General features: G+C 43.6%; 1 protein-coding gene across 1 annotated transcript; it reads left to right on the top strand.

Moving 5' to 3' along the window:
• Positions 1–25,352: 25,352 nt before the first annotated feature.
• Positions 25,353–43,453, top strand: PAG1 (phosphoprotein membrane anchor with glycosphingolipid microdomains 1; the record flags this gene model as incomplete). Its single annotated transcript, XM_082858391.1, has 6 exons — positions 25,353–25,492; positions 27,142–27,193; positions 30,773–30,869; positions 33,844–34,448; positions 38,455–38,514; positions 43,082–43,453. Exons 1-6 carry the CDS (start codon positions 25,368–25,370, stop codon positions 43,451–43,453), a joined length of 1,311 nt encoding a protein of 436 aa, XP_082714517.1. The 5' UTR covers positions 25,353–25,367.
• Positions 43,454–72,089: the final 28,636 nt, after the last annotated feature.

Raw genomic sequence — 72,089 nt, 5'->3', positions numbered from 1 at the left:
AGATACTCATCTGATAATTATTTCTTAATTCCTTTTGAGCCAGTCATTGTCCATTATAAGAAATTATTATTTTCTAGCTATAGGTTTTCAGTGCCGTGTTTTGATTAGAGGCATATAAAAAGGAAAGCTTACTTAGGTCTGCCTTAAAAGTTAAATCCAATAATAATCACTTGACCAGTGGAAGCACTCTGGGGAGGGTTTGAATAGTGGTTCTCAACTTTGACTAATTCAGTAAAGTCAATCCAGGGGCTTTTAAAAGTCCCTATGTGCAGGATGTACCCCAAACTAATTAAACTATTCTCTAGAGGTATTTTTTTTTTAATTTCCCAGGTATTTCCACTATGCAGCCAAAGCTAAGAACCACTAGCCTTAAGGGAGTGGGAAATGCCTCCCGTGATGGTCTTTCTATAGCAGAATTCTCCCACTCTTTGAAATTGGGTGACTTGAGTAGCGATGGATCATTTAAAGAGTGTATACTTTCAAAGAGAAAGAAGCTTGCCAATATTAAGGGGAAAAAAATCATGTCCCTTGCCCTAGATCTCCACCTCACGAATACCAGGAGAGTTTGTCCTGATTTTGAAAGGTTTTAGGAAAAAATCCCCTGCATGCCTCAGTGCTACAGTGTTTGCTTTAGCTTTTGTTTTATTTGGCATTTCAGGTCATATACAGGATCTGTGAGAGCTAACATTTATTGAGCACCTCTGCTAAGTATCAAGCCCTGTAAATATGGCTCTGTCTCACAGCCAAGAAAGACAGAAATTATTCCCTTCAAAATAAAAATAAAGAGTCAGAGTTCTGTTTTGTTCGAAAAATCTTATCTCAGTGTAATTGCATATTTAATCATTTATTCATTCATTGATTGAACATTTATCAAATATATGTGCTCTTCCAAAAATAAGTTTAAAAATGCTGGAAGAGTACAAAGGGATCTGTATCTGTTATCTTTTGCTTCATAACAAATTTAGTGACTTAATATGACCACTTATTTAGCTTTTGATTCTGCAATTGGCAATTTAGGCTGGACTCAGCTGAGCAAGTCCTCTGGTCTCAACTAGCCACCCACATACAGCAGTGTTCACTGTGGTTTGGCTTTGCTGATCTTGGCTGGGTCCTCACATATCTGGGGGCTTCAGCTGGGACAACCTAGCTGATGGAACACTCGTCCAAATGGTTTCTCATGCTTCAGCAGGGCTAGCCTAGTCTTGTTCACATGGTGGAGTTATGGTTACCTATAGAATGAGTGAAAGTATGCAAGGTCCCTTAGGCCTAATCTCAGAACTGGCACCCCATCATCTCTGCCACATTTCTTGGCCAAAGCAAGTCACAAGTCCAGTCTAGATTCAAGGGGTAGGGAAATAGCTTTCATCTCTTAATGGATGGTACTGAAATGTCACATTACAAAGGATGAGGATAAAGGAAGGAGTAACTGTGATTACTTTTGCAGTCAACCACAGATGGGAAACTCTAATTCTGTCTTGGGAAACTAGAAAGGTTTCTGAGAGGTAGTTACATTTGAGCAGGTTTCAAAGGTGAAAAATAAATTTAAAATGTATTTCAGGTGAAAGTAATAGTATGAACAAAACTATCGCATTGCAAGTTCCTTAGAGAAAAACAAAATGGAGATTGTAAGTTTCCTAAATGTAGGAAATATGTCTAGCCCAGCCCACAGCAGGTTGGAGGCACTTACCATTTTCATTAAAAAGAGTCAGCACAGTGGAGCAACTAAGAGTGTGGGCCCATAAGACAGAGGTCATACCTGATAGCTTTACCTCTTACTAGTTTAGTGACCTTGGACAAGTTACTAACCTTTCTGTACCTCTCTTTAGTACAGTGATGAGAATATGCCTTTTGTATCAGTTAGCTTTGGCTGCATAACAAAGCACCCCACAGTTTAACAGCTTAAAACAACAGCCATTTACTTAGCTCCTGATTCTGTGGGTTTGTAGTTTGGGCTGGCTCAATTCTTCTGGTTTCAGTTGGGCTCATGTATATGTCTACAGTCAGCTTGCAGTCAGTTAAGTATCTCTGCTTCTGGCAGTTGGCTGACTATTGGGGGACAATGAGGACACCTGGATCACATGTCTCTTATCCAGCAGGCTAGTCTGGACTTATTCACAGGACCAGCAGGGTCCCAAAAGTGAGAGCAGAAACATGCAAAGCTATGGTCTTGGTTCAGGTCTGACACTGTTGCTTTCACTGCATTCCATGGGACAAAGTGAGTCCAAAACCAGCCAAGAATTAAGGGTATAGAAATAGACAACATTTCTTGCTGGAAGGACCTACAAAGTCACAGTGCAAGGAGTGAGGATACAGGGAGGGGAAGCCTTGTGACCACTGATACAATCTCCTTCACCTAGCTGTAGCTCACAACAATCCTATGAAGAATAAGTGAAATGTAACTTGATCTTTCTAGGTGAGGCTCCAAGTTAAAAAGTATCTGGCAAAGAGTGGATGTTCAGTAAGTGAAACCTATTAACTTCTTCTTACATATATTAAAACTCAGATTTTCAGCCAAATTCTTTAGTTGCCTACTTTTAAAGAGTATCAGATGAACCTCCAAATGGTGTTCAGGAAGTTTAAATGTTACGCATTTTTTCTCTGCTACAGAAAGATAATATAAGTAGAGGAAAGCGATTGCCTATGATGGCATGTGTATCTAGGCACAGAATTTAGGTGTCGTCACCTGAAGAAGCTGAGAAAGCCTGGTGGCGGCAGCCAGACATCCTAACGGCCATGCATGAGAAAGACATACTTAATCTATGTGAAGGGTCAACTCAAGAAAAGAACCAGAGACAGTAAAGTGTAATATTGCAACTCCAAAAATACTAAAGGCATTTTTAATAGGTCAGAACCCATTTTTAAACCTATGCAAAGAAAGAAAAACCTTAATAAATCTTTATTGATTTCTTTCACTGTTGCCTTGTAACTATTTTCACAAAACCAGCCAAGCCCCATATAATTCCAGATGGATCCACAATTTGCTCTTGGATCCCATGCATTGGATCCAATGGAGATTTATTTATCTGGCAGCTAGAGTATCTCTAATCATTGATGTGAACTGGGTCAAAAAAAAATCTATCTTGGGGACTTCCCTGGTGGTCCAGTGGGTAAGGCTCCGCACTCCCGATGCAGGGGGCCCGGGTTCGATCCCTGGTCAGAGAACTAGATCTCACATGCATGCCGCAACTAAGACCCAGTGCAGCCAAAATTTAAAAAAAAAAAAAAATCTATCTTCTTTGAAATAAATAGGGCATCAAAAGTTATTCAGGAATGCGCAGTATAGAAATATGGCAAATGTTCATTGAGGATGGTGTCTGCTTTTTATAACTGTGGGACTTGAAGTTCCTTAAAGATATGTCATGTGGGTTTCCCTGGTGGCACAGTGGTTGAGAGTCCGCCTGCCAATGCAGGGGACACGGGTTCATGCCCCGGTCATCCCACATGCCGCAGAACAGCTGGGGCCCGTATGGGCCTGTGCGTCCGGAGCCTGTGCTCTGCAACGGGAGAGGCCACAACAGTGAGAGGCCCGCGTACCAAAAAAAAAAAAGATATGTCATGTGATCACTGGGCCCTATGTTCTGACTCCAGCCTGTATCACCCAGCGCCCCAACTCCAGGAGCCCCAAGGCCCTCAAAAGGCCGTCCACCTGCTTACACTTAGCTTTCAAGCACTGAGTTTCAATTATACTGCAGTTCCTTTTATGATTTTAGAAAGTCCTGATGGTGGAGTGATTGAGACCTGTGGCTCCCACCCTCACTTCTCTCACTTTCTCTCTGAGTAATGGGGAGTCAGGGGCGGCAGTGGGCATGGGTACCTACTGAAACTCTCTAAGCCTCAGTTCCTATTCCATTAATCCTGATCATACAAAGACACTTAACGCTTACAAGGCAGTTCTGTCACATTCGTAGTCCCAAATACTGAATCCCAGATATTTAGGTTAAATAGATTATCAGAAAGAAAAAGCAATATAAGTTCAAATGTTCAAAGCAGCCCAATCCCGACAGGTTTGCTGATGGCCTTGCTTGCGCTTTTAAATCCCACCGGTCCCGTGTGTACTCACCACCCTGTCTCACTAAAACACAAGAGTACGGTCACTCTTTCCATAAAGAGTAAACAGTTCATTTTGAACACACAGTGTTTGTTTTTAAAGTCCTGTTTTATGGGCCACATGATAAAGTACCTAACCTGGTACCTAGCGTATGGCCATAAGTATTCGTGGACTTGATGTGTCTGTCTCTGCGTGCCTGAGAGTGATTTCTGCTTTATGAAATTCACATTGGCAAGGAAAGTGATTTTTGTTGATGCTGCTAGACCATCTGGGGCTTGCTATTCTAAATTTGATGGCTTTATTTATACATAATATCTTTAAGGGGAATCCGTATTTTTGACATCTGTTTGCCAAACTAGTAGTTGTATAAAGGTTTCTGAATCCAAGATGAGACAAATTTACCCTTGCAAACCTTGCAAATATCTTAAATTACTGCAATTATTTTTTATAAATAAAAATTAAATGCAAATATGTTGAACTCGATCTCAAAGATCCCTGGACAGTCTAAGGTTTTTAATATTGTTACTGTAAAGGATTTACAGTATATTAAACATTTTAGATTAAGCACATGTCTTGAGAGCTGTTGGAAACCCTATTCCAATGAACACCATCCAGAAATTTAGTAAGCATAATCTAGTTCATCCTTCCGATTTTAGAAGATGATTAGTAAAACCTAAATATTAGTTCTATTTCATACATCTATATACATCTAAATTTTAAGACTATAGAACTTGTTCCTTTCGTCTTTTAAAAGAATGGCAACCAATACCCAACTTGGAGGGTGTGGAATAATAATTTGCCCTTGTCTCCACCCTGCTCTGTCATTCCCCAACCATCAAGTTGAGGGTCAGTCACCATTTCTCATTATTTTTGTGCTGTGGTTTTCTTAAGGTAAAGAAAAAACAAAAGATAGAATGAGCAGATCGTATCTTCAAAGAAAAATGAGAAACATCACATTTCTTTGAGAAGGAGAAAAAATTTCCCCATGGTTAACCTGGCCTGCCTCAGTGTTTGCATTACCTCCCAGGCCCTGTGCAAATGGGCCGTCTTTTAAATCTGACCTCATACTTCACAACTAACTGTGGAAACAAAAACAAACAAAAACCAATACAAACCAGAGTCACCAGATGCAGCAAGATTACTCAAGCATGACTGGAGGAGAGATTGCCATGTACTACCAGATGACAGACTGCAGTGTCTACTAACTATGAGTTCAGGGGTGATTTCATAATAGGGTTTCCATACGGTCTAGAAGGTATGGCAGACATTAGTCAAACCTATGGCACAAATACGTGGACATAGGAAAAAGAGGTGTTCTGAAAGAGAAACACGTATAGCAATGAGCAATAGCCTTGTGCATGAGAAGGCCTCCCTGGCATCTGATGGGGCGTAGAACTTAACTAAGGGAGGGGCTGGGGCAGTTGAAGGGGTTCCAGGTAAGGAGCAAGTGAGTGGGATGGAGACAGTGAGAGAGTAGAATGAGAAGAGGGAGGGAAGGAGACCAAAGCCTGGATTTGCAGGAAGTGGCAGCCTACCCTATATGATTTTACTTTCTTTATCCTTTGATCAGTGGGAAACCATTAAAGGATTTTAAGCAGAGGGCTTGGTATGATCAGATTTTCTTTTTGGAAAGATTCCCTTTGGCTGGGGTTTGAAGAAGAAATTGGAAGGCGGCAGGGTGAAGGCAGTAGACAAGACAAAAGATGCTGGTAACTTGACTAGGGGGTTGACCTTGGTGATGCAGAGACAAGGACTCATTGAAGAGATGGATTTGAAAGTCATCTCAGAGATGAGACCAAGAGGGCTTGGTGTGTTGGATTGGATATGCGGAGAAACTGAGGGGGTGGTCAAGGGGAGGACCCTGGGATGCGAGCTTGCGCAGAGAGCTGAAGGTAGCACCGTTCACGGAGATAGGGCGTCCCGGAGGACGACCGGTGTGCAGGGAAGATGGAGAGTCCAGTCCAGCGTGCACACGTGCTGAGACCGAGGGCCTGGAGACAGCCGGGTGCTGGGGCAGGGGGGAGGTCCCATGGCAACTGGATATGGAATCTAGGGCTCAGAATAGAGGCTTTGTCTGGAGATACAAATAAGGAATCAAGGCAGCCCAAAGGGAATTGGACTCATGGGTGTGGATAAGATGCCAGGAAGAAACTATGAGGCAAAACAAGGGAAAAGGCCTAAGACTGAACCTCAAAGAACAAGGATCATGTATTTCACAACCAGGGAGAGGAGGGAAGCTCTGGGAGTGTCTTATCAAATGTGTAGTTACCACCAGACTTTGTCATTCTCATTTCCTGCCGTTCGATACACTGGCATTTTAATGGACACATTGATGACAGTCATTATGGGTAGTTACACAAGCTGCATGTACAAAATCTGTAATGATTTTTTTTAACACAGATAGTCACATACAGAAACCTATGCACAAACCTCACAATCTTGTGAATGTGAGTTAACTGACAGGGGTCGACAAAACCCTTGATTGTTATTTGATTAGTTAAGTGATAGAAGTAAAAGAAAAATAAATGAAAGCCTGGTGGTGACATCTGGAGACTCAATCAGCTCAGGTCCACATTTTTGGCAAGAAGGCTTCATAGTTCGTGCTTCGTCTTACATCACACAACCCAGTGTCCGGTGGTGCCTCTTTACACTGCGTTGATTCATCGTTGTGTTCACGTGTGGTCAACCTGACTCACCCACTACAGTTTTCCATCAGCCCCAACCCTATAGCTGAACAGCCTTGTATCAGTGCTGGGAAATAATCATTAGTTCTGAGTTGGCTTTGCATCTGTTTATGACCTACTGTATGGTATTACGTAGGCTCCTGTAAATTTCTGTGAAAGTTTATTTGAAATTGAATTATATTTTAAAGAATTTCGAATTGATCATTATTTAAAATAGTATTTTTGGAAAATATTCATATTATTTCATAATGCCACTCTTTTATGAATACAAATTTATATATATTAGATTTGGTTAAAGCAAGATCCACCATCTCTTAGAACTTTATCCTGTCATTGGACCGCGTGCATTTGAAGCAGCTGATTCAGATGTTGATAACGACTACAATTTATTGTTTGAATTTAACATAACTCTAATTAGCTAACAGAGAGAAATAAACAGACACTAGAAGTACATTTGAATACTTTAGGTACACTGACTTTTTAAAAGATGCAGATTCTTCTTTATATTTTTGAATAAAGTAAGTTGTTAAAATAGCAAGGAAAGCAGCAGAAGGAACTAATATTTATTTATTGGGTGACATTTCTGAGCAAGGGCACCAAACTGTGCATGTTTCACAAGATACAAATGTAGCTGATCTTGTTAATGATATCAAATATACTTTTCTGTACTGAATGGAAAACTGAAATGCTGAAGATGCTGAACAGAGCTGACGTGCAAACACAGGCGCGTGTTTGGAAGGCTGGCAGAGTGCAGTATTAATATGGCTTAAAGTGCCAGCCTAGACCAAACAGAAGCGCCTCGAAATAGAGGTAGGGTCCAACCGATGATTCCACGTGTCAGGAGGATTTGTCCTGAAGACATTACAGCTGATTTCCTAGCCAGTCCTTTTAGTATCACGTGATAATAATGGAAGGGTAAGATTACTACCGACAAAATATCCCAGGCTGTAAGAAACCCACTAACATCAAGTGGATGCTTTTTGCAGTGTAACTCCCAGCCCAAGCCAGACATGTATGGAAATGAACAATAGCAAGAGACCCAAAAACGTTTCCATGGTAGACTGAGAACCCTACGCTAAATAAACATGGTGTTACCCCCAATAAGGTGATCTCAAGAAACCTCCACAGACCATTAGAAGTGCAGTTTCAGACATTAATGTCTAGCTGCTTTCTGCCCGGAATTGAAAGGAACAGCAAAGACTTCAAAAAAGAGAAGCTCTCTCTGGCAGAAACTGAGAGCCAGCGAAGGCACAGGGTACAAATCACCTTCTGTGCGAAAGTGGCTGGCACTGTGGGTCCAATTAAAATCCCAACGCATGCAAATTGTGTGGGGGACTATAAGTTAAAATTGCAACTGTACATTCATTTATTATCTGTTCAGTAGTTTCAACCTTAAGGAGTACAGGACTATTTTTGGAACTACTCTTGATAAAACCGCAAAGGCATGTGTTCATTCACTCCATCGATACTTAGCGCACACTACCGTTGTAGGTGCTGGAGTTACAGCTGCCCGGACAAAGGGCCTGTGCTCATGGAGGTTATGTTCTAGAAAGCCTCCTCCGACTATGAACACAAAGGCCAATCCATAAGATGCTTTCAGATGGGATAACAGGAAAGGAAGAGGGGGCAATGGGATAAGGCTGAGTTGGGGGTGCACGAGAGGGCTACAGAAAGGTTGGTCAGAGGAGGCTTCTCTGAGAACATGTATAGTACAGGGAACTCTACTCAATATTCTGTAATAACCTATATGGGAAAAGAATCTGAAAAAGAATGAATATATATGTATAACTGAATCACTTTGCTGTACACCCAAAACTAATACAACATTGTAAATCAACTATACTCTAATATAAAATAAAAAAAGAAAGAAAAGAAAATACTTTAAAATAATGCTATTTTAACTTATCTAGTGAATTATATTTAGCCATACAACTTTTAGATTAGTATTTTGAGGGATGCAGAGATAAATATGTAGACCTAATCTAGCAGACAGTCAAAGAACATGGCTCAATGTCCATAGCTTCTGAGTGTGTGTCTTTATGTTGCAAGGTTAGATACTACCTTCTGGACTAGACTATACATGCTCTGTTTGGGTCTGCACTCTGAGGTTATACCTGTGCTGCAAAAAGCTTGGTTTGCATGGTGCCCAGTGTGGACTTGTATTGGAAGAAGAACAGTGAGCTGTATCTGTCTTATATTGTCATATCCTGACTATGCTATGTTCCAATAATGTAAGAAATAAAATGAAGTAGCATTTGTCAGTTAAAAGCTTAGAAATATGAATGAATAGTCTAGCTAAATGATTCTCAGCCCAAACTATACATTCAAATGCTCTGGGGACACATTTACAACTGCAAATGTCCAGACCTAATCCCTGCCAATTTCTGGGGTTAGGCCTGTGCATTGGTATATTGTAAAAAGTTTACCAAGCGATTCTATCCTGTATAGCCAGGATTGAAAATTCTAATATAATTCAGAGGAATTTAATAATTCTCTGTAGCCTTTAGGATAAAGTTGGTTTGATTTTAATCACCATAGTCTTTGCATCTCATATATCATCTGAATACTTCTTTCATTATTTCCTTAGAGTAGAGATCAGAACTTATGATCCCAAAGATTAGTTTAGTGGGAAGGTCTTCCTTTCCTTCCTTCTTTCTTCCTTCTTTCATCCTTTGCTTTTTAAAAGTGTATCTGGACATTGAGAGCTTTTAAAATCTATAAAGGAAGAGTATATGGCAGTTAAATTTAAAGCTTCATATATACAATATTTAGAAATTAAGATCTGTTTTTAAGAAATACTGAGATTGTTATAATAAAGACACTTACATAAGACTCTTCAAAATGTGTGAAATCAAAAACTTGTAATTGGGGTTGGTGTAGAGAGAGGGAAGAAACAGCTAGACTAAGGTAATTGCTATAATTGAAGGATAATTACAGCGTTCAGCTTCCAGCCAGAGAAAAGGAAGTATGATTTTTGTATGTATAGTTTAGTCACTATAAAAAAAAAACAAACTAACTTATCAGGATAAATAAAACCACCTTCCAAGCACTAAAATCTCTGAGTTTATCACAAAAAGCTTTATGCACTACACAATAGAACAAGGTCCTTAATAGTTCTACCAAAAAATACAGAAAAATAAATCATGACAGTTCCTTATGTTAATATTTTATAATAGCTACTTTTTATGACATTAATTAGTCAGTGGGTTCAGCTACTATCCAGTCTGCCCCCCCCAGCTCATGACAATAGAATAGTGTCGGCTACAATATGGAGGCTATTTGCACTCCAGTTAACATTGGCAAGAGGGTATCCTTCAGTTCATCAACAAGCCATATCCAATAATAAATTAGGGGCAATGGCATCAGATTACAACTTGGTTAATAACGTGAAAGATTGGAATTTGATTTTTCAGCCTCTCCCTACCCTGTCCGATCGTACAATGGTAGTACTATGACACAGTCTGGGAGAACGTTATCAATACTAGTTTGGGGACTATGCTGAAATCCTACCCCTTGGTGACTTAGATGGATCCTGGCTACAGAATCAGAGACTTGTGGTAGATTAGTGAATGTTGCAGGACATCTAAGATTGTTCTTAATCATGTTCTTAGTAAGATGAAACACAGTGGCTGCTGGTGGACCAGTTGTCCCTAAAATTTGCTTGTTCCTGATACATTATAATATGACAGTGCATTAGGAAGTAAAATAAAGTAGGATTTCAAAGGGTTTGGAGAAAGGCGTAAAAAAGACTGACTCTTTCTCTTAAATTTAAAATATAATAATTTATTGTTTTATAATTAGTGTTGAGAAATCACATAACCATTAGAAATAATTGCTTACAAACAAAACTGGAATGAAGCCACTTGGCTTAGATGATCTAATCCAATAAATTAAAAGAATAATACTGATTTATATAGCAATATATAATAGCAATAACTAAATTCAGCAATAACTGAACAGCAATAACTAGGTGTCAGTGACTACTCTGATTTTTCTAAATGAGTTTTTTTGTCCTGAAAACACACCTTCCTGTTCTATTTTGTAAGTATATTTTTCTTGAAGTTTTCCTGTAATAGAGGCATGAGAACTAATTCAACAGTGACCTTCTCAGGATCAGATTCCACTGTGCTGCTTTCATAGTGTGCATCTACAGAGCTGCTATGATGGCTATGCAGTGCCTACCCCACACCTCTAGGGGTATCACTCATATGCTCTAGTTTATGCTCTTAGCACAGGCAGAGCCTCTCAAAGCCTCAGTGGCAGAGAGGAGTGAACTCAAATTTTTGATTCCATGTGCAAAATTTCCTTGAGTTCTCATATGCCTTTTTTTAAGTTCTTACTAGATTTACATTGTACTCCATAAATACCTGTGTTTCTTTTATTAACAAGTGAAAGTTAAAATTGAGTAACTTGGGGCTTTCCTGGTGGCGCAGTGGTTGAGAGTCTGCCTGCCAGTGCAGGGGACACGGGTTCGAGCCCTGGTCCGGGAAGACACCACATGCCACGGAGCAGCTAGGCCCGTGAGCCACAACTCCTGAGCCTGCGCGTCTGGAGCCTGTGCTCCGCAACAAGAGAGGCCGCGATAGTGAGCGGCCCGCGCACCATGATGAAGAGTGGCCCCCGCTTGCCGCAACTAGAGAAAGCCCTCGCACAGAAACGAAGACCCAACACAGCCAAAAATTAATTAATTAATTAATTAAATTTAAAAAAAACTGAGTAACTTGGACAGTCAGGTAGAGGTGGCTGGCACCTATTCCTGAATTTACCACAGCATGCCTCTAAGGTGTGCCTTCCCCGATACGCCACTTCACCATAGGCCATTCTCCTGTCTCAATTTCATGCCTTTGAAATGTTCCTTCCCCAAAAGGGGTGAAAACATAGGATAGAGAAGTGCTGAGTCGGGGGGTGTCAAAGCCATATCCTGATATTAGCTCTCATTTTCTTGCTCTCTACTTTCCATAAAAAAAAGGAAATTGGGGCAGAGTGGCTACCTTGACAGCCTGACCTGATGTACAAAATACTTTGAACTCAGCAGGGGGGAAAGACTCTCTTTGAAATATCAGTGTTATAAATCCATATTCTAGGTCTCTCCAAAACGTTCTTAATACTGTGGCATATAATGTAAATTCCAAATGTGACCCTTCCACTTGGAAACCACTGTGACATTCAAAATAACAAACTCTTCAAATTACAAAGACCATAAACACAGCCTTCACCCATGTCTTCGTTTCATTCATGATTTACAAACAGAAAAAAATGGGAAATCTTGAGGGAGAAGATGTGATTTTTCATTAGCTATGAAGATTTTCGAAACTGCATTAGTCTCAGTTCATTAGGTCTTATAATCACATTAGCTACGTGGCATTGTAAGGGAAGAAATGCCCTGCAGAGACCTCCCAGTGGATTTCCTAGGAGTTTCACTACCCCTGCCCCCTGGGACTCAACATAGGATTAGATTTTTCCTTTCATAGGATGAACCAATGGAAATGATACAGCTTGCAGGAACCACGTTTACACAGACGTTTCCTCTCACACTTTCCTAATTCCTGCTACAGTGATTCCCCTGGCCAAATGATGTCAGTTCTGAGTAATTCTGGTCCCCTAAAGACTTGAAGATGAGTAACTTCCACCCCACTGGGATTCCTGTAGGACTTGTAACAAATTCAGAGCCTGGGGTTTTCAGCCAGCTACTTAATGTTAGGATCACTTAGGACACGTGTTAAAAATACAGATTCTTGGGCTCCACTGCAGCTGTATTATATCAGAATATCTGAGGGTCAGGCCTTGGCATCAGCAGTGTAACAAGTGGCCAGCGGGTGGTGAGCAGGACTGAGGGGGTTTGGGGGGGGGGGCATCTCTGCAATGGCTGATGCTCTCACGTGGCCTGGGAAGGAAGCCAGATGAAACCAGTGGGGCTGAGAGATGGAGGGGCCTGGAGGCCGTGCCCTTTGATACCAGTCGAGGCTAGGTATTCGGTAGGGCCACAGTCAAAACACTCATCCACTGAAGTTGAGAAAATATTCTGCTCACAAATGAGATACTCTTCTATCCTGCCATGTCTCTACTCAAGACCCTACAGTTTATTCCATATTGCCTTTATTTTTTTATTATTTTTTAACATCTTTATTGGAGTATAATTGCTTTACAATGTGTTAGTTTCTTCTGTATAACAAAGTGAATCAGATATATGTATACATATATCCCCATAACCCCTCCCTCTTGCGTCTCCCTCCCACCCTCCCTATACCACCCCTCTAGGTGGTCACAAAGTACGGAGCTGATCTCCCTGTGCTATGCGGCTGCTTCCCACTAGCTATCTATTTTACATTTGGTAGTGTGTATATGTCCATGCCACTCTCTCACTGCGTCCCAGCTTACCCTTCCCCCTCCCCATGTCCTCAAGTCCATTCTCTACGTCTGTGTCTTTATTCCTGTCCTGCCCCTAGGTTCATCAGAACCATTTTGTTTTTTAGATTCCATATACATGTGTTAGCATACAGTATTTGTTTTTCTCTTTCTGACTTACTTCACTCTGTATGACAGACTCTAGGTCCATTCGCCTCAGTACAAATAACTCAATTTTGTTTCTTTTTATGGCTAAGTAATATTCCGCCTTTATTTTTTGAAACAACTTTTTAAAATTTAAATATAGTTGATTTACAGTATTGTGTTAGTTTCAAGTGTACAGCAAAGGGATTCAGTTATATATATATTTTTTCAGATTATTTTCCGCTTCTCTCTGCTATACAGTAAATCTTTGCTGCTTATCTATTTTACGTATAGTGGTGTGTATCTATTAATCCCAAACAGCTAATTTATCCCTCCCTCCAACTCCTGCTTTCCCCTTTGGTAACCGTAAGATTGTTTTCTATGTCTGTGAGTCTGTTTCTGTTCTGTATATAGATTCATTTGCATTATTTTTTAGATTCTGCATATAAGAGGTATTATAATATTTGTCTTTGTCTGACTTACTTCACTTGGTATGATATTCCCTGGGTCCATCCATGTTGCTGCAGATGGCAATATTTCATTCTTTTTTATGACTAGGTAATATTTCATTGTGTGTGTGTATATATAATATATATACATGTATATACACCACATCTTCTTACCACATCTTCTTAAATACTCCGTATTGCCTTCTGTATCTAGTTCGAAGTGTTTTTGGCTGTCCATGATATTAATGGCCATTGTAATGAACACAGACCTCTTACAAAGAATGTGACAGGTTCTGATGGTTGAGTTTCATGTTTAGTCATGTCACACCTTGTAAGAACAGAATCTCCACAGGGGTTGCCATTCTGTTATACGCATCTCCCCATCTCTGTCGACAGAGTGTTGTCTTCCCTAAAGTGGGCAAAGGAGAAGAAGAAAATAAATGTGCTGAAGTACGTAGACATGTACATACACATGTCATTCTTAAACTCCCAAAGTACCCCATGGAGTAAAGCCAGCTGTAAACAAAATGGTAAAGCAGAAAAAAATTACCAGAAAAGTCCTCCGAGTCTGTTCCCCTTGCCTCCCTCCACGTACAGTGTGTCTGCACTCTGGCCTCAGCCCTCTCACCTTCTCCTTCCCTCCCTTGTCCTCACTAGGTGAATTGCTCTGTTCTGTCATTTATGCCTTAATGGGATTTTAAATGCTTGTGCCACTTCTTGCATGAATGTTTTTTTAAGCTTTGCTTTCACTGTAAAGTGAAAGCAGTTTTCTTCCATTAGGGGGTGGGGGGACGGGGAGGGGTACTCTCTACAGGTACCCTCCCAGGTCCTTGAAATCTGATCCATCCTCAGCAGTTGGCTGACCCTGACTGTGATGGGTGGGTGCGTGGGTCCCTGGTGGTGGTCCTGTCCACCCCCCGTACTCATGCAAAGGCTGCCTTTGGAATCCACCAGACACAATGAGGACAGTTCTCAGCTTGAAACAACATCAGTCCAAGGGCACTGCAGCTGCGTCAATGCCACGGCGCCTCTGCTGTCAAGCTGAACGGAATCATGCTACAATTATTGTGGCTAGATGTTGTTTCTCATGCAATATGGTGGAAATGAAAGGACTTCTGGCTTTTTTTTCCCCTGACTTCCCATGCTTGGAATTCAACAATAAATTGTTTTTCATCTGTGATCAAAATATATCTCTGTATTAGGAACTTAATTCTAAAGATTTTTCACCTCTTGCCAGTTGAATTTTGCAACTGAATCGCAACAGACTAGTGTCATCTCATATTTAAGGTGTGATTAGAAGATGAAACAGTCCTTGGCACAGAGTAGGTATTTAGCAATTATTTGTTCAGTGAATTACTGAGTGTCAAAGAGTAAAATACAGTTTGTGCCTTAGTGTCAAAGAGTAAGAAACATTGGAGGTATTAGTCAAGAAACGAAACCAAAGAGCTGAGCATCTTTCATAATAAAGACAGAGAAAGTCTCCAGAATGTTCTGTCACATTTGGAATCTCCTCAGGCTTGTCAAGTATTGAGATTGGAAATTAGATGGATCCCTTTCAGACTTGCTGTCTTTGTAAGATTTTCCTAAGTTAGGGCATATGCCTTTAAAAAGCCTCAGAAGCTTCCAGCAGCCGCATCTTCTCTCTAAGTCACCTCTGCACACCCATCTGCGTACTTTGGTTTGATCTTCACACTTTGTTGAAAGGCTTTTATAAATATGAATCGTAAATGTGTAAATATATCAACTACACGCGAATGAGAAAATTAAGAGACTCATCATCTGCTCTGCAGCCATTGTGCCTGGTGTTGCTGCCAGATGTGCTGTTGATGTTCTGGGGGTGTCAGGATTGACCTCCGGCGCTGGACACTGACCGTAAAGACCACCCATGATGTCCCCTCCTGACATCTGTGACTGGTGTGGCCTTATCAGGTTTTCCCATGAATTATTAAGACTGTGTTTCCTGGGGAGTTGAAACTATTGATCACACTGAGAATTTCCAGTTCTTGCTGGGTCAATACTTCCCTTTGTGTGGAAAGTTCTGGATGTGGGTCGTAAAACTTAGGAATCACTGGCTACTTTTATAATAGAATCTCAGAGCTGGAAAGAAACTTTATAAATGACCTCACTTTTCAGAAGGATAAACTGAGGCACAGGACGTTCGGGCTCATTCCAGGCCACAGAGCAATGTAGTGGGAAGGGATGGAGCAGAAGCTGGGTCTGTGCCTCCACACATCAGTGACTTGTCTCATTAGACTCTGTAAAGGGCAGCCTTTTATTTGTGTGCTTCTATGGGGATCAAGAAGGCTCCCAGGACACAGGAGCTCTTGACCTCATCTCACCTAACTTTAAGGAAGATGAAGGCCAAGTTTCAGCCCCAGGGATCTGGCTCAGTGACCCTTCAACCCTAGTTGAAGGAAGATGAACATCTACACTAGTATTATTCATACATGGCCCTCAGACCAGCAGCCTAGACCTCCCCTGAGGGCCGAATAGAGATGCAGGATTCACGAGAACATAGAGAACAGACTGGTGGTTACCAAGGGGAAGGGGGTTGAGGGAGGGATGGAGTGGGAGGTTGGGATTAGCAGATGCAAACTATTATATATAGGATGGATAAACAACAAGGTTCTACTGTATAGCACAGAGAACTATATTCAATATCCTATGATAAACCAGAATGGAAAAGAATATGAAAAAAATGCAAATATATGTATAACTGAATCACTTTGCTGTACAGCAGAAATTTACACAACATTGTCAATGAACTATACTTTAGTTAAAAAAATAATTAAAACTGAAAAAAAAGAAAGAAACGCAGGATTCAGAACCTGCTGCTTAACAAGATCCCCAGGTGATCTGGAGAGGAAGTAAGGTGCTCTTCTAGAACAGCCTTCTCCAGTTTCGGCGCGCATCACAATCACCTGGAGGGCTTGTTAAACCAGAGATTGCCAGACCTCACCCCAGACTTTCTGATTCATAAGCCTCAGAGAAGGCCCTGAATTCTGCATTTTTAACGAGTTCCCAGATGATGGTGAGGCTTCTGCTCCAGAACCACCTTTGGAGGAGCTCTGCCCTACAAGGTCCATGGCCCTGTCGCTTCCTCTATAAGGAGCTTGGGAGTCACACTCTCTGAGTCATCTGCTCCTCCCACGCTCCTGGCAGAAAGCCTTGAGGGTGAGCCCGGAGTACCTACATTTTCAAACACAAATTCTGACTCATTGTAATCAAGCTGTCACTCTGTCTCCCTAAGTAGTTTCTGGGAACACCGGCAAGTAACTTGCAGGGATGGTTTTTGAAGATCTTGCTTTCTAGAGGTCAATGAAAAGCATTTTGTCGGCCAGTTTTATAATGTAAAGAATTCTTAATGTTTTTTAAATGTAGGAAAGATGAGAATTAAAGATTGCCTTGATGTGTTGAGCACTGGGTAATGTCACGCTACCTTCTTGCTAGTGCCTGGGTAGAATGTTAACTCTTACCTCAGAGTCCTTACATCCGGGTACATCAGAAGGTGTGGCTGATCTAACTCACAATGAAACCAGTACTACGAACTGGGATTCCTCTGGGATGTGGCTTAAATTGCTATCTAACTCTGAAATTCCACTTCTTCCATCCTGAAGGTTTCCTTTTCCCAGAATAAGCATCCTTTGATGTACAATCTCCGTGAGGTAGCATTGTTAGGTGAGGGCTTGGTAGAAGCTAATTGGGATGTGACAGATACTGGAGCACTTGTAATTAGTGTCCAACCACAGTTCAAGTGTTAAAATGAATCTGATCTTTTAAATATCATGGTCCGTGAGTGGAGGATTTGAGAGGCATTTATGTCACATGGTAAATTTCTGAACCTCTCATCAAAGACACTGAAGGGTTTTGGGGGTATTTTTGTTTTGTTTTTCTTTGGTTAAGTCTTTTACTACTACTTTTTTAACAAGTGTCTGAATCACCCGTGCGTCAGAAGCCAAATAAAAACAGGCAAAGAAGTGCTTAACAGAGTCCTGACCTCACATAGAGAACAGACTTGTGGTTGCCAAGGGGGAGGGGGCTGGGGGAGGGGTGGGTTGGGAGTTTGGGGTTAGCAGATACAAACTATTATATATAGAATGGAAAAACAACAAGGTCCTACTATGGAGCACAGGGAACTATATTCAGTATCCGGTGATAAACCACAATGGAAAAGAATAGGAAAAAGAATGTATATATATGTATAACTGAATCACTTTGCTGTACAGTAGAAATTAACACAACACTGTAAATCAACTATACTTCAAGAAAATAAATTTTTAAAATAAAAATAAATAAAAGTCCCACCTCAGTAAACTGGCCCGTGTGTAAACAGCACATCCCCACCGGACTCCAGTGAAGAAGATGGTGCCAGGGCTGCAAAGTGCACTAGTTCCCTTGGAAGGGAGACCCATGATGACATGGCTGGGAGTGAACAGTGGGCGAATCGGAGGAGAGGGAGCGTTCTTCTCTCTGGTGCCGGAAACAAGTCACGACCGCGTGAAGTTGAGCCTGCCAGAAAGATGGCGTGGCTCCCGTGTCCTCACCTGCCTGCTCTTGTCCCAGGTGGGCGGACACCTGGGGGTTATGAACATGGTGGGGATGGCCGTGTTTTTTTTTTTTTATTTCAAGCCTACGAGTCGAAACTGATATACACTGGGCCCCTTCAGGACCCTGAGGGGAACGTGGGGAGAGGCCCGTCGATCATGTGTAGGATGGAGGCAGCACCATGGAGATTTCCCCACCAGCTAGTCAAGCAGGCAAGCCAGCTTCTGGAACCCCTCACATCCCCAAGAAATTTCAGCCTTGTTTGAGAAGACTGAGAAAAAGAATTTCTTCTAATTCTTAACTGTCTCTGAAGGCCAAGTCAGTATCCACCTCCTCTTGGATCCTTGGAATTATTTACTCATTATTAATTCATTCAACTTATGTATTAAGTGCCTACTGTGTGCCACACACTAGGACTACAGCTGCGAACAAGATACGTCTCTCCACAGCCTCCCTCTTGGAGCTTGGACCGGTGGAAGAGACACACAGAGGGCTTCATCACTCTACTCTTGAGTGATGCTATGAAGGGAAAAGCTTGTTAAAAAAAAAAAAAGTCAGGGGGCCTAAACTAAACTGGGGAGGGGGAAACAGTGTCAGAAAAGCCGCTCCAAGGAAGTGACATTTAAGCTGAAATCTGAGGGATGGTTAGGCTTCCATCGGATGAAAATGTGCGAAGACGGCCAAGAATAGTTAAGGCTCCCCTTTCCTTTGAGAAATGTAAGACCCAGGACTGTGAGGGAGGGAAGAGAGAGGTGTGTACCAGATTCCTAGGAGAGGAGGGAGGCGTGACATGTCATCGCTGAGAAGGGGCCAGAGGGACGCCAAGCTTGGGGATACATTGAGATGGCCAGTGTGGAGACCTGGTAAGGGTGGTGAGGATTCACGTACAGAGAAGCAAGTAATTCCAGTGCTGGGACCTTTTTCAAGAGACCTCAGGCTGCTTTGGTGACAGTACAAAAGAGGCAGGTGGCTGTGTTTGTTTCAGAGCTAAGGTTTTGCCTTAAGACATACTTGGCTTAATTTTTAATTGTTTGCCTGATGTGCTCTTCTCTTTTATTCTCCTTCTCTCCCTTACCTAATAAATTATTCATTAAACTTGCATTTTGAGAGTCAGCTTGCGAATCCTCCCTTTGCAGTAACATGTATTCAGTAAAAATGTCTTGACTGTCTCCTGTTTGCCAGCTCATGGAGATGCTGAGAATGTGGTGGGATACAAGATGGATATATCCCTGCCCTCAAGGAACTTTTCATTCAGGTCAGATGAGCAAACATGCAAGGCAGGAAGAAATAGAGCCTAAAGTTCAAACTGCACACTTTGTGAAACAGCCCATTGAGACTTGCTTATGCAAATTGAAGACCCTATACCTGGATTCCTCCCCCATGTCTGTCAGAATCATTTTCTCTCTCTCTCTCTCTCTCTCTCTCTCTCTCTCTGTCTCCCTCTCTCTCCCTGACCCCTCTCCTGTTCTCTCATGAGATTTACCATTAAAAATAAAAAAAATGAGCCTTGGGAATTGGTTTTCAAGTCAGGATAGGAGGAACAACCTTAGAAAGCATTCCTTACCCACCAAAGTCACTCGCCTTTTGGCTTTTCTGAAGGCAAAAACCAAAACGGCAGCAGAGCTTTGATAAGCAATAAACTATATTACTTCTGTAATGTAAGTTTAATGTATTTTTGAAGACAAGTGACAGCCACACACACACACTCCCAAAGGCTCAGATTTCCCATTTCCCATGGGGATCAACAGGTTTAATATGCACAAGAAGAAATCAGGTTACGCTTACAGATGGCCTGAAGGATTTATAACCCGCTCTTGGGATGAATGCCTTGCTCTTTCCACAGCAGCAGCAAGCCTTGATGGCAGCAGGGCCAGTTTGGTGTTGTCAAGGCTCCCCAGGTTCCTTTCTCTCGCGCTTCAAGCCGCTGCAGGAAGAAACGTCAAGATACTGCTCCATAGTGATGTAAATACAATGATTCGGGAAACCGTAAAGAAAATCTTACCTTGAAGTCCTTTACCACCTTCTGCTCTTTGGGTGTGTTTCCCCCCGACTCAGGGAAAGAGAGAAACAGGGATATCTTTGTAACAACTGGTACGGCAGAGACCCTTGGGCCTTAGCAGGGCCCTGGTGGACAGACATGGCTCCGTGTTTACAGCAGACCCGCTTGACCCTCACACAGAGTTCAGTGCACAAAGCTTACCTATTGCAGAGCCCCTTTGGTCGGAAGAGAAATTGACCCGAAATTGACCCGAATTTGAATACTTGAGCTTAAAACTCTTTCAGGAGACCGGAGACTTCAGTGGAGAGGTTCATGCTTCCATAGCCTGTGCATCTGCCCACGTGCCTCACAGGACAGAAGCCCAGCAAAGAATTTAGGTGTTTGGTTAAAATCTGTTGCTCGTAAAGTGTCATTTTACCGCATGGTTCCCACACCTGGTGATGACCCGGGAAGGAGGCGTTCCCATGGCGATGGGTCCTTGACCTCATTTCGGCCATCGGTGAGGAGTCATGTGGAGGTGGTTTCCAACATGCTTAATTATGAGTCAACTAGGACAGCTATAAAATGGTGATGACCATCATTACTGACCTCAACCGGCTTCAGAGGAGCTAAGTGTCTGCTTCTATAGCTAATCTCACCGGCCATCCCAGCTCTACCAAATTATACAGAATTTGCAGCGATCAGAGCACCTACCTGTTAAATGTGTTTGGCTAAACAAAGAAATAGCTGGTAGTTGGCCTGCAACTTTCATTCATTTCATCCGGTTTTTGCTTTCTTTTTTGTTGGAATTGATTGGGGTGGCGATAGTCCAGGCTAATGAAGACAGTTAAAAGGCTCAGCAGAGGCTCCGACAGCAAGAATAACTGAGGTCTGTCCTGGAGGGCTGAGAATAGAATTATACTGCCCCCTTGTGGTTAAACGTGGCACCTGCTTTTAAAGAAAAAGGCCCTCGGTTTTTCTCAAGATTGAATCACTTATTGATTAAAATCGTGAAAGGAATGGATACAAAAGTATGAGTGATTATGGAGCTTTTAGTCCGAAATAGTTATCCAACCCTACTTCTAAAAGAATCCCCAAAAGCAGTCCTATAAACTCGGGCATCGACCTTTCTCAGGGCCAAACGACAATTTCCCACAGTACTCTGAAATGATATAAAATTGCGGGGTGGGCGAAATGCCACTGCCTCTTGTCAATATCATGCCTTAAATGACAGTCACTGGTCATGATTGAACATCAGTGCAACCAATGGTGAAGCCTATTCTAAAACAAAAAAAATGATGTACAACTATTAAACTAAATCTGCTATTTCATTAGTAGTATGATCTTTTGCAACACATCTTAGTGGGGCATTCAGGTGCTGTAATAAATGTTTGCTGAGGTACGGTGAATGGTCATCCTTTGCTCTATGTTGAATAACTCATAGAATATTTACACATGTGGTCTGACAACGGGATATTTTTTAACTTTGAAGAAACAGTATTCTCTAATTGAATGCAATTTTATTGAGACGGGTAGGAACAGGATGGAGAGAAATAGGCTTAAATATCTCCTTGAAAAAATCGTGAGAGATCGCCCCAAATTGTTCATGTATTTCTGCCGGTGTGGGTTGATGCTGGATGCTCAGGAAACATCTTACTTGATATAGGAATTAGCAGAAAATTAGCTGGTCCCCAAGGCCAGTAACAACATCAGGGACTCCGCAGCCTTGGGTTATCTTTTCCACGTGGACCTGGTTGGTAAAGGCGCACAGTGTATAATATAGAAAACCCTCGCTCCTTCGGGGGCCCTTCCTTTTCAGGGTGACTTCTTACTTCCCGGACCCTGTGCCTCGCTGTCCTCATTCTCCCTCTCTGTCGCTAATCCTGAGAGAAGCCTTGAGTCTCAGGGAAGGACACCTATGCCCCGCCCTGCTCAAAATGAACTCCACGAAAGAACCCTGAACACTGCATTTAAGTTCAGTGAAACCAGTGCAGGAGGGTCCAGCCGTGGAGGGAAAGTCCATTCCACTTCTTGGAAAGCCCTGGACCATCCACACAGGGCTTCCACTCTCATCTCCACCAAGAGGGAGGAATGTGGAAGTCATAACGCGTACATCTGTTATGGGTGTTAGCACTTCTCTACACACATGGGGGAGGGGCAGTCCGTCTACACACGGTGAGGGGGTAATCTACATATGCGGTGGAGGGAGGGAGTCGTCCATCTACACAAATGGGGCGGGGGAAGGGGATAGTCTATCTACACACATGGTGGGGAAAGAGGGGGAAGTAGGCCATTTACACACACTGGGGGGCGCAGTTCAAAACACACACGGGAGGGCTAGTCCGTCTACACACATGGCGGGGACAGTCCGTCTACACACACTGGGTTGGTGGGGGGAGGCAGCCATGTCTCAATAGTAAATAAGCCACTAAAATTTAAGAAGGAGATGACCAGAGAAGAAATGGGCAGGAGAATTATGGAAACAGGAGACCAGAAAGAGACCAGGAGAGGAGAGTACCAGTGGTGCAGACCTTCTCTAAAACTGGAACAATCCCACTGGGAGGGAGGTCATGTGTGTGTAGACCCCTGGCCCCTGCAAGGGTAGGTGTTCCTGCTGCACTGCCACCACAGCTGTGACCTGTGTGGCTCCTGTCGAGGTGCACATAGAGGTTTCTGAGAGGTGGAAGCTGCCCACGCAATTGGAGCCCTTGTCCTTAGGGGTACAATGTATTGATAATCTGACTCAGAAACAGTACCAGATGATGATCTTGCTTTTCACTGTGAGATTTTTTTTGTCCACGATGAGAACTTTTGTAAAAAAGCATTTCTGTCAGTAGCTTTTCTGCAAAATCTGGTTGAAGGGGAGTGATCCAGGAGTTTTGACACATTTTCTCTGAGTTACATCCTTTATTCAGTAGCTGGTAATAATCTGCTTTCGCCCTTTTTCTCCCCACACTGTTCTGCTAGCTGGAGCACCACATAATTCATTATATTCTATCGCCTCCCCCTGTTGAGAAAGAGAGAAGGAGAAAAGAGAAACGTGTACCAGAGATGGAGAGAGGGTCCTGCTGGATAGATATGTGCCTTTTGAATAATTCACTCAGCAAACTATTTTCTAAGAACCGGGAACTTTATAAAGAGACATTGATTAAATCATTGTACGAATGAATGAGCAAAGGAAAGAAGGAACACACAAACGCCTGCACAACAGATATCTTTTGTTTGTACCTCCTGAAATGTGTTATGCATGAACCTGGACCTGGATATAAAAATTTATTTCATATATATTCAGAGATCCCCGTCATTCATGTGCTTGAATGTATTTTAATAACTTGTGGTGCCAGTTTGTAGTCTAAGTTTAAAAGTGAATTATTCATTGTTTCAACAAATCATAAGAGAAGTGCTGGCGATTTTCACTCAGTTATAGCTGTCCAGGGGCAAACAGGCAAAGGCAATTTGACCATCCATTCCTGTATGCATGTAGTGTTTATAGGTATAATATATAACCAACACAGGAAGAAAGAAGTTCTGTATTACCCAGGAAGTTGTCATTTATTTATTTATAGAGCATTAAGTGTTCATGTTGGTTCAAGGCCATATAGAAAGCAACCGATTTCATCTAGCAATCTCTCTGCATGCTTGTAGATAAAATTTCTTTTTCTCCAGCTTTTTATTATTTGTCACCTTTAAATATTGAAATAAATGTGAAATGTTTCACTTGGAGAAAATCTGGTCTCGTTGAACCACAGTGACTCCGTTAAGCTCCCCAGGTGCTGACTTGATGCTCAGTGATGGCTACATAGAGTCCCAGGTCTGTTACGGAAGCAAATGGAAATGCAAACATCAACCGTCTTTTTCAAGAAAAAAAAACTGTTTTGAGTTTTGATGAATTATCATGACAAAAATATTTATTTGCTGACTTTATTCATGAATCTTGAGATGAAGTTAAAGGCTGTTTAAGTGAGAATGTTCTAGAATTGAGCAAAGCAAATGTTCTTTAAACAAGGCATCTCTGACGAGAGATCATCGTTAATTTGATAGAGCACTCTGTTTTTCAAAATCTAAAAGTCTTAAAATATTTCACAGAACTCATTGGCCATTTTCATGTAGAAGCCCTGTAGCTGGACCGGGAAGCGGTAGCCCCGGTGTGAGAAGGAGCGCCCTCTAGGGGCTGAGACCGCTGGCGCTGGAATCAGAGCTGGCTGGTCTCATATCCTCCGCTGCCACTGAGCGTGGTGACACCGTCGGGGAACTTAGTGTCTCTGAAAAATGGGGATTAGCCGTGCCTTCTTCACAGACTGGTGGCAGTGATCAAATGAGGAAAGCACTCGAGTTCCAGGCACATGCAGGGTACTAATACATCCTAGCTTTTATACTCAATTTGTAGTTGTTTATAAATAGGTCTTATTTGCTGCCGGTGATGCATTCTTAGCGTAGACTTTCAGCCATCCCTTTGAAAGTGGACTTATTGAGTGCTTACAAAGTTTAGTGAAAGCCAGCCCTGAATATAAAGTCACATACTCAGAACAGTTAACTGTTTACGAAGGTGAATGTAAAGACAATCCATTTCGTTAATTGTATTGACCGTAAACCTTCTCAAAGAGAAGCAGGTTTGGGGAGTTGGAGATTCAGGTGGGAAAGATGCAAACTGCATTTTTGTGAAAGCTGTAATAAATGCTTTACACTGTTCTGGCAAAAAACAACAGCAACAACAAAAAAAAAACGCAAGGGAAACCAAATAAGCATTTATTCATTTGCTGTGGAGTACCTGGAGTCTTAAATTTATTTGAAGACGTTAAGAATCTATCCCCAAACATATCCAAATAACAAGACATCCGTTGCCTCAAACACTGTGCTAGGCATTGCACGCTCCTGCTTTGCGTTTTGGGTGAGAAAACAAAGGCCTGGACCACAGAGGGAAACTTGCCCAGAGGGAGTTCCAAGTCGAGTCCACCTGCGCACACCTGCAGTGTGCACACACCTCCCTGCTCTACTCAAACGCCCCCTTCACCCCACGCCCCACCAGGAGCTTACTCCCAGATTCTGGCATTTCACGCGAGAAGTTGTCAAAACACACGTTGTTCTCTCTGCAGGAGGACGCAGCCCTCTGCCCCCATGTTGCCACCTTGGAAGGACTGACCAAATCCAGCAGCCTGTGCCACTTCCCACCCACCATGGGACCCGAGGGAAGCTTGCTGAGTGGGGGACAAATGCAGATCACCCTGTGGGGAAGCCTGGCAGCTGTGGCCACCTTCTTCCTCATCACCTTCCTCATCTTTCTGTGCTCCAGTTGTGACAGGTGAGAGCAGTGCATGTCTACTAGAGCCTTAAAATAACATGTTCCCAGAAGACTTTCTATATAAAAAGCCTGTGATGAATGGCATCTCACTGCATAGACATTCCCAGAAACTCGTATGTTAGATGAACTGACTTCTCTGCCGCAAAGGAGCCCAGGACACTTTTTATTAGTTCAGTGAAAAGCCACATCTGATTTTCCTGGGGAGCAACTGGAAGAGCCCTTATGTATGAAACTTCCCAGAAGGAAATTTTTGCTATTCTTATGAGCACACCCTTGTCCAAATGTGTATTTTCTTTTTCCATCTGTGGACATTTGGAAATCTAAGTATCATGTGCATTAAAGATATTCTTTTTGCTGGCATTTGAGAGTTACTGAGACTTTTTGCTGCTCTGTAGCTTTTGGGGGTCATTTTATTAAGGATTTGTTATCTAGAGCTGCAGTTTCTTAAGAAACATTCATTTTTTCTACAAGAGAAACATTCTGTGTATGAAATAACCATCTTGTCTTATTTTAGAATTATACTTCTCTCTCTCTCTCTCTTTCTCCTCCCCTCTTCCTCCTTCTTTGTCTCCCTCATATACAATAAAATGTGTAACCCCTCCACCAAGAAGAAAAGGAGATCTTTGCTTGGAGAGAAGCAAAGTCCTTTCTAACCAGGAGTGATTTTCCAGGTGTTCAGACATTGTTACAACATATGCAGCTCTCTGGTGAGGGCTGCTGCTGGGAGCCAGTGCAGACCAGCTGACAGCCAGCCTTCTTTCAAACTCTTCTCAATAACCTTGGAAGGGACTGGACAAGTGTCATTTAAAAGTCTGGATGTGGCTTTGTGCCCTAAAGTCTCTGTCAGGAGGGGAAAATCCAGACTCCCTGAACACAAGTAGCCTCCAAATCCCTGCCCGGTTTGGATCCAGGACTCCAGGGCTGGGAGAGAGACTAACTGGCCAGAAAGATGAAAAAATAGAAGCAAAGCTAGAGGAGTGTTTGTTCCCCTGGGCCTGGGAGGGCCTGCCTTGCAATTATTTATGCCCCCACTAGGTGTCACTGTTGCCTTATACATCTATGGGAAAGGTAGCCTCTAGTACTGATGGCTTTCTTTAGCCTGTCCCGAGTAAAAATAAATTCTATTTTTACTGGATGGACTTTTCCATAGACTGCAAGTACATATGACTCATCCTGAGGGCATGTAACCTCCCCAACAAGCCAAAAGTTGTATTTTCTTTATTTTCTCAATCCCATGGCAGTGTGTGACTTTGCAAAGACTGAATTAAGATGAAGAGATGAGAATTGTTGATTTCCTTACAAAAAACAAAAACAAAAAATTCATTCCAGTATTCTAGATATAAACAGTTTCAGGAAACTCAGGAAACTGCCCCAGTCCTCTTGTTCACTTGTATTTTCTACTCCTGGAGGAAGGGGAGGTCCCGAGAGGTGACCAGCCCCTTGCTGGGACTTGACTCCCTTGGACCCTGCTACCTGCAGAGGAGGGGTAGAGTGAATTGTCCGGCTTCTGCTTCCTTGGCAAAATAAACCCGGTTTTTAAAAGAGAGATTATTTAAGTGTCGATCAAAGTTTGAATAGGAAAGGGGAGTGTATGTTTGATTTTAGGTAGCACGTTGGATGTTACAGCCATGTTTCCTTTTCTGTTTCAGAGAAAAGAAGCCGAGACAGCACAGCGGAGACCATGAGAACCTGATGAACGTGGTGAGCACGCGTGCACGAGTTTTAAATCATCAGCCGCTTATCTAAAGCAGGTCCCCACAAGCTTACAGCCTGAAGGAAGCCCAGGGAAGCAATTCAGCCAGAGTTTTAACTGGCTGCCTGGGCCGTGTCCTCTTGCTGCAGGTTTATATTCACCGTGGCTAGAGGCCTGTGCAATTAGCCAGGTTGTTGGGAGAGCTTCTGAAACGGATGCAATTGTGCCACTGCTGGAAGGATCCTCAGATAGTTCCAACCTACTGCAGGGACGTTTCTGTTTTGCCTCTGCTGGGCTCCAGCCTGTGTATTAGTTGGCTAGAACTGTCATAACAAAGGACCATAAACTGAGTGGCTTGATAAATTTATCATGTCACAGTTCTAGAGGCTAGAAATTCGAGATCAAGGTGGCAGCAGGGTTGGTTCCTTCCGAGAGCTGTGAGAGCGCATCTGTTACAGGCCGCTCTCCTAGCTTACCGTGGTCGGTTGGCAGCCTTTAGTGATGCTTGGTTTGAAGATCTCTGCCCTTACATTGTGTTCTCCCTGTGACTCTTTACACCGTCTTCCCTCTATGTGTGTCTGTCTCTGCCCAAGTTACCCTTTTTTAAGGCCTCCGATATGACCTCATCTTAACATGTTTCATCTGCAACGATCCTGTTTCCAAATGAGGCCAAGTCTAAGGTATTGAGAGTTCGGACTTCAAATAGGAATTTGGAGATGATAAAATTCAACTTGTAACAGCTGATCATTAAGCTTACTGGAGCCTGGGACCCCCAGCATCCCAGATGTGGCCTGGCCTTGCTGGGTTTTCTTGCTCTGTGTCCTAAAGGGTCCTGATCGAGCCCCGCGGGCCTCTTGGATTCACCCAGACAGGGAGCAGCCTGGGCGTCCTGGTCCCACCTCATTCTCTCCCCTCAGGCCCATGCCTTTAATTGGCTGAGCAATTCCAGCAGCTGGGGATGGGGCCGCCCTCATATTCGCAAGGCTGAAATGGTGAAGATGCTTCCTGTCCCAGACGTAAGTTCTCAAGATCAGGCATAAACTGGTTGGAGGAAGAAGGGGCAAAAAGGAAAGGTGGATGAGTGAAGCATGTCATGTGAGGTCTGGTATGAAACACTCAACCAGCAGCCAGGTTCCAAGCTCACCCAGGAGGCATCCCGGGCGCCCTGCCCTAGGATTGAGGGATTCTTCCAGGCCAGGCAGCGAAGTGGTCAGCCCTCCTCTCCTGGGAGCCCCTGGGGAGTTCCTTCCTTTCATCTCTGTATGCAGGCGCTCACACACACACACCCTCCACTGCTTTCCGGGTTTCTCATCACCCCCCTCCTTTTTACCCCCGTTGTCACCCTCACTGCAGTCTCTGGTTGTCTGTATCCCCGCTTCTCACCTGCCCCCAGCGCCTCTGTTGGATTGCCGCTGTGCAGGCACCCAGAGGGCGGGTGGGAGAGGAGGTGGTACCTCCACTGTGGCTTCTCCCACGTGCAGGTCCCAGGCCCCAGCTTTCTTCCCCTTGCCACTCTCCTTGGTGCCCGTCGGCAGGAGATGCGGGGCTGGGGGAGAGGCTTCCATCTCCATTTGTTAGAAGACTCGGGGGCGGGGGGAGGGGGAGGCTGGGAGCAAGCCCTCGGGTCATCCTGAGGTTTGCTCAGGTGTGAGAACCTCTGCTCTAGACCTTTGGTTCCTGCTCTTCTGCTAACGCCCAGCAGCAGCCCTGGGTGAGACGGGAAGAGTGTGGCGGGTGGATAAAAGGAAGATCTGACTCTCCGTGTGCAGTGTCCTTCATTAATAGCCCCCCATAGCCTCTCTCATATGAATGTGTGAGCAAGGGAGTGCACGTTTGCACACACACATCACATGGCTCTCTTTACACAAGCTTCTATCCTAGTTTCTCAATTTTGTACAACTTGCACAGTCTCCATCCCAGGCCTGAGAAGTCCTTGTAGTCAGCCAGCCTTCCCCACCCCTGATCCCGGCTGACACACACCCCGACACACACCGATCACTCCACAGCCCCAGAGGAGCTGCCTTTAAATCCTAAGGTGAAAAAGGCCGGCGGGGGTTGGGGGTGTCCCCTGGCTGCATCTGAAGCTTCAGTGAGAGAGAGGCTCCCTCCTGGCTTCTGTGTTTGGAGCTCCAGCAGGAGTTTTCTCGTAGAAGCTAAGAGAAGAAATGGTGGTGAGAGCCTAGAGTATGATAATTCAGCTGTGACGGATTGATTGTGCTGTTATGGGCCCACCTGGGAGCCATCCTCCCCCCACAGCTGACTCCTGCCCACGGGTGACGTCATTTCTGTGAATGGGCACCTGTGTCTGCAGCCGCCCTGCAACCTAACACAACGACCCATCTCACGGGCTGCATGGGATTGAAATAGCTGACTCCTGGTACATGTTTGGATCATGACGCAGCATGAGCTATTTGCTCTCTGTTATTATTACTTGGTTCCCAAGTCAGAGAATTTGTGAAGCCAGCTAGCCAAGGCCGTGGTGCTGTTTACATCAGAACTTCCCAGGTGGACTCCTGGAACATGGTCCAGTGTGGCCTCCTGGGTCCCGCAGGCCGTGCATTCCATGAGTGGGAAGGGGGAACAGATCCTATCAGCAGTGATTCAGCTGCTACGTGGGACCAGCTGCATATTTCAAGAAATATGTGAGCTACCACCTTACCTTCAGGCTAGTCATAGCTGTAGCTCAGCCTGGCGTATCATGCCATGTACTGTCCACCCAGGCTAGCCCAGTAGAAAACAATCAATGCCATTCTTCCCTCCAAGCGTCCTGGATTTGTTTGTGAGAATAAGAAAGGTTTGCAAACCTACTTTTTAGCATACGATGGTTTCGGTGAACCTTGAAGCAGAGACCTGGCTGATTTCTGAGTCTCAGACATCAGTGACATTATCTTTGATCAGATTTAAGTCCCTTCCCTTCAGATGACAAAGGTGATATTTTCCTCGGCATGACACACCCTTAAAAAGGGTAACGTTTCCGGCACCTCTGGTAGAAGGATGAGGCCTCTCTCTGCTGGAGCTCATTCCAATCAGCCCTGGGGCTTCTGGTCCCCCTCACCTTGAGATAAGGGACCTGAGACCCCACAACCTACCATAGCCTCTTTGTGATTACCAGATGGGAAGCTCCGTGGATGGCGGCCTCGGAAGATTCCCAGGATGGCCCTGTCCAATAGAACCTTCCACCAAGATGGAAGTGTTCTGTAACTGCACTGATAGGGTAACCACTGTCCACGTGTAGCCACTGAGCCCTTGAAATGTGACTAGTGCAACTGAGGAACTCGATTTTATTTCGTTTCACTTAACTTAAATCTAAGCAGTGGATTTGGGTTTTGTTGTTGTTTTCATTTTTAGAAGAAACCATGGAGGGAATTCCCTGGCGGTCCACTGGTTAGGACTCTGCACTCTCACTGCCGAGGGCCAGGGTTCAATCCCTGGTTGGGGAACTAAGATCCCACAAGCTGTGCAGTTTGGCAAAAATAATGAATGAATGAATGAATGAATTTTTAAAAATACCCCCTCCCCCATAAAAAAGCCGTGGATATTCCCCTCTGCCACGCAGTCTGATCCTTTTGGTGCCTTTGTTTCTGCAGCCTTCCGACAAGGAGATGTTCAGCCGTTCAGTTACCAGCCTGGCCACAGACATGCCTGCCAGCAGCGAACAGAACGGGGCACTCACCAACGGTGACAGTAAGTTCTGCAGAAATACCAGCTATCCACGCAGGCCTCATCACCTGAGAAAGGGCTGGGTTTCAGAAAGTGTGGCTCAAAAACTAGGAAATGTGTTTGTTCTTGCTTACCTTTTGTGTTACTACCAGTTTGAGCCAAAAAAATCTCATTTGGATGAAAAGTTAATATCTATGAATTGGCTTCTGTGTGCCATTGTTCTAAGATTTGTATGTGTACTAACTCTTTTTTTTTTTTTTTTTTTTTTTTTTTTTTGCGGTACGCGGGCCTCTCACTGCTGTGGCCTCTCCTGTTGCGGAGCACAGGCTCCAGACGCGCAGGCTCAGTGGCCATGGCTCATGGGCCCAGCCACTCCGCGGCATGTGGGATCCTCCCGGACCGGGGCACGAACCCGTGTCCCCTGCATCGGCAGGCGGACTCCCAACCACTGCGCCACCAGGGAAGCCCTGTACTAACTCATTTTTGCTAACCCGTTTATGCTAGCAACTATAAGATCACCATGACTAATATGACTGCCCTGTAGGGTAGGGATTATTACTCTTCACAATTTACAGATGAGGCAACTGAAACATTGCTGCTGCAACAAATTACCACAAACTTAGTGCCTTAGAAGAACACAGGTTTATGAGCTTGGAGCTCTGGAGGTCAGAGTGTGAACCGGGTCTCCCTGGGCTAAAATCAAAGTACCAGCGGGGCTGCGCTTCTTCCCCAAGGCTCTAGGGAAGAACCTAGTTCCTTGCCTGCTTCCGCTGCTAGAAGCCTCCTGCATTCCTTGGTCCTGGACTTCCCTCCATCTTCAAGTCTCTCTCCGACTCTCCTGCCTCCATCTTTCACTGATGAGGACCCTCAGAATTACACCGCGCCCACCTGGATGTCCCAGTTTTCCTCCCCATCTCAAGATCAGCTAATAGTTCATCAGTATCCTTAATTCCTCCCTTGCCGTGGAATGAAATACACAGAATCCAGGGAAGAGGACGTGGGTTCCTGAGTGGGGGGTGGGTGGGGGGTGGGCATTATTCTGTCTGGCACAGAGAGGTTAATCACTTGCCTAAGATGTTATGGTCAGTGCTCTGAGGATCTGTAATTTGAACCCTCGATCTGACTCCTGGGTACACCCTTAGGACCACTCTGCATGCTGCCTGTTTCACGCCCAGGATGTGCTCGCTCACCAAAGTCACATTTCCACTCCCCAGTTTACAGAGCGCTTTCACCTGGGGTAGCAAATCCTCCTCTTACCTCCAGTTACAGACAAGGAAACTGGGGGACAGTCAGGATTGACACCGGAGGCTTCAGACTCCAGTGCCCATTCTCTGTCCACCGTGACACAGACATCTAAATCCAGAGGGCAAAAGTTCACCCCCTCCTTGATGATCAAGTATTTAGTACACAGTGGGTAGTGATGGTAACTTCCGACAAGGGTTCCATTATCATTTTCCCGAGATACTCTTCAGGGACACTATTTCTAGTCCCCCTAAAGAGAAGTAGTCTTTTTTTCTTTTTTTCAGGATAAGAGGTGAGCAGTTTATTTCTTCTTTCACTCATTTAGTTTTTCATGTAAAAACAGTGGAGTCAACCATGCTGTTGATACTGTTCTGGACTCCAGGGTCTTAGAGAATCCCAGTCTAGTCAGTAAAAACAAGTGGGTTAAAAACTGTAAGTTATTGGGCTTCCCTGGTGGCGCAGTGGTTGAGAATCTGCCTGCTAATGCAGGGGACACGGGTTCGAGCCCTGGTCTGGGAGGATCCCACATGCCGCAGAGCAACTGGGCCCGTGAGCCACAACTCCTGAGCCTGCGCGTCTGGAGCCTGTGCTCCGCAACAAGAGAGGCCGCGATAGTGAGAGGCCCACGCACGGCGATGAAGAGTGGCCCCCGCTTGCCACAACTAGAGAAAGCCCTCTCACACAAACGAAGACCCAGCACAGCCAAAAATAAATAAATAAACTCCTACCCCCAACATCAAAAAAGAAAAATTAAGTTATAAACCCACACACAGATGTAAAGAATATATACGATATATAAGGAATATATATATTATATAAAGTAAATATATATGAATATACCAGTACAAATACATGTTTAAGTATGTATTTACTTTATATAATATATATATTATATGCATACACTTATATATATATATATGAAGAATATATAGTATATAAAGAACATATAGTGGAGAGACAGTAATTTAATAACTGGCTCACTGCAGTGTAAGTCCCCAAAGGGCAGGACTCATTGGACCTCACTGACGAATGATGTATTCCCAGCACTTCAACCATCCCTGGCGCCTAGGAGGCACTCAAAAACCATTTGATAAAGGGATGACTGAATGGCTCCACGCAGTAACGTTTCTGTAGCAATCTAAGAATTTCAAATACGAATTTTCTAATTTGAGGTAAAAATGTTGGCACCAGGAGCCAGTAAGATGGAAGGAAGAGCTCTAAAAAGGCACAGGGTAGGCGGACCCTTTGGGATACTGCTTTGGGCACATTTTTGCCCCATTTTTTCCATTGTCTCTCAAACAAAGTGACCTGTGAAGGGGGATGGCTCCCAGGTGTTCCCTCCACACGAGAGGAGGCCAGGAGGGCCGGGAGAGTGGCTGCCACACATGCCCCCCCCTTGGAGCCCAGCCTCCCACAGTTTGGCCCTATGCAGTGTCACTTTCATCCTCTGGTCACTTTGGACACTGCCTACAAGGAGCCCATCAGGAGTAACAACAAAGACTGTATAACTGTGACCCAAATTGATAGCCAAGACAATGTATTAAATACTCTATTGGAAAGATGTAATGGATGGCTTTAGTTTACACTGTGATTGAAATAAGAATATCCACTAACAGTCAAAACATCTGTAATTTATAGCCTCAAGTCAAATAAAAAGCCAGCACTTTGATTTCACCTAACTTGACATCATCTGATTCACTGTAATAATTATGTCAGAATTTGTCTTTCTCCACTTTTAATACTCCCACTGCTTTAGTTCTTTCAGAAGACAGCACCGTGACCTGCACACAGCATTACGAGGAAGTCCAGACCTCAGCTTCAGATCTGCTGGACTCCCAGGACAGCACAGGGAAGCCAAAATGTCATCAGAGCCGGGAGTTGCCCAGAATTCCTCCTGAGAGCGAAGTGGACACGATGCTCAATGGAGAAAGCACGGACGGGGACCAGGGTCTGGGGATGGAGGGGCCGTATGAAGTGCTCAAGGACAGTGCCTCACAAGAAAATATGGTGGAGGACTGCTTGTATGAAACTGTGAAAGAAATTAAGGAGGTGACGGCCGCTGCCCACTCAGCTGGAGGCCACAGCAGCAGGTCGAAGTCAACTTCCACTGTGAAAGAGCTTCCGGGGCCCCAGGCCAGTGGCAAAACAGACTTTGCTGAATATGCCTCCGTGGACAGAAACAGAAAGTGTCGACAAAGCGCTAATGCAGAGAGTATTCTTGGAAATTCATGGGATCCAGAAGAGGAGGCGCCACCCCCTGTCCCCATTAAACTTCTGGATGAAAATGAAAACCTTCAGGAACAGGCAGAGAGTAAAACAGGAGAAGAAGGGGCTGCCGAGGGGACCAGTGAAGCCAACAAGGTGGGCTCCGGCACATTGGTTTCAGAGCTTTTGTCACAATTGGGCGTCTAGCTGATCCTGGGGCTTTTGCGTGCACGTTGTTCTAAGGAATACATGCTAGCACCTTCACGTGCATTGAGTGGTGGCAGCTGTTTTAGTGGAAGCTGTGTTTGACTTTTTGTTCCCCCCTCCAAGTAATAAAATACTGAAAGCTCATATTTACAAAATATTTCTCTCTTGGCACCTTCCTTGGATATCTTTCAGGTTTTGCATCATGTCTAATGGGGGCAAGTATTATTTTCTTCATGGTGAAGACCAAGAACTGGAAAGACGAGACTCTTTGCCACCCACTTAGCCTCTTCCACTTGTTACCACCCCAGGCAGTGGGATGATCTCCCCGCTCCCCGGGTCCCAGAAATCAGAGCACAAGAACAGGCAGAGGGGACCAGTTCACAGGTGCCACTGGGCGTATCTGATTATGTATAGACTTTTATAGGAATCAAGTAAGAGATTTTATTTTGTGACAATTTCTAAATACTACCCTGTAGCTCTTAAGTGTAACTATTCAACAGAGCTCTAAAATGTACTAACAATCTCCGAGCCTTCTCTGTGGGTGTCTCATAAGCTGATGTCTGAGCCACCATAGCTTGGAATTCACATCTCCAGCTGTCAGCATTTCCTTGGGATTTAAACTAGGCCCTACCTTCTTTAGGCAACTGATACCTAATTTCCATTCTCTGCAGAGAAAAAAGTAGGGTTCTCGTCTCAAGTTTTGGTAGGAAGGCCAAGTAGGGACTAGTCAGTCAGTAGTAGCCTTGAAAAACTTGTGCCGTTCATGATCAAAAGGGGAGGTCCGGCTAGGGTTATATAGCTTATGCCAATGAGTCATTCTGTGTCGTGTTCTCTGAATGCATTTCAGCTTTTCGTTTTACCCGTAAAGTGAGCCATTGAGAGCCTCAGTAAAGTATTTATGAATATATTTGTAAAATGCAGCCTAATTTTTTTGCCCTTTGTATAACTAAAGATAATAAAACTAATGTGACATTTATGCTGCCTAAAGCAGTTAAAACTTCTTTACTTACAAGCATTTGAAAGGTAAGAGAGTTGACTGTCTAACCACTGCTAAGTAAGCAATTCTGCAGATGTCACATTAGAAACTGGAAATAGCCATCTGGGAAGCAGATTACCTTTCTATAGTAATACAGGAATAAATAATCCATCATCTCCATATAAACCAGCCTAATTTTAAGTGATTGGGAGAACTTGAAATGTTTAATATTCATGCATTTATTTGCAAAAAGATTTTAATGAGCACCTACTATAAGCCACATGATACAGGTGCTGAGAATACACTAGTGAACAAAACATATAAATGAACAAAAATCTCTGCCCCCATGGAGCTTACATTTAAGTAAGGAGATAGAGACATAAATACGTATGTAAGTAAAGTATGTGGTATCTTAGAAGGCTTTAAAGTTTAAAGGAAAAAATTAGAACAGAATCCGGGGGTTTAGGAAAGTTGGGTGGGAGCACAATTGTGAATAGAGTGGTCAGGGTATGCCTGGCTGTGAAGGGGCATTTGAACAAAATGTTAAAGGAGGTGAGAGAGTGAGTTGGTACACATTTTGGGGGGCAGAGCAAGTGAAGCAGAGGGGATGGCCAGTGTGAAGGTCCTGAGGCCAGAGCAGGCCCGGCCTCTCCAGGAAAGAAGAAGGGGTGGGCGTGGCTGGAGAGGGGAGAGCAACGCTAAGGGAAGTAGGAAGAAAGGTAAGCAGGGCCCCAACCCTGTATGGCCTTGGCTTATAATCTGAATAAAATGGGGTCACTCGAAAGCCTTGAGCAGAAGAATGGCTTAATCTGGGTTAGGAAAGGATCGCTCTGATGGAGCTGAAATTCACCTATGAAGAATGGAAGCAAGGAGACCAGTTGGGTAGCCATTCTAATAAGCAAGACGAGAGACAAGGTGGCTCAGATCAGGGCAGGAGTAACGGGAGACACTAAACTAGAGCCAGGAGTTTTGTTGATAGACCAGATGTGGATGAAAGAAAGAGGAAGCAATGAGTCCGGGGTTTGGCCTGAGCCACTGGAAGGATGGAATTGCCATTAACTGAAGCAGAAAGGACTTGTAGGCAGAGCAGACTTGGGAGGCAACTTGGGTGTTCCGGGCTGGACCTATTGCTTTGACATAGATATTGGTCATCCAAGTAGAGATGTCAGAGAACAGCTGGATGGGGGAGCAGGTTTACGAGGAAGGGCCTGGGCTGGGTTTGTACATTTAGAAGTCAGCAGCAGACATTTGTTTTCAAAGCTGACATCAGATGAGATCACTGCATGAGTACGTGTGAACGGGAACTAGAAGAGTTCCAAGGACACGGGTCCAGGAAAGAAAAGGAGCCAGCAGAAGAGAGCAAAACAGGAGAGAAAAAACAGGAAAGTACAGTGTCCTAGAAGCCAAGGGCAAACTTTCAGGGAGGAAGGAGTGACCCCTGCATCAGATGCAGCAGGTGGGTCAGGAGAGAGAGTTACACGTGGACTTCAGTGTCCTTGACAAGAGCAGTTTCACTGAAGTGAAGAGGCAGAAACTGGACTGAAATGGGTTTAGAGAGAGAATAGGAAGAGACAAATTATTTGAGTGACTTTTTCAGAGAGCTCTCTTAAGAGGTTTTACTATAAAGGAAGGAGTAATAGAACTGGAAGAAGGGTGGATTGGTTTTGTTTTTAGAATAAATAGCCTGTTTTTACACGAATGGGGATGACTCCACAGAGAGGGGGAAAGCTGATGATGTAGACAAAATGGGAGAGACGCTGGAGCTTATATCCACGAGTGAGTGTGAGGGGTCAGAATCTGGTGCACAGGAGGAGAGGATCATTAAGGAGAAGCATGGAAAGTTCATCTGTGGCAACTGACAGGAAGGAAGGTACATGAATGCAGAGACTGGGGGCAGGTGGGGGAGGTAAAAGTTTATAGAAATTTCTCTTGTTTCCTTCAGTTTTCTCAAGGTCCTCAGCTAAGCATGAGGATGGGTGAAGAGGTGTTGGGAGTTTGGGAAGAGAGGGGAAGACGTGAAGCAGGGAGCTAGGAGACCAGGGACCAGGTGATAGAAGGATTCAGAGCAGCATTAAGGACTCACTCGAGGGATGAGTTCACCAGGGACCAAGAAGGGAGTGGAGTATTTAAAGTATGGCAGTGGAGTTTGACAGGGCAGAAAGGAAGGACGCCAAGGAGAAGCGACACACGCAAAAACGTTTTGCAGGATTGTAGGAACTGGGTTATGGGAGGAGTGGGCTTGATCGAGGAGTGCTGGTCTGAAGGGGGCTGCAAGGAGATGGGAGGGTGGGGTGTCTGTTTAGGGTAAGAGAAGTCCGAGGTGTAGCTGGGAGAGTGAACAGTGAGGTTGGCGGGAGGACAGGGTCGGGGCAGGGAGGTCAGGGAGCTGGGGCAGGCTTGGAAGGATCCCTGTTTGTTGTAGTCAGCAAGGATTCAGGCAGGAGATGCGTTAGAGACAGAATCAGTGAAGCAGGAACCAAAATCATTGAGAAATGAGGCAGGTAGCAAGTGACAAAATGCGAGCTGAGTTCTCCACTAGCTGTGAAAAGTTTCCAGATGACTTAAGAATCTTCCTGATGGCTCAGGCAAGCTGTAGAAATATAAAATTCCGACACTTGATAAAGAAACCATGTTTTTTTCTTCATCAGGCTTTCCATCTCTCATTGATGATCAATCCGTCAGTGACAATTAGGAATTGAAACAGTAGTCCACGTAACTGTTCGTTTTATTTGTACCTACAGATTCAAATAAACAATCAGAAGAAGTTTCTCTAAGTGTAATACTACTGGGTATGCAAAAACATACTTTTTATGTGTTTATTCCTCAGGTGCTTTATATAATTTCTTTGTAGAAAATAATTTCTTCTCCAAATATCATTTGAAAACATTTTTGTAGATAGATGGATCAAAGCATATGCACGAGAAAGGTTTGATTATTGACTTCAAACTCCCTTCTCTTGGTTTATGTTTCTTCTAACAGAGATTTAGTTCGTTGTCATACAAGTCCCGGGAAGAAGACCCAACTCTCACAGAAGAAGAGGTGAGTTTTGTTAGTTTTTTTTATTATTATTATTATTTTCTGCGGTACGCGGGCCTCTCACCGTTGTGGCCTCTCCCGTTGCGGAGCACAGGCTCCGGACGCGCAGGCTCAGCGGCCATGGCTCACGGGCCCAGCCGCTCCGCAGCATGTGGGATCCTCCCGGACCGGGGCACAAACCCGTGTCCCCTGCATCGGCAGGCGGACTCTCAACCACTGCGCCACCAGGGAAGCCCTGTTAGTTTTTAAATAACCAGAAAGCTCATGCAATAGAGAATAGCACCTCCTTCCTTGAGTAAATGCACTGTCATGTTACCCTTCATCTGAGAAAGCTAAAGTACACTCTTAAGCATATGGTTGGAGATCAGGGTTTGGGGATGTTGGCTTTATAATGGCTCAGAGAGAGTGAATGGCAGATGGTAAGACAAGAAAGAGGACAAGATGAACAGGTCAGCTAAGTAAAGAAAACTCAGTAGGGAAGAAGGAGCAGAGAAAAATAGAAAGGGGAGGGGAGAAAAGAGGAATGAGAAGAGAGGAATGATAAGTGTGGGAGCTTTAATCTGTCAGAAAGTCCCCTTTAGAAGGAAGTTAATAGTGGGTTGGAAAATACGGGAAATTGGAGCAGGTGGGTGTAGAGAATTTGCTCCAGGCTGGGAGACAGAGGGAGAAGGGCTTAGGAATTTGGGAGGCTGAGAGCAGGGAACTTCAGGAAGTACACGTCCAGCTTGGAAGTAGAGTCAGACATGGCCACCAGCAAGAAAGGATGATATATTCTCCCAAGCACCAGGGCTGAAGATTCACTGGTTAAACTTTCAGTGAGCATTAAAATTGTAAAAGCCACTATTTATTGTGTTATTATGTCACGCTAGACTCAGAGAGCTGAACACCTTAATTTATCTAGCTACCTATAGCCTCTTTCTGGAATGCCTAGCTTAGTAAATTTTGTACATGTACAAAAGTAATGTACATATGCTGGTACATCACCTCCCATATAGGACCCTGAGTATTAAAATATGAAGCTAGATTACAATCCCACATTGAAAGTTGAAGGAGCAGAAGTGCTTTCCTTAGGTGATGTTGCCCAACCCCCTCCACGTTTCCTGCTCCACGGAAGGGACCTGCCATCTATCCACCTGGTTGCACAAGCCAAAACCCTGGGGTCATCCTTAACACCCCATTTTCCTCACTGTCCTCAGATGCAGTCAGAAACAAGTCCCTTCAGTTCCACCTCCAAAGTAACTTTCATGCACCCCCCAACCCCTCTCCATCTCCACTGGGCCCTCCTCCCCTCATGAGACTAAGACAGGACCCTCCTACCAGGGCCTGTGGCAGCTCCTTTGCCTCCACCAGCGTTTTTCACTGTCCCGGAGCCATCCCATTTGGTATAAGAAATAAGGGAATTCCCTGGTTGTCCAGTGGTTAGGACTCTGTGCTTTCACTGCCGAAGGTGCAGGTTCAATCCCTGATCAGGGAACTAAGATCCCACAAGCCGTGCGGCCAAAACAACAAGGGGGGAAAGAAAATAGAATATAAAAGATCTGGAAACTAATCCTTTAAAATAAATTGAGGCAGTAAAATTTTAAGTTACTTTTCTTCTTATCTTACCTTTGTTTGTGGTTTTTGAAAATAGGACCTGGTTATACTGATGAATGTTTAACATAGAATAAGGAACTGTGATTCCTGTGTATTCATTTTAGGAAGAAGATTTAGAAAAAATAAATATGGAAATCATTTATTTTTATATTCATGTAATATAATGTTAGACAGTCCAGACTGAAACTGAGACCTGAATTTTAAGTACTATTATCCCAATTTAACAGAATGATGGGGGAAGGGTTGAATATAAAAAGGAGAGAAATGGGGGAAATGGAGTAATTTATGAGAACATAATAACAATTTACAGACCAAATAATAATGATGAAAGATTTTAAAGAGAAAAATTGCAAAGCTAAATAGCAAGGGGGCTTGAAGAGAAACCTTTTATTTATATACAAAATAAAAATAATAGTCATAGGAGACACATATTCAGAAGGAATATTAGAAGACTTGAGAAACGTTGATAAGAGTTCAAATTTCAAATGACAACCTCTGCACATTTGGTTCATGCTCAGAGATAATATTAAGTTGTAAGTTAATGAAAGAGCCTATAAACAAAAAAAAAGACTAGAAGACCCAAGTACTTACAAAGAGTTGGGGGCATTAATGGCAGGGACCATGGGGAAGAAAGTAGGGAAGAGAAACAGAAATGGTGGTGAGGGGTCAACTCTCACAGGTAAAGGTGTGTTTGTCCTCCTGATGTTACCCCTGAAGGTGAGGAATAAATATCTAGGATGCTGGTTCCCTTTCTCACTGTCATCCATGACTTACCCCTTTATAATCTGTCCACATTTTTGGCTTGGACCGCCTTATAAATAAAAAGTTCCATATGTTTGCACCTCCCTATGAAAAGCAGAGGCTTTTTTTTTTAATTCTTTCTAAATGGAAAGAAATTCCAATTCTTCATTTTGAGAGTAGTATTTTCACTAAAACCTCTAAGGTGAGAATGTTAATTTCACAGCCCTGAAAATGGTCAGATCAACAGGGCAAGAGTTTCCCAAAGATTATTTCTCTGACTCAAAACCTTTGGCTTGTCAAGGCCTGGCAAATGTGAGCCACCAGCCTGTAGTGAAAAGTCCTCATGCAAATGACCAGTTAACATGCGGCAGGCGTGTCTTAAGAAGCTTCGGAGGCCAGCTGGAAGCTTCCTGCACAGTATGTGAGATGTGTGAGAACAGGACATCTCTCCCTGTACTTGCAAAGCCAAGCATCTGTCAGGAAGTATGTTCATTTATTTCCTGGGTGTTTGAATAAATCAATCGCTGGGGCAAAGATAAATACAGGTAATGAAGGATATTCTTCCCTATTTCCAAACATGATTTCTAACAATAAAACAATACCACCCAAATCTCCTCATCAGTCCATTTACTCTATCATCCATTTTTCTATCAAAGAAAATGAAATCTCTCCTGACACGTGTGGCTACATGAGGTACATTAGTGAGACTGAGTAGGTGTGCTTGGAAAATAGGCTGCTCTTCCCATAGGAAAGAGCATCCCATACGTTGATTGTCTCCTAGTTTTATTTCTGAGTTGGCTGGTTTCAAATAAGAAAGAGTTTTCCCACTGAAGAAAATGTAGCCCCGTCTGTAAATGTATATTTAACCAATAGTATGCAGTGAAGTAAAAAAAAAAAAGTGGAAAATGATACTCTGACAGATATAGGTATATGACCAACCAGAATCCAGGAGCTACTCTTCAGATCTCTGTGGTGCAGGAAGAGTGGATCAAACAGTCTAGTTCAGTGGTCCTCACACTTTAGTGGACATCAGAATCAGCCCATCTGGGACCCCCCCGACCAGAGTTTGTGACTCAGTGGTTCTGGGGTGGTGCCCCAGAGTTTGCCTTTCCAATAACTGTCCAGATCCTGCTGCTGCTGGTTTGAATCGCACCCTTTTGAGAATCAGTGGTCTAATGCTTTTTTTTTTTACCCTTTTTTGTAAAGCAGTGAAACCTTTTTTGCAGGTGAAATATCATTCTGATAAAGAAACCAAATAGAACCTGATCTGTGGTCAGGTCCGGGGGGTCTTGAGCTGCCCACCCCACCTGCTCTCCTCAAACCCCTGAGGAGACCCAGAGAGGACCTGGTTTTCATAGAATTATGCTACTTACAAAGTTGTAGATGACACACGTAATTGTCCTGGAGTTACGTACTCCAGGATTAGTACAGATAATGAAGAACCCATTTCTGGGTATATAGTCAAAGGAAGTGAAACCACTGTCTCGAAGAGATATCTGTACACCAATGTTCATTGCAGCATTATTCACGATAGCCAAGTCATGGAAGCAACCCACATGTCTGTCAATGGATGAACGGATAAAGAAAATGTAGTTTTATACACACACACACACACACACGTATGTACGTACGTAATGGAATAGTATTCAGCCGTAAAGAAGAAGAAAATCCTGCCATCTGCAGCAACATAGATGGACTCGGAGGGCATTATGCTAAGTCAAATAAGTCAGACAGAGAAAGACAAATACTGTGTGTTCTCACATATATGTGGAATCTAAAAAAGCCAGACTCATAGACATAGAGTAGAATGGTGGTTGCCACAGGCTGGGGACTGGGGGAAATGGGGAGATGCTGGTCAAAGGGTCAGACTTCCATCTGTAATAAGTTCTGGGAATATAATGTACAGCATGGCGACTAGAATTAACAATACTGTATTATATACTTGAAAGTCGTTAAGAGAATAGCACTGAAATGTTATTACTACACACCAAAAAAACGGCAATTACGGTAATGGAGTTGTTAACTAACCTTATCGTGGTAATCATGTCACAACATGTGTATCAAATCATCCTATTGCGCACCCTAAACTTATATGTGTTGTGTGTCAGTAATATCTCAATAAAGTCTTAAAGGGACACACACACACATTGTCCTAAAAATCTAGCTTATCACTAAAAAGGGGGAGGGAGAAATCAAGCTTGAAGCTTGTTTATTCACTTCACCCTTTGTTTTCTAGATCTCGGCCATGTATTCATCAGTACATAAAAAAGGACAGCCAGGGAACAAATCAGGACAGTCACTCAAAGCACCAGAGTCCACCTATACCTCCATCCAAGGAGCCGCTCTGAGGTCGCCCTCTTCCTGTAACGATCTCTATGCTACTCTTAAAGACTTGGAGAAAATTCCTAACAGTGTCAGCACTCTTCCAGCAGCAGGGAGGCCCAACGGCGAGGAGCCCGAACCAGATTACGAAGCAATACAGACTCTAAACAGAGAGGAAGAGAAGGCTGCCCCGGAGACCAACAGCCACCACGGCCTTTTCCCAAAGGAGAATGACTACGAGAGCATCGGGGACCTGCAGCAATGCCGAGACATCACCAGGCTCTAGCAGCCCGGAAGACAACCCAGCTAGCATAGGACCAGCCGGCAGGGCCAGTGCTGTTGCAGAACACAAGAAGCAGTGTCAGCCACACTGCATATGCTGCTTCCGGAAAAGGAAGATGACTGGAGATGCCGAAACTGCTTCTCAGTTTGGAGAACAGTGAGGTACACACCCTACTGCCAGGGCACGGGCACACCCAAGCACACCTCCCTCATATACCCACACCCTCTGGAAGGATCCCAGCTGTCAGTGGTCTCACCCTCTTTGTGAAGAAAGCCACACAGTAAGGAAGAAAAGCACTCATCCGAAACCGCCGCTCACCTGCCTGAAGCACTGCCACTCCCAGGGGCCGGGTTTCTCTCCCTCTCTCCCCTTTCTGCTGCCTGCTACTAACGGTAAAGTAAATGGCTTTTTTCCCCTTGAAATCTTCCGATTTATAATGGTTCATTCCAAGGATATTCTACCACCAGCCTGGCCTTTGCCTTCAACGTGGGTGTTTTTCGATGGTAAGAAATTGTGGTTGCTGCTTCCCTACCACTCCCCAGTCCTCTTTAAGCAGCTGCCCCTGGGAACCGGGACCGGCCAGTGGATAGGATTGGAGATGCCCCTTGAGCTTCTTAGCTCTTCATTCCTTCTGATTCGGGCAGTCCATGTCAGCAGCCTCTCCCAAAGTACTTGAAGTCATTGTTAGATGCTTTATTTTATTTTTATAGTCAAAATGGTTTTTTCCCCAGTATTTGAAACCCTTCAGAGCCTTCAATGAATATCGTGGTACTTCCATACTTCTTTTAGCCCAGAGCTCATTCCTCCAAAACAGAGAGCCTTAATCTCTATGTTGGGACACAGACCACATGTTTGGATGGCAGCCACGGCTTCCATTTCCCAAGGGCTGTGAACTTGAATGTGTATTTCTGATGACCCCCGCTGCCACACCAGCCGTGCGGGATTTCATACATGAACTGCTCCCCTAAGGTAATCTATCTGAGATTAAAATATAGACATTTATTTTTGTTATATAAATTTATAAGGTATTTTATGTTTAATGCCTAATTTCTAGAAAGTGCCAGATAAAATGTATATTAACTATTTTGGTTTGATGTACAATGATTTGTATTCTCATTTTGAAAAGACACCATAAAGCACATAAGCTGGATAATTATGAGTAGTTGTTACCTTTTTTCTAACCAAGTGTCGAAAACACTGAAGGTTTTTAAAGACTTGACTTTTCAAATGGTACTTGGAGCTCCTGGTGAAATCATCCGGCTCACTGGAGAAATAGGTGGAATAAACATAAATGATCCTTTTCAATGGTTTGTGGTGGGAAGTACTGAAATATTTGACATGCTAAAAATGGAAGGAGGAACAAGATATGACTAGGGATGACTGTGAACAATTAACCTCGAGAAGGTATTATAATTTCATTAAGTTTTAGCTACTTTTTTAAGAAAAAGGTGATGAATTCTGCAGCCTGGTGCTTGCAAATGTAAATTGCCTATTGGGACTTTTTTTTCCCCTTCATTTTACAAAAAGCAGTTGCTGAAATAACTCAGATTGAGAGCTCAGCCTGGTTTGAATTTAATCATCTCTCTAGATTTTATAAGGCCAACATTGGGAAGCTTGTTCACTTTTCATTTTAAAATGAACCTGGTTGAAGTGCTATTATGCAGTGTGGGCTACAGAAAAGGAGCTTTTCCTGCACTGCTAAAGAAAAATAAAAAGAGGCAATTATTCTGTACTGCTGTGACATCTGTGACTTTTCAGATTGAATAATCTTGCTGTTTTCACTCATTATGATGAAGAATGCAATTGGGAGGATGAAGCATCTTGAAAATTGTAGGGACCAGCTCCCGGGCATGTTTTTTTCCATTCCTTGCATTCATGGCTTGATTTTGTGACTGCTCTGTAATATGTTTCTGAAATTGTAAAGTAGCTCGGTTGGGGTAAATTGGTTGGTTGTCGTTATTTTTCAGTCAGCCTGGTCTCTCCCATGAAGACTTCATGTGTATAAGCACAATCATCATTGATCAAAAGATCATGGCGGAATAACCTTGGATTAGGGAGAAGTTGATCAGGAAGGTGCAAGGCCCCATGCTCTCTGAATTCACATCCTTTGTAAGCACTGGTTCGCCCAGGGAGTCTCATTGCTTAGTATGAATGAGTTTGACCCGACAATCTTGACTCTGTGGGGTTGCTTTGTATCTGGTGACAGCCATGTCACACTGCACACCTAGCATTGTGCCTGCTGCAGGCTTGTCCCTTATGAGCCCCTGACTGCTCAAAAGTTGTAATTCATGATGTCTTACTTATTGCCAGGGTAGTGGGTATGACCTCTAAAGGGTAAAACCACTTCTAGGTAGAGAAGCTCTTTATAAATAGTCCTATCATCTTGAAATTTCATTATCAGAATTCCCCCAGAAGTTTCAAAACCAAGGCTATGCCTTATGGCCATAAAGTATGCAATGAAATATCTCTCTTGACTTGAAAACCTGTGCTAAGAATAAGTTGTGATGTAAAGTATTGAAAGGAACTCTAAGGCCGTCCAGAACAAATCCTAAAAGAATAAGTGATAGCACAGTCCATGAGTGTTGCGGCCGGGGGGAGGGAGAAGCAGAATAAACTTCAGGAGATGGCTCTGCTCTTCAGAACACTGGGTAACTTACTGAAGTATATTTATTGATGTAGCATCAAGGTTTGGACCCTAAAGTACAGTATTTCATAAACTTCATCACTTTTTACTTTATTTGTTGAAAGTGTGTGCTAGAATCTTTGAGTTGGAAGCCTATGGCTTCTTTTAAAAAACATTTCATCCTGAATTAAATGCTACATAGTTTAAATATATGAAAGGATATTATAAAAAAAAAGAGTTTACTATATCTTTAAAATGTTGACACCCATATTATGTATGCATTCAACTATAATAACCTAGGTAGGTGAAATTTATACAAAAAGATAAAAATAAGTTTAGGAAATTTTTTTTGTCATATAAATCAGAATTATAAACCTATCTTGCCTAAAAGTAGGATCTTTGTTTTTATTCAGATATTTTGAAAGTTTTGAAGAATTTTTTTGTCCTGCTTTTACTATTTCTCAAATATTGTCAGCAGGGAAGTGTAACCTGTTTTATATGAAATGTTTGAGGAAATTTTTTTTTTTTTTTTTTTTTTGCTGTATGCGGGCATCTCACTGTTGTGGCCTCTCCCATTGCGGAGCACAGGCTCCGGACGTGCAGGCTCAGCGGCCATGGCTCATGGGCCCAGCCGCTCCGCGGCATGTGGGATCTTCCCGGACCAGGGCACGAACCCGTGTCCCCTGCATCGGCAGGCGGACTCTCAACCACTGCGCCACCAGGGAAGCCCTGAGGAAGTTTTAAATTCTAGAAGAAAGTAATTTTTGCAAATATGTTTGCCACAAATTTTTTTTCTTGCCCTGCATTAAATTACATCATTAGGGCTATTAAAGCTTTTGAGGGTACCACTCTTTGTGGGAAAAAGGCTAATTACTCATTTCTCTGCCCTTAAAATCCAAGAGTTAATTCTAATTGAGTGCTAAATTAACAATAAGTAAACACAAAGAGCTGAAATTTAACCTCAGCATGTCACCAGATCTGTTTCTCATATCTGATTTTCATTTTTCGAATTAGAGCATTTACTTACTTTTACCAGTAACTATATAAAAATATATATATATATATGTTGTATATATATGATACACACACACATCCATATATACACACGTATATATATAAAGTTGCTCTGGTGCTTAATTAATTAGGATACATCCTGTCATTTATTTTGAGTGTTTATCCTACTAGTGTAATGACTATTGTCATAAAAGCAGAATAGAAGAAACAGTTCTCCAATCATTTTCATTTGTAATTACAGGAAAACCATCTTAAGTTGCCCTCATTGAATTTTTCTAGTTAATGAATTCAGATTTTAAATTAGGTCCATCATTCTCTTAGCTGAAAAACAGTGGTACGTTTAAATAGTTTTATTCATGCAACTCCCTACATATTCAACCTGACAAAAGGGAATGAAAATAGGTGTCCTCTTCAGACAGGTGTTTGAAGACAGATTTGGCCAAAGGCAACAAGAGCCCCGTGAGCCAGGATGGCGCCATGGCCAGGTTACCAGGGGGCAGAAGCAGGGACCCGTTATTACATGAGGGCATTTTATTTCACTGTCTTCAAAAACCATGAGATTTTAGCACAGAATCAACAGGCAGTGGTGGAGGATGCGGTGCAGAAGAGCCACTCTGAGATGGTGATGTAACATGGCTAGAATCCCAGAGCCTCAGTTCAAGACTGACTTAGGATTTTGTAAATGCTCCTTGTAATAGTTGCCATGAGTCCATGTGTTCTAGTGATGCCATTCTTCTGAAAGTGTTGATTTCTGGTACCCAGCTAGCTTAGCTTTGGCTGCGGGAAGCACAGTAGGTACCCATGGTTATTTCCTGGAAATCTTGGCAGGCTTATTGTACTGTGTAACTGGGAAAAGTTAAAGTGTAATGTTTAGTGTTAATAAGTGACTGATGTGAAAGTAGGAACATGTGTCTATAATATCAAATATGGCTTTATTTGCAGTGAAGTCTAAATTTCTTGTCCTGTAGTAGTATTTTCTTGCTCTGTGTTGTACCTTTTCTTAAATACATTATTCCTGACAGTATCATTAGATGAGTTGTATACACTTAGAAAGTGTTTGACTAGAAGAGATCAATCCAGAAACTGTGTTAAATTAGAGTCTTCCTCTGGAATCACCATAGTAAATTAAATAAAATCATGGTCCGGAAGAGAACAAACATTCATGAAGGGTTTTTTTTTTTCCTACTGCTCATTTTAAAGTTGTATTTACATCCAGTCTCTGATATTTATAAAGTATTTCATTGTTTTTCCAGGTTCTTCTTTTATTTAACTAGGAAATAGTAGTTCAGATTTTTCTTAATGCCAGATGAAATGAGAAATACAATTTTTGCTTAAAAAAGGCAATTTTTTTAAAAGCATTCAATTTGGTAATCATTTATCTTAATGCAGTTAGATTTGACTTTTCTTTGCTCGCCACTTATATACTATGGGTGTTTTTTAAAAAGTATTGTGCTCTGTCTCAGATCACCTTGTGTAATGGATTGTAAAGGTTGGTAAAGGTTCCTCAGACTTCTGTATATTAAATTGGCAACAGTAAAATAGTTTAATGTCATTACCTCTTAAATATTGCATTGTATTAACACGCCTCATGTTTTCAGGGGGAGTTTGAAATATAACTAAACAAATAGGAATTTGCATTTCACTGTGCGTGCATTTTTTTCCTCATAAAAATAGTTTCCAAAAAAAGTGACATATTATCTGTTAGGTGGTCCCAATCATTTTCAAAGTACTCCTGTTACTCAAAAGTAATTCATGACAGTTAGCATCATTGTGACTCATTGTCTCAAAAAGGTCTGTGTAATGGTCAAATTGTCCAATTCACAAAAGAGTGGGAAAGTTGTTTTCAATATTGCGAGTGTTTAAACCTTCTGTCACCTTGCATAGCACCACCCCGGCCCCTCTGTGTCTGCTACTCCCAGTCCATTCCATTCCCTCTTTTCTAATACCAGTTGCAATCTTCAGTATCACAGACCCGGCCTGGCAGCACGGAAACCGTTCCCCAGCACCTCCTGGCATGAAGACAGCTCTGCCCAGCTCACGTTTGGGCTATCTCGATAAGGCACAGATCCACCTGGGGAAGCAGATGCTGGGTGCTATTTGCCATGAACTTTGCTAAACCATGTACACTCTTGCCCACATCTTTCGTGAGAATGGTTGGCACTAAGGAGCCATGGAGAAGAACTTTTTAAAAATTCTGTTGAGGACTCAGACTCACAAATGCAGAAAAATGAGCGCTGTGCTCTAACCAGGTAAGCCCACAGGTCCCCTACAAGGTATTGAGATTGGAGGGAAATCCCTGGAACAGCAGACCAATAGCTACCCATAAAGTAGAAGGGCACTGATTATTTTGAGAGGGAACAAACAAACAAACAAACAAACAACTCTTTCCTGTAAGAATTAATCACTTCTAGAGTAAATTATGTGTAACATTTCTTAGCCATGTAGCTATTGCACCCCATCCCCTGAGAAACAGTGCTTATGAGTTATGTGAGTTATAAGTAGTTTGAGCTCCTCTCCAGGTCTCAAGGAAATGAGAACGTTCAAGCATCTAACTCTGGAGTTACCAGATGTTGAACATAACTTGGCCATTTATAGGCAAAATCCCTGATGTTTGGTGATGTTAGGTGATCCAGTGGCTGAGAGTCTCACGTTCTGCACACCTGAGGATCCAGGATGTGTTTAGTTGTGATTTTTTTAACCTTCACTCTCATCATAGCTTATTTGAAAGGGTATTCTAGAGTGTAATATTTTTTTCCAAATTAACAGAACAGATATGTTCATTCTCATTATACATTTAATTCTTAAAAGCCTATCTAGTATATCAGTTAGGCACCCTTCACAGGACAGTTAAGGCTAAAACAGAGAGACCAGTCTTGTCCCCTGGAGCCTGCATTTCAGAACCGACTTGTTGCAACGTCTGGTTTTATTTTGTTTTGTTTGTTTTTTTAACTCAACAAGTGGGAAACAATGAGTGTAAACAGACTCTTTCCTTTTCCTTTTTTAAGCTTAAGGAGAAAAAGAAATGTAATTTTAGCTCCTCATTTAGGTAGTAAAGGCTTCCCTGACAGACAGCAGTGCCTTTCCCTAGGCGAAGAGACTAGAACCAAAGGCCTGAGTCGGTCTTTGAACATTCCTTTGACAAGTTTTTATGTATTTTTAATGTCAAACCCATAGATGAACCTGACATGATGATCATGACCCGTCCAGTAAGTGTGCTTGCTTTTTTTGCATTCATCCTTTTAAATATAAGCTTCTCTGTCTTTCCTGAGCCGCGCTCGAAACTTAACTCCTGTGGGCGCCTCCACGGCTGCCTCCTGACGTCCTGGAGATTTGGCGGCACCATCAGCAGTGCTTTGCTCTCAGGGAGAAGCTCGCGGAACGTGTTGGGAAAGTTGAATTTTACATCCATGTCAACAGGCGTTTGAAAGAGCCCTGTATGCCTCAGATTTTTGACCCTTTTTAAAATTTTTTCTTTATTTTTTTTCTGAGTACCAACTGCATATTTGATTCTCAGGGGGTGGGTAGGGCAGGAATTAGAAGTAAAATTTGAACTAAGTGATGTGGGAAAGACTTCCTGCCCCTGTGTGTGTGACTCTGGAAAATATTTTATTCCAATGCCCTGCCTACCTCTCTGAGTCTCTTGAGAAGCACACCGTGAATGTATATAAGATTGAGAAAGAATATCTCAAAGACTTAAATTATTGTTTAGGTATTTTTTTCTTTGTAAACTCAGGAATAAACCTGGTTTGTGCATGGCAGAATATGGCTGCCAAAGCTATAATTTGTAGGTAACTAGGTGCATTCTTTCAAATATATTTCATTCTAACTTTTTTAAAAACTGGGGAAAGAAACTCCTAGTAATGAAAAAACAAAACCAACAAGAGACTTCCATAAACTCTTTCTAGAAGAACATAGTATCAGTCTAACCTCTGCCCCAGAGTGTTTGCTTCTTGCCTATAGTATTTCAACAATTTTTATGGGAGAAAAAAATGCACGTTTTTATGTCTTGGAAAAATGAACTGAAGTATTGAATTAAATTCTCAGAGGGGACAATTTAGTTTAAAGAGAAGCATTGGTTTTGGAGATCAACTCATGGCTCTGTGGTCCCCGTTCCAGCACTGACTTTACTGTGTGACCTTGAGCAAATGATTAACTACTCTGTGCCTCAGTTTCTCCATATACAAAATGGGGATAATGATACCAACCATTGCCTACCTCATAGGGATGTTATGGGGACAAATGAGATAATATAAATACAAATGCTTTGAATTCTGTAAGAAAGGTGCTATATAAGTTGAAACTGTGTTGTTTTTAGTGATCCAATTATTAATTATGTTTAGGGTTTAAATAATAGCAATACTGTTAGTCATGTTAAGAATAAGTTTCAACTTGATGCATATTTACAATTCTCTTCTGTGGCCAGATCTTGATCATTTATCCGGTAATGGTACCTAAGGAACTGAAACGGATATTTGTTTTCTGTGTATTTTTGCCCATAGTATTTCTACGCTGAATGTTCCCAAAAGGCTGGAGTTCAACTTGTCCTATCTTATAGTTTACATGTAATGAACCTTACTCAAGGTGTATATAAAAGTATAATTACATGTAAATAGCAGGTGCATTGTAATTAAAGGCACTTATCAACTTGTCTTTGTTCTTTTTTAATTGCAATAAAGTTCAGTTTTACATAAAAGCTTGTTAACATTCATTTACTATTTGGGAAGATCAAGAATGGCTCATTTACATGCCCTTAGGGCATCACCAGGGTTTGAGGGTTTTAACAACCAACTCACCACCTGGCAGGAAGGAGGTCGTGCCTGATGAGCAGGCTGTGCAGTGGAGTGATTAGAGTCACAGACTCTGCAGGAAAGGACCTGAGTTTGAGTCCCAGCCCCGTGGTGACTTTGAGGAAGCTGTGGGACTTCTCTGTACCCCTGTTTTCACCTAAGAAGTGAGGGATCGTAGTATAGAACCTACTAACAAGGTCGTCTTGGTCATCCCCAATGAGGGACTGAGCATGGCACTGGAAGATGCTAAATGCTCTGTAAATGCTAACAGACCCTTTTCACAAGCCTGGGAAAATGTTGGTGACATCTACCCGCAGGGCCAGCCATTCCTGTGAAGAAATGCAAGCTGAGAGCAAATAATGCCCCAGGCCATGAGGAGAGCTCACCTGCTTGAGGGCAGAAAGGGGTGTAACCCGGCAGGAGGTCTCAGAGCAAATGGCTTTGGTCAGCATCTGACCCTGGTTGCCCCTTTCCTAATCACCAAAGACAGACCTGGAGGCCAAAAGGTGAAGCGAGGGAGGGCTCTCTTTGGCATGCTCCTGTATCATTTGTCTTTGTGCCCCTCAACTCCAGGATACCCCCAAACCCACAAATTTCCTCTTATAAGACACCCCGGACCTGACGCCCACCCACCCCCCTGGGCCTTTCCCATGCTCCCTTCTTTGGCCCCTTCGCATCTGTGCAGTTACAAGTACTTACCCTGTTCCAAATTTGCCCTGGACTGACCTGCTTATTTCTAAGGAACCAATGCCTCCCAGTACAGTAAGTTACTATCCTCACTTAACTCCTAGACTATCGACGGTTTAAGGAGTTTGCTGCCTGTCACAGTCTTGGGCCCAAATCAACCTTAACGCACCCTTGACTCTCATGATGAACATTGCAAATCCATGCACCACGTCTGAGTCTGAGCTCACCCTGGGGCTTTGTTTTCTCGCACATGATGCAAAGTAATGATGGCAACCTCGAGGAAAAAGCAGGAAGAGCCAGACCATCTCCGTTTCAAACTCCTTCATTTCTCACCATGTGGGGGAATTTCCTCTCCTTTCCCAGAGCTGTCCGGCCCAACGCCATTCTGTGTGCTGAGGCTCTCAGTTAAAAGTTTGTCCTGAGTCTTTGGATCACAGACTCAGCTTTCCCACCTGGGCTACCTGGGGAAACCGACTTTCTGGGGCTTAGCAATTTGGTCGATGTTCAGTCACTTATGGAATGGAGTAGTTTGGGCAGTCCTGCCGGAGGTGGGCTGCCAATTCTAGGACGTGTGTTCATGAAGGGGACTGGAAAATTCTTAGGCCCTAGTTAAGTTGAGCCAGACATACTCCACCCTTGTTTGCTATTGTTAAAAATTGTTCATTGGTCTACCTTTCTACCTCTGTGAAACTGCACTATGATCGTTTTTAATTATTTTAATGACACAGGACACTACTGTCCCTTAAAATCACCATTCTGAATATTTGCTCTCATCTAAGATGATTCTTAAAATCTCAAGGCTGGACCTTGAGGGCTCCAGAGCCAACTGTTAACCAGGCATCACATCTGTTTCCAAGATTTCTCCATCTGTGTGTCCTGATGTCATCTCAAATGTGATCATTCTGGAGCAGAGAGTATCTTTCCCAGCTGCACCCCTTGCCCTTTGAGGCACGGTTTAACTTCTAAGTGTTCCCCGTGGCATATACCACAGTTTCCTGCACACAGCAAGCATTAAATAAGTGTCTGATCTGATTTGAATTCTCATACCTCTCTATCATCCATAATCCTATGAGCCTCTCTTAGACTAGTGTTTATGAACTCTTAGGATTTTATACTTGAGCTCTTCTCCTCCCAAAAGCCTCTCTGTGACTGTGAATTTCTGAAGAGATGGCAGAGTGACAAGGTAGAGATGTCCTCTAAGTGAAACCAGCTCCAAAACTGATGGGCAGCGGAGGAGGGGAAACATCTGACTTGTACATAAACAGCACCACAACCTGGCAGAGTTGTCTTCTAAAACAGAAAAGGCATTCAAAGCAAACAGCTTTAAATGCTCAAGTCCAAAATAAAAAAAAATAATACGAATTGCAACATCAAAGTAGAGAAACAAGATAACAGGAAAACAAAGGAAACCACAGAAAAACCACTTATTGATTCAGTCCATAAATTTTTACTGAGCACTTACTAAGTGCCAGGCCCTGAGAAGCAGCATAGAAGAAAGACAAACTCCTGCCTCATCGAGCTCACCTTCTGACAGCCCCAGGGCTTACCTTTAAATGCCTGACATGCACACTTAAATTCTCAGGGTGTTCACTCAGTATCTCAGCTGGTTGCAGCAAGTCTCTGGAGATCCCTGTTAGATACCAGGGTCCAGAAAGGCCTCTGTGAACAGTTTATAGTTAAGGTGAGACTGAAAGGATAAGCCAGAAAGAGAGCATTCCAGGCATGGGACAAACCAACTTCCATAGTGTCACCAGGATTATCCTTCTAAAAAGCAGGCCTGTTCTGGTAGGGAGAAAAGGAGAGACTTCCTGATAAGGTAATTATTAAGTACCTACTATTTCCTAGGCACTATTCTAGACTCTGAGGCTACCATAGTACATAAAACAGACAAGAATTACTGTTCCAATGAAGCTTCTGTTCCAGTGAAGGAAGAAAAGAATGATTTATCAAAACAAATTCCAGATCATAAATGTGGTGAATGAAATAAATAAGATGGAATAAAGTAAATAAAATGAAACAGAGAGAAAGTAGTGGTTTGGGGGGGAGTGATGGAGGGAGTGGGAAGGGATGACATGTTTTATCTTAAGTGAACAGGGAAGACCTGAATGACCAGGAGGAGCCATACAAGATTTGGGAAGAAAAACATTCCAGGAAAAGAAAATAGCAAGTGCAAAGGCCCTGGGGAGGAAAAGAGGCTGGTATGTTCCAGGACCACAAAGGAGGCTAGGGTGGCGATAGCACAGCAGTGGAGAGTAGTAAAAAGGGAAGTCTGAAAAGGTGGGGGGAGAGCCCATGCAGCTGAGTAGATTAACATACAGAATTGCCCTGTGATTCTTGGAGCAAAGAGAAACTCTTGAAAGAGTATAAACAAAAATTGGGGGACAACTGGTTTTCCATATAAAGAATAACATAAAATGGGACTCTCAATTTCTACCATAAATGAAAATAAATTTCATATGAATTAGAGAGGCAATCATAAAGAACAAACGTAATAAAATAATAACCTATAACAATACAAACGTGCAATTTCTCAGACTCAGTTCTATATGTATTTAGTTGTATTAGCTCATTGGATCTCCAAAACAACTGCAGTGAGTTAAATACCCTTAAATACGTTTACCTGTACGAATGACCAAGCTGAAGCACAGAATTGTTGACTAAATTACCCAGCTTTTAACGGCAAAGATAAGATTTGAACTCAGTTTCACTGCAGGCCTGAGTTCTTAATCATAATCGTTCTATGGGAGATTTTTTATTATCGTTTAGAACCAAAGGATTTCTTAAGCAGCTGACCCTTGAACAATGCGGGGAGTTAGGGGTGATGACTCCCACACAGTTGAAAATCTGAGTATGTATATATTTATAGTCGGCCCTCCCCATCTGCGATTCCATGTCCTCAGAGTCAACCAATTGTGGATCACATAGTACTGTAGTACCTATTTATTGAAAAAAATCTGCACGTAAGTGGACCCACGCAGTTCAAACCCCTGTTGTTCAAGGGTCAGCTGTCCAGAAAAAGCACACATAATAATACCTTTTAAAGGACACTGATATGTCTGACTCTATAACTTTACAAAATTTCTTTGTAAAGGTTTAAATATATGCATCAGTGTAAGACGCAACATATGTAAGGACAGCATATGTTGTTTGCTGTTTTGTTCGCTGCCATATTCTCGTTCCCCCACGAGTAGTGTGCACACAGTGGGAGCTCAGTAAACATGCATTGCAAGGATGGATGATGGATGGGTGGAGGCTTGTGTGGGCCATTGTCCAGGCTCTATGCTAGGTGCTGGCAATACAAATGTGAATCAGACAGACTTCTCCATATCCCCTTGAGCTCTCAGCCTTGTGAGTGACGTAGGTAACATTTGCAGATACAATGGCAAGGAGCCGAGAGGCTTCAGTCTGAGGTACTTGGAGTTTGTACTAGAGGATGCTGAGACCAGTTTGGACAAGAGGAGGGCTTGACCAGAGCAGAAGGAATAGGGAAAACAAAGATGCTAATTCTAGACATAAATAGGTAGTAAAACAGAAGGGATCTGGTGATTGATAGGTCTAGGGGATTGGGGGCATAGAAGAAAACTCCTGAGTTTTTGGATAGATGATGGTAATATTAATGCACTAAATACAGAAGGAGAGGATTTGAAGGGGGATAAATAATGATTTCAGTTTGAGCTTTGAATACCCACATCTCCATTTCCACAACTAGTAGTGTAATATTTACCTATTTTAATATTTACCTATTGGTTTCATAATTAATCAATAATATTGCTCTGATGGGCTTCCCTGGTGGCGCAGTGTTTGAGAGTCCGCCTGCCAATGCAGGGGACACGGGTTCGTGCCCCGGTCCGGGAAGATCCCACATGCCGCGGAGCGGCTGGGCCCGTGAGCCATGGCCGCTGAGCCTGCGCATCCGGAGCCTGTGCTCCGCAACGGGAGAGGCCACAACGGTGAGAGGCCCGCATACCGCAAAAAAAAAAAAAAAAAAAAAAAAAGAAGAGATTTGCCGAAAATTCATAGTTCTGTTCCATCAACTTAGTTTACATTAACCCCAGCCCCAATGAATAAGTGTTATGTTACAATCACTGCCAGTGCTGGATGAAAGAATCTCCAGTCGCCTGAATGAAGACTATGGTAGTAACTGTGTAGAGGCTCAAGAGAGCCGAGAGCTGGCCGGCAGTTAGCAGCCAAGTAGAACTCACAGGGAATTAAAATCTCTCTACTGATCAGTCCAATAAGACCCAAGTAACAATTATTAAATTGAGGTAAAAATAATTTTCTCACAAACATATTCCCTACTCTCTTACTCATTACTCATTAATGACTGGGGAGATTTTGAAAACTAAGTGTTTTTAGTTTGGAGATTCTTGTTGTCAATTACGATTACTGTTAGCGTTTTTTTCTACGTAGTCTTCGATCCTGCGGTGCTTCTCGCTTCATTCTTTTCCATAACTAGTTGGATCCGGTGACCTTCAATTGTCCCTCGTGACTTTCACTTGCTTATCATCTACATCTTGTTATATGAGGAAGGGTAAAACTAACAGATTGACTGTTCCTCAGGAAAATGTTAAATATTCATATCCCTTGGCACGAGTGGTTTCCCACCGAGTCTTGAAAAAAGCAGCCGTGTGCACGTGGGGCTCTGCCTTGACTGACCTGAAGTAAATGCCCTTTCTCCCTGCCTTGAAGATGACCCGCACACCCAAGGCTCTGTGACCAGTCTGCACAATGTCAGCTACGGTCATGGTCACGCGCTTTTGAAATGTAACAAAACCGGCACTGGTATATAGTGGGAAGTCCCAGGTTGTCCCGAGGTTTCCGTGGAGTGTCGGGGCTTTGGGGACACCCCACTCCTTGTTAGACCATCCCTCTCTCTTTCTCCTTCACCCCAGCAGCTGTTCTCCTTCCTGTTCTTCCCTGACCCAGACCCCACTTTTTTTTTAACATCTTTATTGGAGTATAATTGCTTTACAATGGTGTGTTAGTTTCTGCTTTATAACAAAGTGAATCAGTTATACATATACATATGTTCCCATATCTCTTCCCTCTTGCGTCTCCCTCCCTCCCACCCTCCCTATCCCACCCCTCCAGGCGGTCACAAAGCACCGAGCCGATATCCCTGTGCCATGCGGCTGCTTCCCACTAGCTATCTACCTTACGTTTGTTAGTGTATATATGTCCATGCCTCTCTCTCGCCCTGTCACAGACCCCACTTTTTAAATTTCCCTCGAAATCACTCACACAAAGCACTTCTGAAGGTGACAGATGTCGCTGCAGGTGAAAGTTAGAACCGCATCTTAAGCATCTCAGCCACGCCGCAGGTGTTCCTCGCCCGCGTTCTTCCTCCCGACACTCTGGCCTCCCAATCTCCTCATTTGAACATGCTGTGCGATTGCGTTCTCCGCTCCCAGTGGAGCCCAAGGCCTTCCGTTACACGTTCCAAGACTAATTAATGGGCTCCCAGATACAAAAGATCATCTACTCTGGGGCTCCCTCTTTGCAGCAAAGATAGGCAGTAGTTTAACAGTTGGCTTCTTCTTTTCCACAGAACAGCCTGTGCTGAGCTGCATAACTGGGTCAACAAAGTAGCCACATCAAAGTAAGGCATTTAACCAACCCACTGAAACTGGATCTTTGTTTGCTTAAAAAAAAAAAAAAAAAGAACCCAGACTGCACCATGTGGCCCCGGTAATAAATATCATTTAAGTCCTGTTATGTTCAGGGACATCTCTATGCACCTCTGCACACGGGTCCTTCACTCCCCACTCCTACTTCCCACCTCCACACACAGGGCCAGCTGAGCGCTGGCCAATTGATTCCGTTCAATCTTTCATTCCTCAAATAATTACTGAGTGTTTAATGTGCCAGGCACCATATTTCCCTCTAAAAGCAGTGGGACTACAGTTGAAGAGGGTGGGGATTAGTGTCCGATTCCAAGTCAGCTTTTGAGAAATTAAATGCCATCCTGTGCGTCTGGGACATGATGATGAGGTAAGATTTCCACCACAATCAGCTTAGTCTAGAGTCTGGGTTACCTTGTCCCACCCCCCAAACCCACCAGGCTCCACAAACAGAATATTAGAGCTAAAAGGAATCTCGAGCTCACCTAATTCATCTGCCTCCTTTTACCATGGAGGCCCAGAGGTTTAGTAAGGCAAAGTGATTTTCCTCTGAAGTTCCCCTTCATAAGTCATACACAGCTCTTGGAAGGCACTGCAAGAAAGGGTCATGGGAGAGGCAATGAGGGGAAGGGGACATCTGCAGCCTGGCTTTGTGTCAAAGACCGGAATTCAAATCCCAATGATGCCACTTGTTTGCCATTTAACCTTTGTCAGGGTAACTGGCCCCTCTGTCTACCTCACCCTGCTCATCTCTAAAAATGGGACAACACTCACCTCAAGGAATTACATCAAATTATATTTATGAAACTGCCTGACATTTTCCTCCCAACACATTTAGGCCTTTTTTTTCCTTCCTTCAGAGACCCTGTCCCTTTATACTGGAAAAAACAAAATGTGCCCATTTATCACCATCAAGACTCTTTTTTTTTTTTTTTAATTTATTCATTTGGCTGCGTTGGGTCTCTGTTGCTGCACGTGGGCTTTCTCTAGTTGCGGCGAGCAGGGGCTACTCTTCGTTGTGGTATGTGGGTTTCTCATTGCAGTGGCTTCTCTTGCTGCAGAGCACAGGCTCTAGGTGTGCGGGCTTCAGTAGCTGTGGCACACAGTCTCAGTAGTTGTGGCTTGTGGGCTCAGTAGTTATGGCGCATGGGCTTAGTTGCTCCACAACATGTGGGATCTTCCCGGACCAGGGCTTGAACCCAAGTCCCCTGCCTTGGCAGGCGGATTCTTAACCACTGCGCCACCAGGGAAGTCCCATCAATACTCTTTTTTTTTTTTTGCGTTACGCGGGCCTCTCACTGTTGCAGCCTCTCCCATTGCGGAGCACAGGCTCCGGACGCGCAGGCTCAGCGGCCATGGCTCACACGCCCAGCCGCTGCGCAGCATGTGGGATCTTCCCGGACCGGGGCACGAACCCGCGTCCCCTGCATCGGCAGGCGGACTCTCAACCTCTGCACCACCAGGGAAGCCCAGCCATCAAGACTCTTTTAATGGCCTTCTTCCCTTCCCCCACCCAGGTCCTACACAAGCACTCACATAGACACACGTACACACGTACACACACACACACACACACACACACACACACACACTGACTCCCTCGCCACGGGCACGGGCCATCGTCCTGCTCCGAAGCACTCACAGTGGTGGCAGCCGCCCACCCCATGAGGGGCTCTCTGTTAACCTCAAGGTCTGGCTTAGGTTTCCAGCCACCACCTGCCAGGTCATACCCTCCCTGTTGGCGCCTGCAGGCCCAAGAGAGGGTGCAACTCCAGACAGCACACCGGAGACGCTTCCTGTCTGGCTTTAATTAATTTCTTTGTTTCCCTTGAAAAGACATCTTTAGTTGTCTAATCCACACTGTGTTTTGGCTGCGGTACAAGCCTCTAATTCAGCTGCGGAAAGCGGTTCGCTTCTAACTTAGCGTTGGAGAGGTGAGAAGCAGCCCCCTTCTCCTGGAATCGGAGGCAGGAGCAGAGTGGTGGGCGGTGCTGGTACTTCTGAACCTACCAGGCAGGGTGTGGAGGGATTAGAGTTTCTCCATTTCTGGGTTCTCAACTCATTTAGAAATATTTAGAAAACAAACTGACAGAGTGCAATAATAAGGTACTCCCTCGTCAGTCCAGAATCGCCCAACTGATATACTGTGTGTGCGTTTTAGATCAAACAATGCAGGTAATAACAAGAAAGAACATGTCGGGGTCTTCCGGAAGACAGATCTAAGGGCCACCAGGGGGATCTTATCAACAGCTGTAGAAACTCAAGAAAGGGCTTGAGTCCTCTCAGTGCTAAATACGGAAAGACCAGCTCCACAGATATGGCCATCACCTGGCAAGCATTCGGTTGGTATTTGTTAAACGAATAAATGAATGGAAATGAGATAACCACACTTCACCATTTTCATTCCTGTCATGTGTATTCTCGTGATCACACCTTATGAAAGACTCTTCTCAAAAACCTGAGTTAGATTCCTAGTCTCTATAACTCAAACCACGATTTCCTAACTGAATAGCAACTTGTACTTAATTCCTTCCCAAACTGGCTAGTAGCCCTCTCCCTTGATGGTGGCTTTCCGCCGGGCTCAGACACGATGGAGGTGGGGTGTCTATTTCCCTTTTCTTACCCAAATCTACTTCTCTTACTTTACCCCTACTTGCTACTTCAGGCCACTCCAGAGTCTGGGGAGAGGGAAAGCACAGGAAAGGAGGGTGAAAAGAAAAGAACGAAAACACTTTTAACCTAGCTCTTAGTCTCTCTGCCATGGCAGGCATCCACATTCTGGCTCTTTTTTTTTTTTTTTAACATCTTTATTGGAGTATAATTGCTTTACGATGGTGTGTTAGTTTCTGCTTTATAACAAAGTGAATCAGTTATACATATACATATGTGTATGCATATACATATACATATGTATATTCCTTCTTGCGTCTCCCTCTCTCCCACCCTCCCTAGCCCACCCCTCTAGGTGGTCACAAAACACCGAGCTGATCTCCCTGTGCTATGCGGCTGCTTCCCACTAGCTACCTATTTTATTTTACGTTTGGTAGTGTATATATGTCCATGCCACTCTCTCATTTTGTCCCAGCTTACCCTTCCCCCTCCCCATATCCTCAAGTCCATTCTCTAGTAGGTCTGTGTCTTTATTCCCATCTTACCCCTAGATTCTTCACGACCTTTTTTTTTTTTTTTCTTAGATTCCATCAGTGGGAACTTCAGAGATGGCCAAAGGGGACAGATATACTGCACCAGAGTCAGCCTCTCATTCCTGGCATCAGTTCCTGCCCCCATTGCTAGCCCCCAGCCTCACACAAGGCTGAGTGAGGGCCCCAGTGGGCAGGCCTCTAGGGCTGGGTTCTTTCTAATTGGTGTTCTTGGGTGCCTGTGGGCACACCCTCGTCCCTGTCCCACCCAGCAGTGCAAGTGCAGCCGCTGCCTCTCTCCTCACCTGCTCTCCAGATAGCTCCTCCAGCCTCCCAGCTTCTGGTTGTCAAGGTCAAGATCAGACCTGGTCTTTGGGGGGTCAGTTCCTCCCAGGGCCTCTCACTTCATTCACCACCCCACCACACCCCCCAGTGGCTGGGCCGAGATGGGTGTCTGAGGATCTGCCCCTCAGCCAGCCTTCGGCTCCAGCAGGAGAGGCCAGCCCACCCTTGCCATAGACCTTGCCAATCACTACTCTCAACTCCCCTCACCAAGCTTGGGGAGGGATTAATAGTCCCTGCAGTGCACACGACAATGGCAAGAGAAGAGCCAAAGCACTTTATCCTCCTGAGGGTGCAGCTACTGCTGCTTTCCATTGCAAAATCCCTGGCTTTGTGTATTTCTGCAACATTCTAATGATGCAGAAAGAGGAAAAACTGGTTGCTCTGTCTGCTTCTCTGCAACCAGCATGGGGACCGCCACAGAACTGGAGTCAACTAGCCTGGCCTACCAGCTCCTCTCCTGCTGGCCGACATGCTGGTTCCAGCCTCTCAGTTAGACGCACAAAGGAGGACCCCTTAAAAGTTTGACCTTTTTCTTTCCCAAGTGGCTGGATTTCATCTGGATTCCTCACTTTGAACCGATATCCAATATGTGAAATTTAACAGTGGTGACTATCCATCTCTATCTCTAGTACTCTTCACAGCAAACAGACACTTCTAGGGAAAAAACAGGCAATTTAACTCTGCATTGAGTGCTGACTACATGCACACAAGGATGATACTGAACCCGATAGGCATCACGGGTGTGTGGTCAAACATCACTGCTACAAATGCACCCATCTCCCAGAGCAATGGTCCCTGAGGGCTATTCTCCTCGCCTGTTCTGTCTGTCCACACAGCCTTAGCTGGGGAGCCATCAGAAGCTGCATCTGCAACACAAACACAAATATTAGAAATTGGCTTAAGAATTTCATCTGGGTTGGGCTTAGATCTGCAGCATACAGCCTGCTATATCAGGATGGCAATCTCAAAAAACATCAAAGTGACCCTTACAATCTTATTTTCTCACTCACCCTGGCAACTGGAAACCTATTTCCACCAGTCTAAATTGATGTGGCATACCTCCCATAAGTTAATAAACTAAAAGGCAGACAAGAGGAAGTCAAAGGAGCCAGAGACAAAAACCAAGATTAGGAGACACTGGTCATTTTCTGGCTACCTAGCAACCAACAATCCTTCAGCTCCACTCCCACCACATACCACACTTGTTTGAATCTGGTCACACTTCGTAGGAATAGTGTGGCTAGATGGGAAGCCAAGCGGAAGAGCCAGATTCTTCCTCTACAGCTACGGAAATGGGTACATGACCAATGAGACCAATCAGGGAGTTGAATCTCCAGCTGGTAACCCAAAGATGGAGGGAAAAATTTGAGGTCAGATACTCTGGAGAAACAGGGGCACACAATGTCCCAGACATTTCTATAGCATCCCCTTGTATGCCTTCTCAGCACTGAGGCCCCCATGCTCCCTTGCTTCCTGATGGTCCTTCAGCCCAGATTTCAGCCCCTCTGCCAATCTCTGTGTCCTCAAGATACTCCCATGGCAGAGTCAGCTCCCCTTGGTTGCCACCAAGAGTCCTGACAGACACAGTAGGAATCCACTCCTCACTTCATTCTTCCTACCGGCAAGGTCAAAAAGAACTGAAACTGGGCTTCCCTGGTGGCGCAGTGGTTGAGAGTCCGTCTGCCGATGCAGGGGACACGGGTTCATGCCCCGGTCTGGGAAGATCCCACATGCCGGGGAGCAGCTGGGCCCGTGAGCCATGGCTGCTGAGCCTGCACGTCCGGAGCCTGTTGCTCCGCAAGGGGAGAGGCCACAACACTGAGAGGCCCGTGTACCGCAAAAAAAAAAAAAAAAAAAAAAAAAAAAGAGCTGAAACTAAAACCTGCTAAGTATCTTTTGAAAATACTCCGAGAATTGCAGTCTCCCAGCTCTCGGGATGCACAGTGGCTCATTTTCCCTATGTTGAAGCATTTGCTCCAGTCGTGTGTAGTTTGTTGAGTTGATGGCACTTAGCCCAGCAGCTTTGCTGTTATACTCGCAGAGGTCTTTTCAGTCATGTGTTCATTTATTTTTAAGCCACGATCGAAATAAGGTAGAAACAGCCCCCATCTCCTTTTCACAGAATCAGAGAGGTTAGGACAGAGAAAACTTTAGAGATGCTCTAATCCAACATCCCCGTTTTACAAACTAAGCAGAACTTTCTTCTTGGGAAAAGTAAGGAGATTCTCTATGAAGACTTAGCCTTTGTTCCAAAGTTATTCATGCCTTAAACCAGGATTAAAAAACAATTTCCTTTTCTTCACACTATGGGGTGTGTCTCAAGCTTAATTAGATTCATTTTTTCTAAGAATCCTAGGGTTACGATACCTAGAATGCGTGTATACAGGCACATCATTTTTCACTTAATTACTGAACTGGTCTCTTAACTGGGCTTTTTTGTTTGTTTGTTTGTTTTGCGGTACGTGGGCCTCTCACTGTTGCGGCCTCTCCCGTTGCAGAGCACAGGCTCCGGACGCGCAGGCTCAGCGGCCATGGCTCACGGGCCCAGCCGCTCCGCGGCATGTGGGATCCTCCCGGACCGGGGCACACACCCGCGTCCCCTGCATCGGCAGGCGGACTCTCAACCACTGCGCCACCAGGGAAGCCCTTAACTGGGCTTTTTACTTATAGCCTCAGTATCCCCACCTCACCCCACCCCCAGCCCAATCTTCACACGACCATGAAAGCTGTTCCTCTGAACGCAAATCTGATCACATTGCTCTTCTGTGTCTGTCCTTCTGTAGCTCCCCATCTGTAGCAGGCAGAGTAATGCGCCCCCCCAAAAACGTCCATGTCCTAATGATTACCCAGAACCTGTGAATATGTAAACCTTACATGTCAAGAGGGAATTAAGATTGCAGAGGGAATTAAAGCTGCTAACCATCCAACCCTGAGATGGGGAGATTATCCTGCACTATTCACACGGACCCAATCTAATCACGAGGGTCCTTAAAAGAAGTAGTGGGAGGCAGAAGGCGCAGAGAGATTTGGAGATGCTGTGCTGCCTGCTTTGAGGATGGAGAAGAGGCCACAAGCCAGAGAATGCAGGCGGCCTCTAGAAGCTGGAAAAGGTGACGAAATGGACTCTCCTTTAGAGCCTCCAGAAGGGAATGCAGCACTGTGGGCACCTTGACTTTGGACCAGTGAGACCATTTCAGACTTTGACCTCCAGAATATAAGACAATAAATTGGTGTGCAGGTAGTGTGCTGCAGCAGGTAATAGCAAACCTTTAGACCATCACATACAAGGCATTCAATGATGAAACTTGGCTTAGAGTTCCAGCCTCCACTGCCCCCCTCCTTCCTTCCCCCACCACCAGAGCCACGCTGGGGTAGTCCCCCCTTTTCTCACCTAGCTAATTCCTACCTGAAGGAGTTCAGGACATGCCACCCCAAAATATGCCACTACGGCCTATTGATTATTTGAGTTAAAGACATTTGAAAAACAGCAAATGCAAGGAAGGTGCTCCGACCTTCCTTTTTCTTCCTAAAAACAGGAGATAAAATTCCCATGTAATGGTGTCCTCACTACCAGGAGAAAGAAACATTCTCATCGTCAGAGACAAGGAGGGGAGGAGAGGGCTAGAAAAATCTGATAAACAGACCTTGTTAAAATAACTCCTATCTTCCTTTAGTTCCCTCATATGCTTTAGTTACTTGTATACTATGACAAAATGGCTATTCTTTGTTCATCCTGCCATATGCACACTGAGGCCTAGTCATTTCTTTGGGTCATTTTTCTTGTGGCTCCACGTAAATGAAATGTGTGTGCATTTCCCCTGTTAATCTGTCTTATGTCAGTCCCAGTTGGAGCTCCTAGGAGGGTGGAGGAAAACTTTTACCTGCCTTCCATGCTCATCCTACCCAAGGCCGACACCACCTGTAGGAAGCCCTCCCTGATTCCCTAAGATAGGTTCAGTAATTCCACAGTAGCCTACACTGACCTCAGATTGGGGCATTTATCAGCCTGTATGATATGTGGTTATTTTCTCCTCCGCCTAGTGACACTGTGAAATCAGTACAAATGGTTGTTGAAGAAATGGTTTAACATACAAACTCCATGAAAATAAATAGTTTTGTCTGCTTTATTGGCTCCAAATCCCCAGCATCTAAAACAATGCCTGGCATATAGCGGGCTCTCAATAATTTTTTTTAAATTAATGAGTGAATAAATGAATGAATGAACAAATTATCTGGGCATAGTCTCGGATGTGGAGTTAAAATGACCAGAGAGAACAGAGAGGTCCCCTATGCAGGCTCTCAGAGCAGCTCTTCCCCAAGGAGGTGGAGAAGAGACCAGAAAATGTGAGGTTCTGGGATTGTGAAATTGCCTTGATTCTTACTCTGACAAAACCTCTCCGTAATCGCAAATGGGCTCATTTCCCAACACAGCTATGAAGACAGGAGGTGAGATAGGAAGATGCAGCCTTTGTGGCTACATGTGAATTCCAGATGTTCGCTGGAGCTGCCTGGCCCATGAGTTATGGATAACATCAGTTTGACCTCTTTTTCCATGCCCTGCAGAGGTCCAAAGTCTGCCAATTTTTTTCCTTTATTCTCATGACCACTGCCTGGTTCTGGTCCATGCCACTGCAATCAACCATATCGCTTAACTATTCAAACATCAACAACAAAAACAAAAATTATCCGTAGTTTTTAATATAATAAACTTCATTTAAGCATCTGTGGTATGAAGGGTGCTTGCAGGGTTTGTGGGGAAAAGGGAGAATAGAGGTGTGGAATTTCTGCCAGCTACTTAGTTTTCAATTAGTTTTCAGTCCACAATTTCATTAAATTCTCTCTCTCTCTCTCTCTCTCTCTCTCTCTCTCTCTCTCTCTCTTTCTCTTTCTCTTTCTCTCTCTTACACACATACACACACAAATACACACACACCACAACCACAGGAAAAAAATGAAACCTCCCCTTTGTCTGTTGAGATTCTGGTTAACTTTTATCCTGAGTGGCTTACCAAGGGTCACCTACCTTGAAAGGTTTTGTGAAGCAGGATCAAGATGGTAGAGCTGGAGAACACTAAGCTCACCTCGCCTCAGAACATATCAAAACTACAACTGTTGGGGCTTCCCTGGTGGCGCAGTGGTTGAGAGTCCGCCTGACGATGCAGGGGACACAGGTTCATGCCCCGGTCTGGGAAGATCCCACATGCCGCAGAGCGGCTGGGCCCGTGAGCCATGGCCGCTGAGCCTGCGCGTCCGGAGCCTGTGCTCCGCAGTGGCGGGAGAGGCCACAACAGTGAGAGGCCCGCGTAGTACAAAAAAAAAAAAAAACTACAACTGTATATAGAACAACTCTCGCTGAAATAGGCTTGAAGACTAGCAGAACGGCTCTTCTAAGACCAAGGTTGTAAAGAAAGATTCACGTGGATTCTGGTAGAAGGGGAGAAGTTGTCTGGTTGGGACCCACATCCCTAGTGGGGGACTCAGAAGAAGCGGGAGATGACACAGGCCCGGAAACCTCCCTGACGGAGCAAGGGATTCAAGCCACTTATTAGGCATCCCAGCCCTGGGGTCCCACGTCGGGAAGATGAGCCCCCTTAGCCGGCCTGAAAACCGGTGGGGCTACCGGAGGGCTGTAAGAAACCTAGGCCTACTCTAGAAGAACATGTGCACAGGCTTGCTTGCTCCCAGGCACAGCACAGAGGCAGCAGAGAGAAAAGTGCCGGGGCTCTGGCCGACTTGCTAGGCCTACCCCAGGGCACCTGGCTCCCCCACCGGGTCCTGCTCCAGCCCCTCTGGCTCCGGTGTGGCTCCCACTAGGGCTGAGGCTGCCGTTGCCCATGAGAGTGGACACACTTAGAGGGAATAAGCCACCTTGGCTCAGCCCTGCCTCTGACCAGGGTGGGGCAGCCCATCTGTGCACACACTCAGGAGTGAACAAAACAGCTCCAGAGCTGAGCCCACCATTGCCAGCACACTTGTGCATGAGCACACTTGGGAGGGAGCGAAAGCAGCTTAGTAGTGGCTAAGTAGTGGCTGCAACCCCTCAGGCCCTGACCCGGCCTCTAACTAAGGCATGCTTACTGAGGAAAATGTGAAACCAGAAGAGAAGTGTAGCCCCAAGCTCTGGGCCCTGGCCATGACCCCAACCAAGGAGGAGGCTGCCATCCTACCCAGGAGAAACCCAATTCCATCAGGAACACTGCTCCAGCCGCTCAGGCCCCAACCCTGCCCTCGATAGGGTGATGACTGCCACTGAGCCTAGGAGAAGCCCAGGTGCACACCCTGCTCAGGTTCTAGCCCTTCTAACTCCAGCCCTACCTCCTGCCAAGGCTGTGGCTGCCAGCACATCCTTGGGGAAGGCATGGTCAGTGCTCTCTTCAAAGCCAGCTCTCCCATCAAAGCCACTGGGCACACACAGATTGAATAGGGATTCTTCCACATAAGGACACCCCTTCAAGAACGGGACAGGTAACCGTTTCACCTAATTTCCTAGAGACAGAGAAAGGCAAACAAATTGAGAAGACAGAGGAATGTGTTTCAAATGAAAGAACAAGAAAAGAACACTTGGGCTTCCTTGGTGGCGCAGTGGTTGGGAGCCCGCCTGCCGATGCAGGGGACACGGGTTCGTGCCCCAGTCCGGGAAGATCCCACATGCCGCGGAGCGGCTGGGCCCGTGAGCCATGGCCGCTGAGCCTGCGCGTCCGGAGCCTGTGCTCCGCAGCGGGAGAGGCCCCAACAGTGAGACGCCCACTTACCGCAAAAAAAAAAAAAAAAGAAAAGAACACTTGAACAAAACCCTAATGAAACAGAGATAAATAATTTACCTGATGAAGAGTTCAAAGAAATAGGGATAAGAATGCTAACTGAGCTTGGAAAAAGAATAGATAGACACAGTGAGAATTTCAGCAAAGAACTAAAAAGTATAAAAAAGAGATGAGATGAAGAATACAATAACTGAAATGAAAAATACACTAGAAGGAACTACAGCAGATTAAGTAATACAGAACAATGCATAAACAATCTGGATGACAGAATAATGAAAATCACCCAATCAGAAGAGCAAAAAGAAAAACAAAATTTTTAAAAAGAAGATAGTTTAAGGGACATTTGGGGTAACATCAAGCATACCAACATTCACATTATAGGGGTCCCAGAAGGAGAAGAGAGAGAGAAAAAGGTAGAAGATAGAGTTAATGAAATTATAGCTGAAAACTTCCCTAACCTGAAGAAGGAAACAGTTTTCCAGGTACAAGAAAGCACAGAGAGTTCCAAACAAGATGTGTCCAAAGAGACCCAAACCAAGACATATCGTAATTAAAATGGCAAAAGTTAGAGAGAGAATTTTAAAGGCAGCAAGGAGAAACAGAATCACATACAAGGGAAGCTCCCATGAGGCTGATTTTTCAGCACAAACTTTGCAGGCCAGAAGGGAGTGACATGGTACATTTAAAGTGCTGAAAGGAAAAAACTTACAACCTAGGATACTCTAGCCAGCAAGATTATCATTCAGAACTGAAGATAAAGAGCTTCTCAAAAAAAGCACAGACTAAAAGAGTTCATCAATACTAAACCAACCTTACAAGAAGCGTTAAAGGGTCTTCTTTAAGTGAAAAAGAAAAGGCTAAAACAAGAAATAAGAAATTATAGAAAGGGAAAGATTCCACTGGTAAAGGCAAATATATAGTAAAGGCAGTGGATCAATCACTTAAATAAACTAGTACAAAGATTAAAAGACAAATACTGTAAAATCTACAATTACTACAATAAACAGTTAAGAGATAGACCTGCGAGATGTAAAATAAGGCATCTAAAACACAAAACGTTGCAGGTTGAGGAGTAAAAAATGTAGATCTTTTAGAATGTGTTTGAGCTTAAATGACTATCAGGTTAAAACAAGTAGCTAGAGTTATAGGTCATCATATATAAACTCCATGATAACCACAAATCAAAAACCTACAATAGATACATTAGAAACTAGAGAGAAAGGAACACAAACATAACACTAAAGAAAATCATCAAACCACAAGCAAAGAGACTATAAGAAGAAGAAATGAACAGAGAAAAACTACTAAAATAAGCAGAAAACAAGTAGCAACATGGCAATAAGTACATACCTATCAATAATCACTTTAAATGTCAATAGACTAAATGTGCCTATCCAAAGGCATAGGGTGGCTGATTGGATAAGAAAAAACAAAAACAAAAAAAACAAGACATCTATATACTGCCTACAAGAGACTTACTTCAGAGTTAAACTCATATACATATTGAAAGAGAGGAGATGGAAAAAGGTATTACATGCAAATGGAAATGAAGAGAAAATTGGGGAGACAATACTCATAGCAGACAAAGTAGAATTTAAAACAAAGTCTAGAATCACCTCACACCTGTCAAAATGGCTATCAACAAAACGTCTACAAATGACAAATGCTGGCAAGGATGTGGAGAAAGGGAACCCTAATATACTGTTGGTGAGGATAAAAATTGGTACAGCTGCTATGGAAAACAGTATGGCGGTTCCTCAAAAAACTGAAAATAGAACTACCATGTGATCCATCAATTCCACTCCTGGGTATATATTTGAAGAAAACAAAAACACTAATTAGAAAAGATATATGTATCCCAATGTTCATAGCAGCATTATTTACAATAACCGAGATATGGAAGCAACCTAAGTGTCCATCAAGAAATGAATGGATAAAGCAGATATATATATATATATATACACACACACACAAACACACACAACATACGTGCAACAACATGGATGGACCTGGAGGGTATTATACCTTTTTCAGGCAAAGACACATACTGTATGTTTTCACTTATATGTGACATCTAAAAAATAAACTAAAACAGAAACAGACTCACAGATACAGAGAACAAACTAGTGGTTACCAGTGGGGAGAGGGGGAGGGGGAGGGGCAAGATAGGGCAAGGGGATTAAGAGGTACAGACTACTAGGTATAAAATAAATAAAGTACAAGGACATAATGTACAGCACAAAGAATATAGTCAATACTTTATAACTTTATTTATTTATTTTTTGCTGTGTTGGGGCTTCATTGCTGCATATGACATGGGCTTTCTCTAGTTGCAGCGAGTGGAGGCTACTCTTCATTGCTGTGCGCAGGCTTCTCATTGCCGTGGCTTCTCTTGTTGCAGAGCACGGGCCCTAGACCACACAGGCACCCATGTCCCCTGCATTAGCAGGCAGATTCTTAACCACTGTGCCACCAGGGAAGTCCCAATATTTTATAACTTTAAATGGAGTGTAAGCTATAAAAATATCAAATCACTATGTTCTACACCTGAAATTAATATAGTATTGTAAATCGTTTGTACTTTAATTTAAAATAAATGAAGGTTTTAGTGGAACAGCTTTTTTAGTCTTTGCTGCAAATAAGGATCTTGCCTCTTACCGGTTTCTCCATTCCAAAAAACTCATAATCCTTTAACCAAACATGACTCATCAGTTGGCTATTCATGATGAGGAATTTTCCAGGAGGCTTCTTGTTTCCATGTGCACCCAGCCCTCTCTATAAAGTTTCCAGATGTTCTCAAATGTGCTGAACACTGAATATCACAGCCTGCCTCTTGCCATAAACCTCGGCTGCAAACATATAAGACTGTATGTCCAGCTAATGAAGTTTCTAATCCATTTCAAACAAACAAACAAAACCTCATACAATAAATAAGTAAATTTAGCAAGGTTACAGAATACTAGATCGATATTTGAAATCAAAAGGATTGCTATATATAGCAACAGAAAATTAGAAAATAAGATTTTAGAAAAGATCATTTACAGTAGCATAAAAAATGAAATGTTTAGGAATAAATTTAACAAAATACATGAGACATGTAAACCAAAAACCTTAAAACATTGATGAGAGAAATTAAAGAAGAACCAAATAAATTGATATACAATGTTCATGGATCAGAAGACTCAATATCCCTGAGATGTAAGGTCTCTGCAAATTGATTTATAGATTTAATGCATCAAAACCCCAGCAGGTTTTCTGTAGAAATTGGTAAATGATAAAAGAGCAAAATTGGAGAATTTATACTCTCTTATTTCAAGACTCACTATGAAGCTACGTAATCAAGACAGTATGGCACTAGTAAAAGGAGAGACATAGAGATCAATGCTTCAGAATGGAAACAGAGACACACATATAGGATAAGTTGATTTTTTTTAACAGAGGTGCCGAGATAATTCAATGGAGAAAGGATAGTGTTTTCAACAACTGATGCGACAACTAGATACCTTTGGGGTAAAAAAGAATGTACATTGACCTTTATCTTAAAATAAATGCAAAAAGTAACTCAAAGTAGATCACAGACCCAAATGTAAGAGGTAAAACTATAAAACTCTTAAAGGAGTTTAAGAGAAACTCCTCAGAGAAAAATCTATGAGATCTTGAA

The sequence above is a fragment of the Leucopleurus acutus genome (genome assembly GCF_964270905.1).
Source record: "Leucopleurus acutus genome assembly, chromosome: 17".
Lineage (NCBI taxonomy): Eukaryota > Metazoa > Chordata > Mammalia > Artiodactyla > Delphinidae > Leucopleurus > Leucopleurus acutus.
This window is presented reverse-complemented; position numbering and strand designations above follow the sequence as displayed.